We start from the raw sequence: 72,089 nt of genomic DNA on the forward strand, positions 1-72,089 counted from the left end.
ATTATAAAGAATTAATGAATACAGAGTATTTTGGGCTAAAAAATACCTAACTTCTTTATATCAATAGTTAAAAAGTCAAAGTTTGGATGAGTGCTGCCTTCTTACACTGCACACCTCTTTCCTCCTTTGTAGAATGTTAGTCCCACTGACAGATTTCTACATCATAGTTTGTCATAGAAAGTGTTTGGCAGCACAGTCAAGTATATTTCAGCCAGAAAAGGTACAGTGCAGCGTTCTAAGAAAAGAAACATTAAATTCTATTTGAATTAGTACACTAATCCCATATTTGAGAATGCAGTTTATGAAAGATGGTTGAATGAACTGTAGGTCCTGTCTTTCACTAGTTTCTGATCAAATCACCTGGGCAATGATTAATGTTCATGAGAAGTAATTTCTTCCAAGTACATGTAATAAAAATAAAAACACAGAAAAATCCCAGGACCTCCAGATGTGGAGACATCACCTTTCAGAACCTTTCTCTAAGATCTACCTTCCATAATTGTTATTTATTTCTTTGTTTTAGCCCCTGACTGCACCCCACACTAACCTCATTCCCACCCTACCCCATACCATGGAGAGGGCAAATGCATTTCTTTCCAGCATGCCTACAAATATTACCTGAAAAAACATCAGTGACAATTAAGATTTCTGAACCCTTTCTGCACAGCAGTCCCAGTGCTGATGCCACAATGGGTGTAATTGAATTGCTCCCTCACCCAGCCCTAGGGCATCAGTAATTCATAGGCTAGATGTGAGATCTGACCGACTCCAAACTGCATGACTTCAACCATTAATCAGAATTGTTCATTCACAACAAGATAGTTAATCATTATTTAGAGTATTCGAAGTCATTCTTTAGTGCTCTAGACCTGGAGGTGAGAGCGAGGGAGACATTCATAGGCACTCCGTGAGGAGTGAGCCCAATCTTCGGCTCCAGCCTCGCCCACCACCCTTGTCGCAGACCCACAGAGCAGCTGACCCTCCCCGGCTTTGCTAACATGCCTGGAATGGGCTGTGAGAGATAATGCCAGCCCTGGACGTATGAATAACCACGAGATCTAGGATCGGTACAATTTCTCCCTCCTGGTGAATTATATTTTTGTTTTTATTTTTTCAACCCTAGAAAATAAGGAAAAGGCATACCTTTTTAAAGACAGTGGATCTCAGAAAATATGAGTTAAAAAGAGAAGTAATTTAAAGTAAATATTAATAATTTTTAGATTCATAGAAAAAAATTAATCATTGCCATAGAATCACAGAGTCTTTAAGTTGAAAATATTTTAAACCTGATTTTCCCCAACTTTTTTTTTTAATTTATTGATTTTAGTGAGAGAGAGAGAGAGAGAGAGAGGAACATCTATCTGTTCCTATGTGTACCCTGACCAGGGCTCAAACTTTGGGACGATGCTCTAATCAACCCAGCTACCTGGCCAGGACCGTTCAATTGTTTTTATTTTATAGGTAGGGATACCTAAGAACAAAGTAAAATATCTTAATTTGCAAACTATGTTTTATTCCATGAGGCTGAATATAATCAATTCAGCCTTTGGAAATGTAGCTCACTTTGATAATCAGCCTTTAAAGAAAAACTAAAGTTTTTGATAAAATGGCAGTAAAATGCAAAATTTTATTGGTATTCAAAATATTTATAATACCACTATATAATTATAAAGCCTATTAATTACCAAATGGGGTAATTTAAAAAGACTTCAGTTAAAAGGTACTCTATAGGGGCATGCTTTATTCAACTTTGGTCCCACAGATATTTACTGAACATCTACTATGTGTTAGGCACAGAGCAAGGAGCTACGACTTCAGAAATGAAGGCATATTACTTTCCTGTTACAACTCTTTAATCTAGTATATAATCAACAGCTTTAAGATGAAAGTGATGAAGATAGCCTTTTAAACATTTTTTTAGTAATTTTGCTAGTTATCAAAAGTTTCAAAGTACTTCATTAACATCAAAGACCACACACACACACACACACACACACACTATAAAACATTCCCAATACATAACAATCTGATCAATACAATTATGAAGGGTCTGAAATTGTACCCTACTTGCAAGCTAGGAAGTTAGCCTGTCACCATCTCATGCATGCTGGTGTGTAAGGCCAGCGGCTGCCATCGTGACCATGCAGGTTCCCATTGGCTTTGGGTAGATGGTAAAAGAACTGTGGAGCCAGAAAATGGTGGGCCATTCCGTTTATTAAAATCTTGTAATGGCAACAAGCAAACAGGAAGGGAAGACTGTTTCCCTCTCACTCACAGGCCGCCCACAAGCAAAACAGCACTCCTGGCCAAACAGGCCAGGCTGAAATCTCAGGGCTCCCACACCCCACAGCACTCCCTCTCTCTCTCCATCTGGATTCTCCTGCAAAAGAGGCTGGAAGGAAAAAACCCTTTGGCAAACAATAGCAAACAATGGTCCCTCCCAAGCAGGAAGGCAATTTGCAATTTGCAATCTGTTGCCCTGAGGGCATGCAGCTTTCCATAGACTATATACACACATGGCGCTTCCGGTGCCAATGCAAAATACAAGTGAGCAAACCTAAAACACTCGTTTCACACTTAAAACACATTGGTTTGCCCAACGTTCCACCCCTTTAGGATTGCTCGCTTTACAATCTATACCACAGGTATCCCTGTGCAAGGAACGAGGTACATTACATAAACAAACAAACTATAGCAACATCACGAGTTATATACAATTGCAACAATTACAAAGATGCCCTTCACAATGTCTTCCTGAGCATTCTGCCCAAGGCACAAACTGTAGGGCCATCTCTAGACCCCTACTCCACGAAAGGTGGGAGGGCCTGTGTCTATGGAAACCATAAAGTGTTCTTGGTGCATCTCTCCAACTGGATGCCAGTGCAGGAAGGCCTCCACTAGAGCTGGCCGCTCCCCTCGCCCCCTCCCATCAGGTCTCTCAGACTGTCCAAAAGCGGCATGTCCATTCAACAAGGGAGCCAGTGCCCCCCTCTGGTTGCAGTTCAAGAGTCAGTCTACATAGACAGACCAGTTGTCTATGCAAATCACCAAGGTAAATATGTCCAATAGAGGCAACTAAGTTCACATAGGGCCTCAGGCCTCCACCCTCATCCCTGTGGTCATGGCAGAAGATGCCCACCCAAGGAGAAGCACATGGCAACAGTGACCAACCTCTCCAACTCTGCTCCAGAGAGCATGATGTCATCCACTCTTATGTTTCACAATTGCAGCAAACCTACTGAGGGATGTACTCTTTGCTGCTGGCTTTTTACCTTCCAGACGACCACTGGCCAAGCTCTGAGTGTGCGGGTGGCAGCTTCAGCCCGAGCCTCCACAGCTTAAGAGGAGCTGGAAACACCTGCTCCACTGACTCAGAGCCACTCCACTGGCATAACTCCATCTTCAGCTCCTGCGGCTGTCAGCTCTTGGCCTGAAGCTGAACCTGCAGTTGTTTCTCCAACAACTGCCAATGCCAAAGGTCAACTTCCCGGTCAAACTGCAACTCACGTACCCGTAGATCGCTCCAGTTCCAGGTGACGTCAGTGCTCAGCAGCTCTTGAACCTGATCAGCCTCTTTTTCCAGCACTCGCTCTAGTTCAAGCCATTGCTGGTTTTCAGCCTTTAGCCTGACCTACAGTTCACGTATCTGCAGCTCTTCATGGAGCTTTCAACCTTGGGCAGCTTTTCACATAGAACTCCTGGTTTCCTCTTGCAGCGCTGTAAAACTCAGCCAGCCAACAGTCCCCAAAAGGAGAGCTGTGGGGAACTATATGCTGGAGAGCAGTGACCACACCTCTACTTCACTCCTCAACGGTATCTGTGGCTCCATACCAATTTGATCTGAATTTTACTGGCTACACCATATGTAAAGCCTGTGGCTGCTGCCATGGCCATGCAGATGCAGGTTCTCTTTGGATTCAGGCAGCCGGTAGAGAAACTGTGGAGCTAGAAAATGGTGAACCATTCCATTTATTAAAGTCTTGTAACAGGCAAGAAAGACCACTTTCCTTTCTCTCAGCACCCACCAATCTCAGCATTACCCTGCCAAGTAGGCTGGACCCAAATCAGGACTCCCAAGCCCCTTAGCATTCCCTCTCTCCCTCTAGACCAGGGGTCCCCAAACTTTTTACACAGGGGGCCAGTTCACTGTCCCTCAGACCGTTGGAGGGTCGGACTATAAAAAAACTATGAACAAATCCCTGTGCACAATGCACATATCTTATTTTAAAGTAAAAAAACAAAATGGGAACAAATACAATATTTAAAATAAAGAACAGGTAAATTTAAATCAACAAACTGACCCGTATTTCAATGGGAACTATGCTCCTCTCACTGACCACCAATGAAAGAGGTGCCCCTTCGGGAAGTGCGGCGGGAGCCGGATAAATGGCCTCAGGGGGCCGCATGCGGCCCGCGGCCCGTAGTTTGGGGACCCCTGCTCTAGACTCTCCAGCAAAATGGGCTGGGGGAAAATCCCCTTCTCCAGCAAACAATAGCAAACAATGGTCTCTCCCAAGAGGTCAAGTATCCGCAGCTTTCCATAGACCACACACACATGGCGCTGCCCCATGCCAATGCTAAATACAAGCCAGAAAACCTAAACACACTTGTCTTACACTTGAAACACACTGGTTTGTCCAACGTGGTAGAAAACAGTGAACCAGAGACAGAGGACTTTATTACACCAATAGCAGCAGTAGTAAGAGAAATAGCATTCTCCTGTGCTATTGCTCAAGTCTCAGTCCCTACATAGAGACACAGAGAGGAGCAGGTGACACCTGTAGACACAAAGGCTTAGGTTACAGAAGAGGAACCCTGAGCTTAAGGAACCCAGATTTTTTCTAATGAGCAGTAAGCATGCCTTTCCTTTGCTCCGAAAGGAGATACTGCCTTTACTGTACTGGGAAATCAGTACACCTCTCCTAGACTCTGGAATAAAGCACTATCTCCATCTTTAATACTATAAATAAACCTGCTTCTTGCTCTTGGAAGATACACTATCTCTATTTTCCAAGGCTGTTTGATATAAAGGCATCTTTGAAAAGATAGTTCAAAACAAAGACAGTGCTTCTACTTACAAGACATGCAGAAACTCAAGAGACCTATGAGGAATTTTCTACCAGTATATATATTTTTAGTTATTTTATTGTAAATATTACAGACATTTTCATCACTAAGGTTTACATAAACTGTTAGAACTGCACGTAGAATACAAACTCCTGATTCTGGCTCCGTTGTGTAGGTTCTTGTTCCATGACCACCAAATCAATGAATTGCATTCATATTGACATTCTTCATTGCAATCTCATGACTGGATTTGTGCACAAAGGGAAATTAGCATGCTAGGAATTTGAAACTGGGAAACTACTTATCATTCCCAACAAGCACAAAGAAGCACAAAGGTAAGTCGTGTATCCTTCATGGTTAATGTAGCAAGATGTTGGCTTTAACCCCGGGTGTGTGACTCAGGGAAAAGCTATCTATCTGTTCTTAAAATTATTGTAGTTAATTTGTCAAGTTTCAAAGTCTCAAGCTAACAAGTAAATGTCTATCTAAAACTAGAATGCATGTATATGCGTCTCCTCATATAAAAAGTTGAGGTTGATTGACTGTTGGTGTAGTATATAGACTTTTAAAAGTATCTTAAAGGAAACAAAGAATTTCATCAAAGTTAAAAAGGCAAAAGAAATTACTTTGCTTAGAAATTTGATCTCAATCGCCATTATAATAATCATGGCTTTCTTGCTTCTATGAAGTCATTTTTTAAAAGTGAAATGGGTGATTATTTTCCTAAGATGATTCAGTTTGTGCATGACATGGCTGACTGTCAAGATTCTTAGCCTTGCAGTTCAGAGAGATGCTTACTGCCTCACCCTTTCCCATTGTCCTCCAGACATGTTATTGTCAATTCCTATAACTGATCTATAACTGCAGTGATCTCCCAGAACACTCAAATCTATCCTTTTGCTCAGCCAACAAATTTACTGGCCATCACTTAAATGGAGGAATTGTTCCCTAGGGCATAGAAAGTGAGGAAACATTTAGTTTCTCTGTGGCAAAAAATACTACCAATAAATATCTTCAATTGCAGAGACTGATGCAGGCAATGTTGTCTTATGACCTATAAAGAAGGGAGCTAATCTGCTAGATTATTAGATATTAGGTTATTACATCTCTATGATGCTCACACCACCAAGGTTTTGCTCCACTTTTCAAAGACATGAGGAAGAGCAGAACTTCTTTAAAATATTGCTATTTTAAAATATTTATATTACATAGGTTCTGAAAAGCACCTTTGGAAAAAAACCACTGACTGGTAATTTTTAAACTTACTTGTGTAATTCATAAAAAAAGTATATGAGTCCCTTCTAACTGTTGGAACTTTGATATAAACCTTTTCCCTTCCTTATAGCACTCTTTTAAGGCAGAGATTTTTAATATCCATTTAATAGGTCAGGACAAGGAGGCTTCAATAGCATGCCCAAGGACAAATAAATAGCAAGTCTTTCTTCTTTGCCACAACTGCTTCTTTTTCCATCGATGAATAACCACACCCACAAAAATGAATCATATATTATCTTCTTTAGAACTATGGAACCTTAACCTCAACCAAAAGATGTGTGTGTATAGGAATTGAAAATAACCATAATTTGCATATTTATATGGCTATATATAACTTTCAGCAATTATTATATAGATGCATAATTTTAAACATCTTTCCAAGGACTTCACATATATTATTTCATTTGATTCTCATAACATAACTATTAGGTAGTATTATTATTCAATTTCAAAATAAAAATGAAGATTAGGAGATATCCTGAAGCAGTTTCTAGAATAATCACTGCTCTAATCTTGCTTGCATCACCAATTTCCTTTTCTTATGAGATCTTTTTCCATCAGCAAACAAATCTGCTGTGGTTCCATTCCTTGACATGACCCCTTCAGACGCTGCCCCATGTGTCTCCTTCCCTTCACAATGAGAGCTCTTGCCATTGTCTGTACTTACTGGTCCAACATTCTCTGCTTCTCCTGAACCCATTTCAATGATGGCTTGGCCCCTTTCCCCACTGAAACCCTCAAGAAGGTCACCAATGACCCCTACATTGCCTGACCCAATGGTCAGCTCTCAGATTTCATATTACTTGACCTTATACAGGTATTTAACTCTATAGATCTCTTTAACAATTTTCTTCCATTCACTTCTAGGACACCACACTCCACCAAGTTTCTTTCTTCTTTTCTAGTGACTGCTTCTCAGTCTCCTTTGCAGTTTTCATATTTTTAAACCTCAAATGAAGTAAACAGGTCTTAGTTTTTGAATCTCCTCTCTAATCACACTTTAAAATCTTGGCTTGAAGGACCATCTGTCTGCTGAGATGGACCACCCCTCTGAACTCCAGACACATTTATTGAACTATATACCTTGACATCTCCTCTTGAATATGTAGGAGGCATCTCAAATCTAACATGCCCTAAATTTCTTTTTTATTTCTCTCTGTCCCTTCTTGTTGCTATCCCCAACCCTTAAAAAGGTGACTGGGAGTTAATCTTTTTTTTTTTAACATTAAAAAAATTTTTTTTTTAATTTTTTATTTATTTATTTTTTAATAAATAAATTTTTATTTTAATGGGGTGACATCAATAAATCAAGATACATATATTCAAAGAAAACATGTCCAGGATATCTTGTCATTCAGTTCTGTTGCATACCCATCACCCAAAGAGAGATTGTCCTCCGTCACCTTCTATCTAATTTTCTTTGTGCCCCTCCCCCATCCCTTCCCTCCCCCTCTTCCTCCTTCCCTCCCCCCGCCCCCCCGTAACCACCACACTCTTGTCCATGTCTCTTAGTCTCGTTTTTATGTCCCACCACTGTATGGAATCCTGCAGTTTTTGTTTTTTTCTGATTTACTTATTTCACTCCGTATAATGTTATCAAGATCCCACCATTTTGTTGTAAGTGATTTGATGTCATCATTTCTTATGGCTGAATAGTATACCATGGTGTATATGTGCCACATCTTCTTTATCTAGTCTTCTATTTTTTTTTTTTTACACTGATTAAAGCCTTTAAGCAAACTCTTGGCCAATACAGAAAGAATCCATAAAAGAGTAGTGTCCTTAACATGTTCACCAAGTCCAAGTTGGCCCCAACACCATGCCAAATCCCTGAAAAATGCAACCCAACCCGAGTTCAGTCTGTTAGGAGCTGTCACAAAGAGCAGGAGTCCAAGAAAAGTCCACATCCAGGAAAAGTTCGCATGGCACTGGGAGTTGCTCTTTATTCCTTTCCTCACCTGTTACATCTGATGATCCACCAGAAAAACCTATCGGCTCACCTTCAGATTATGTCCAGAACCTGACTGATTTCATCATCTGCTTCCATTCTTACCACCATTATTTCTCACCTGGATTATTACAAAAACTTCCTGCCTGGTGTCCCAGCTTCCGTTCTCAAAAGTGAAGCCAGAGTAATTCTTTCAAATAGAGTTAGGTCATGTACTTCTAAAACTTCCAATGGCTTCTTTATGAATTAATCTGTGTCCCCTCAAAATTCATATGGTGAAGCCCTCACCCGTCATACCTCAAAATGTGAATTTATTTGAAGGTAAGTCTTCACCAATTTAAAATGAGTCCATCAGGGTGAACCGTATTCCGATCTGACTGGTGTCCTTATTAAACAGGAAAATGTGGAGAGAGACTCACATAGAAGAATATTATCTAAACCAAAGATGGTCATCTACAAGCCAGGTAGAGAGCTCACAACAAATGCTCCCTCATTGCTCTAAGAAGGAATCAGTGCTTTCAACACCTATAGTTTCAATGTCTAGACTTCCAATTGTGAGACAAGAAATTTCTGTTGTTTAAATCATCCAGTTTGTGGTACTTTTTAGCAACAGTCTTGACAAACTGAAACAGTTTTTCTTTCCCTCAGAGTAAAATTGAGGTCTTCTCAGTGACCTACACGACCCTTCGCCATTGGTCATTACATTTCTCAGCTCCTTCCACTGCTTTCCCACCTACTCACAGCTCCAGCCCATTGGCCGCTATTCTTCCTTAAACAGACCAATCTTGCTCCTGCCTGTGCTCTTGGTCTCTCCTGTACAGGGAACCTTTTCCTTCCGGTTTGTTTCATGGCTTGCTCCCTCTTTTTCTTATCTTGATCCAGTTGTTGCCTACTAGCTATTTTACTCAATATTTTAAAAATGTATTTTGCTTATTATCTCTTCTGCTTTCACCAAATGATAAGCGGCATGAGATCAGGATTGTTTTGTTTGCGCGCTGTTGAGTTGAAAACAGCTTTGACATACAATAGGAGATCAAAAATGTAATGGAATGACTGAATGGATCATGCGCATAAGCTCTGCACTGCCACCTAGATATACTAGTATAGGAGGTTCGGCATGCCTTTGGAAAAGTGGTGGGGTTATGACAACGATAGTTAAGATGTGCTCTTACAGAGAAATACCAAAGGAAGCAACAAGTACAACTTCTCTCCTTGAGATATTCCAAACTAATTGGGGAGACTAAACATAAAGTGCATAAAAAAAATAGACTAGACCCAGAAAACAGTCTAGCAACGTGAGAAATTAAATCCAGCAAGGGCTGGTTTCCAAAAGTGATGAGTCAAGGAGCTTTTTTAGAAAGGCATCTGTTACATAGGAGAAAAGCAATACATTCATGCACCCTAGAAAACATTTTTAAACATGTGCTCATACACACCTTAGAGAGTAAATACGTTTGGGGAATATTTGTGAGAAGGTTTAATTGACCTTCATTAAAGATGTTTAATTGACTACATTAGCACGCAAAACATATTTCTAAGCAAATGCTTTGTCCCTTGAATAACACAATCCACCAACTGCTAGCACCAGCAACTTAAAAAAATAGAGAAAGTTGACTTTTCTAGGAACACTCTGAATATGCAGAAGGTAATCAACAAACAGAGATCTGGACCCCACCTGATGAAAACCAGTTAAATTTTGTAGAGGTGGCAAATGATAGAAGAAAATAAACTGGATAATAACCTGTGATGTTTGCTTTTGACCTTTCTGCTGTTTTATCTAGTTTTTTACTTTTTATTATTTGCCCTCCTCATGAAAATTTTTTTCTCATTTCTTAGATGAATAATTAAACCCTAACTTCAGGTATATGTCCCAAAAGCAGTTATCAATAAAAACTAATTGAGAGGTGACTTCTCCTTGTTTTGATGCTGATTGACCAAGTGACAATTTAGTCTATAAAGTACTCTGAGTTCTTTGAAAGAAAAGCAGAGGATTATTATGGCAGCAGATACTACTATTAGTTGTCTAATAATAAACTCAGTTTCACTTCTGATGTCTACAAGCTTCTATTTTTCTCTTTCTCTATTTTCTATTTTCTCCCCTCTTCTTACTCATGAAATTTTCCAGTAAAACAATAAACAAGGTCACTGTGGTAGAATAAATTCAAAATTCAAAACAACAAGACATATTTAAGTAACTCTACATGACTGTGGACACTAAAGAGTCTTTTAAGTGATTGGTGCATTAAGATAGTAAGGGAATATGCAAGAATACACCTAAAAGGTGTTTTTCATTACATTAGAAGGCACTAAATATTCATTTAACTGTAATATACATTACATTTAACCAGGTTCTAGAAGAATAACTAAAGGTGAAATAGTTGCTTGAACTCAAGCCATATGCGCCATTAGAATGTGATAAACTTGACCCCCGTGGTTAAAATGTTTCCTTAAACTCATTGATCTTTGCTTTGTAATTTAGAGATGAAAAGTACTTCATAGTGGAGAATACACACAGAAATAGTTAACACTCTATCACGCTAAAATTGTTCACCCCTGAGGTAAAATATTTGAACACCTCCAATATATGCATACTTATTTATTCATAAATTACTTATCATATGAAATATTATATAAATTAAAACATGCACAAAAATAGCACAAATGTTCTAAAAAGAGAATATTTTAAAGGCTAAATTAAGGATAAAATAAGCAATACTTTAAATGTCATGTAAGTCTCTATTTCAAATATCTTGATAATGACACATGTTTTCTGCCCAATTCTTAGAGGTAGTGACACCGTCAATGCCCCAAGCTCACATTATGGCTGACAAAGAGCCCTTATGAGGAGGAAGAGAAGGGTCAACTCTGCCATCTTTTTTTCTTTCCTTGTTCTTACTTCACTGTTATATTTTATCGTGGGCTCTTTAAAGTATTAATTATAAGCCACTGTTTTGTGATAGTTGATTTAATTAAAATTAGATCATAAGTCCCATAAATTCTTTCTGCAAGAGCACACATGAATACTATATACTGTCATATGCTAAAAACAGTGAAAGCATGAGAACAACTGTGTCTCTGACCTCCTCTTCTTCCCTCATCTGACTCCTGACTACGGACTCAAGAGTCCACGGCAGCCCTGACCAGTTGGTGCAGTGGTAGAGCATCCGCCCAGTGTCCCAGGTTTGATCTCTGATCAGGACACACAGGAGAAGCAGATGGCTGCTTCCCCACACCTCCTCCTTCCCTTCTCTCTCTCTCTTCTCTTCTCACAGCCATGGCTTGATTGGTTTGAGTGAGTTGGCCCGAGGTGCTGAGGATGGATCCATGGCCTCTGCCTCTGGTTCTAAAAAAACAAACAAACAAAAAAACAAAAAACCTCTGTTGCTGCGTAACAGCCCAGAAGGGCAAAGCATAGCCCCCTAGCAGCTTTGCTGGGTGGATCCCGGTCGGGTGCGAGCCAGAGTCTGTCTCCCTACCTCCCCTCTCTCACTAAAAGAGAGAGAGAGAGAGAGAGAGAGAGAGAGAGAGAGAGAGAGAGACTGTGCAATCCGTATCATACATAATAGTCAAGTTCAAGATATTTTTTATTGTTTAGATCAGGGGTCTCAAACTCAACTCAGCATGTGGGCTGCAGAGCAAGATCACAGCCGTTCGGCGGGCCGCACTAGGTCTACAAAAGGCAACTGTTACGCAACACTTTTCTCACTGCAGTTGAAAACAAAAAAAAATCAGTACAACAAGCACAATCATACATGCAGTTTATTCAGTGTCACAAAACGACCAGAAACTGTAGTTCGCATCACAACTGCTGTTAACTAAGCTAATATCTAGCTAGGATGCTAGAGAAATGAAAAATACAAGTAGGCCCGTAGGCTTACTTAATTTTATCCAAAATATTTTGAACTTCGTGGATTAGTCTGCGGGCTGCACAAAATTGTTCGGCGGGCCGCATGCGGCCCGCGGGCCGCGAATTTGAGACCCCTGGTTTAGATAAATATATAAGAGTTCATAGAATGCTTTCCAATCGTTCATGTGGGGCATGCACACTGGACACCACTATTCTAGAGAATTTTTCAAATGGAGATGCCTCCTAATTTGATAACATACTCAAGGCAGTTCATAACTCTGGTAGTACTAAATTTTAATTTTCAGATATCTACGTAAAAATATCAGAATAGAACAAAGCTACCAAGCCAGGACTGGTCTTCCTTTCGTCACTGAGGTGACTATATAGCCAAATGCCAGGTTTTACTGTCGTCATGTTTTATTCTTATTCCTGCCATCAGCTGATAATGATTCATCAGCCGTGGTGTGTTTATTTCTTTTGAAAAGTTTGACAATGTAGGTAATTTCTTCACATGGTATGTACATATATGACTTATAGTCAGGAATCTTTCAATTAAATGATTCAGGTGTATAAAGGAATACATTACCAATACAGACACCAACATCGGTAAATTTCAAAAATTATGAAAAGAAATATATGAAAGAGATTACACACTGTATGATTCCATTTATATGAAATTCCAGAAAAGGCAGACTAATCCATCATGATTGAAATCAAGATGGTGGCTGTCGCTTCAGGCACAGGGAGGTGGGATTGACTGGGTAGGGACATATGGGAACTTTCTGGAGTGATGGAAATGTTCCATAGCTAGATGAAGAAGTGGATTAAATGAGTGTATGCATTTTTCAATGAATTTAGTTGTACAGTTAATATCTATGCATTCAATTGTATGTAAATTATGTCAATAAAAATGTAGGTACATTGGAAAATAGTTTCCATTGATAGATTTATGCAGCTTCGTGTTGTCTTACTCAGAACCTGAAGAGCTATTTCCATTTAGTCACAATAAAGAGGTTTAAACTGGTAAAATCTACACATTAGTTATCACAATAGAGTGGTAATAAAAACAAAAAGAAAAAGAAGAGGAGGAGGAAGGAGAAGGAGAGAAGGAAGAAGAAAAAAAAATTTTTTTATTGATTATATGCCAAGCATTATGCTATTGCTATCCCATAGGAAAGAAAACACTCAGACATAGAAAATTTGAGTAATTTTCACAAAGACATCTATCTAAGCAAGAAACGGCAGAGTATTTTAAAATCAAATTTCTCTGATCATGGAGCCCCTACCTTCAACTACTAGGGCAAATGTGATCTCTTCTTAGAGAAGAATGTGAGAATTTTCCGTTTTAAAGGATTCAGTATAAAAACAAATATTTATTGAGTGTGCAGTCTGTGCCAAGAACCATGCATGTTTCATGTCATTACCTCTGTAGAATTACTATTATGATCTCATTATTCTTTTGCAGATGGAAAAATGTGAAGCTCAGAGAGATTAAGCAACTGGCTCAAGATCACACAATAAGATTTCATTCCAGAGCCATTGAATCCACGGTTCAGGTTTGTCTACTTTCAGTAGTTATTAACTAGGCGCTTTCTCAGAATCAGTGGTTGATATATCTTAAATTATATATTTCTGGGTCTATCTTGGATGTTTTTATACTGTAGGTGGAAGGGGACTTGGGAATTGGTATTTTTCACCAATCCCAGTGGTGATGTTAAAGACAATCTTACCTGAGAATTACTGTACCAAGTTGTTTTGGGGGTTTTTTATACAAGACCCCCTACTCTTCTTTAAATGGCTATGCATTTATTTTATTGTAAAAATTAAATAGAGGAGGCCTCTTGCAATGATAAGCAGATGGGAATAAACATCAGTAGACCTTGGTTAGAGCCTCACATTGGACATTAACTAATTGCAGGCAAAAGTCAGTGACATCCTCTGGACCACACTTTCCTCATTTACAATAAAAAAATATTTAAATATTTTAACACTTATTTTTTAGAACTCCATCTAGTTCTAACTTTCAATAACTTAAAACTAATAGGAATTTGCTATATTCCTTGACTTTCTTTGAAGTACCAGGAGGGGCCCTGTGATATATATTATATAATATATACTCAGTGGCAATTTATTGAAATACTGAAAATCAACATATAAAATAGCTTAAGTATAGTGAGATTTTCTTGGGGAACCTAGAGAGATCATTGGTTTCTAGACTAATTGATTTGTCAAAGAATTCCAAATCTTTGTTAATTCAAAAAAAAAAGTTAAATTAAAGCAATCACTCTGTATTTCACACATATTGTGTCAAATTTATAGTGCTGTTTGGGTATGAAAATATAAGGTGATCCTTATCTTTAAGTAGAGTTCAGAAGACACACAAGATAGATGTGATCAACTGACAAGTAAGATGTATTAACATTATGTGCTTATGATTATGTTCAGAGAGTGGTAAAGTTGGAGGTTGCCACCACTGGCCAAGCGTCATCTTATTTGGCACAGAAAATAAAGGTTAGGACTTTTAACTTGTGTGAGAAGTATGAGTCCAACCACAGACCAGGTAGGACTGAACTTGAGAAGAAATAGGACATCAGTTGATTTGTAAAACTGAAGAACTAATACTCATAAGAAAGAGCTGAAGTCATGAAGAAAGGGTGCGAACTATGGAAGATAGATAGATATGAGGGGAATTGAGAACAGCACAGGAAATATCTCAGCGACTGCTGCCCACTCGTGCCCCATCAGTGACAGATGTGCAGCATAAAAATATAACTATGGTGTCCATAACGTTTCAACAACCCACCACCTGGGACTCATTTCAGTCTCAACCTCTGCTTCTCCTCTGATGCTTGTTTGATCTTTATTCTTTCTTTGCTCTACCACATGTACCCTACTCAACTCCTCAGCTGTCCCATGGTAAGAGCCTGCTGCCTTTCCTCCTAAGGCTTCTGCCTCCCCTCCCCTGCTCAGTTGTCTTCCCGAGACCTGAGCTAAAGCCAGGTTTCCACACAGGGAAGAAGACTGGATGAGGGGCAGGTTTGGTGAGGAAACTTAGGATCTATGTCACTGATTAGAAGGAAGGCAGGCCCAGAGAAAATATTCTGCCTTTGACTCCCTTTTCTCACATTTTTTCTTCCATACCACTTCCTCTAATTTTTATCATCATGGTCTCAACAGCCTTGATAAAAAGTTGAAAAGGTACATTTTTAGGAGAACGCACTTGGGGGGGGGGGAGGTCTGCTCTCTTCCTATGGACTTCTGTTCTTTCTACATATTTTGTACTTTCCAAAGAATGGGTTTTGTGCATTAGTTTTGTTTTATTTTGAATCTAGAGCACTGTTTTTTGAAAGAGCTCTATGTCCAATCTTACCTCATGGGCCACAGGCTTTCATCAGGCCCAACCCACAGATTACTGACAATATCTGAGATACTGTTCTCTTGTCTCTCGGTTGTACCTGGGATTATAGTTACACCACCTATGGATGAAAACAACATCAATAGTTATTTTGGTCATTTTGTTTTATTTTATTTTTATTTTTTTTATTTATTCATTTTTTAGAGAGGAGAGGGAGAGACAGAGAGAAAGAGAGGAGAGACAGAGAGAGAGAAGAGGGGGAGGAGCTGGAAGCATCAACTCCCATATGTGCCTTGACCAGGCAAGCCCAGGGTTTCGAACCCGTGACCTCAGCATTTCCAGGTCGACCTTTTATCCACTGCACCACCACAGGTCAGGCTGGTCATTTTGTTTTAGAAGGAAGCAAAGGACAGAACAATCAGAGCTTAATGAACTTTTCATTTGTGCAGTTAGAAACAATTAGATTCCCCCTAATCTTAGTTAATTGAAATAAGGGGAATAGTATGTTTTTCTCCAATTAAAGTTTTTCATTTTAAAACACTAAGGGTAAGTTTTCAAGGACATATGGTATAAATATAAACCAAAGTTTAAAGCAATGTTTATAAAAATAAGTACAATAAGGTCTCTTACACACTAGCTTTTTATTGAAATACAATTTATGTACAATAAAATGCATAAATTTTAAGAATACAGTCACCCATGTTGTTGCTTAAAATAACTTTGGTGGTTTTCATAGTTTTAGCTCTGGTATGGGGAAGCAATATGACAACAGCATTATTTGTAAGTTTTGTTTGATGATATAGATTATTTTTTTATCAACAAAGTTTTAAGTGCTTCCAAGTCATTAAATAACAGATTTTTGTTTGTCTATCCATTTTCCCTGTCCTTAGCCCTTGCTTTTTCTACTAACAAGGAGGAATAAAGGAAAAGTATACGAGTGATGATTTGCCCATGTACAAAGTCTTCAGTTCTACTGGGCAATGTTCACCCTCCTCTGAAGTTGAGCGTAGCCACGTGACCTTTTTGGCTAAGAAAAAAAATGCGAGCAGAAGTGATGTCTGTTCCTTCGAAAGCTTTAAGAGTTTCTGTCCTCTTTTCCTGCCCTAGTGATTATAAGAGCACCTGTGTAGAGAGATCATGGGTCCCCACATGACTACAATCAGCAGAGACCTCTACCAGCTGTGTTGAACCTGAAACATGAGCAGGAAATACTTAGCTACTGAATAATTTAGTTTTGACTGGTTACTGAAGCAAATTAGTATACTAGTTGATCCTGACTAAAAGAGGAAGAAAATGACTTGGCCAAATGAATAAGCATACACAGTTATTGATTGTCATATTTCAGTCAGAGATCTATCATTCTTTTCTTTCTATCTTGCTCAGTGGCTCCAAAATAAACCTCTTCCTTTCTCTTTATCATCAGTTGCTCGAAATTTACATTGAAAGAGCAAATGTAGTTATTAAATATTCAATGAAGCTAATTCTCTGACAGATTGTCATTTGGCAAAGAGATCATGTTCTTTCTACATGGCGTTAGATTTTAGACAGAGTGTAGCAGGCATGAAATGATTCCTTATTGGAGGAATATAAGAGTGAGCAATGTCAAGCTCTGTAGCAGAGATTTCTCATGCTCCCCAGTGTTTGCGATGTCTTTTTCTTCATGGGCAGAGCTAGACTGCGCTTCCCCACACCTTTTCATGTGAGTCACTTTCCCACCCATGCAGTTAAGAGCAGGTGCATTTCTCCATTCTCTCTTGCTTCATTTGTTCAAATGGCTGAGTGCAGAGGATGACAAGGCCATAGAAGAAGGTAAATCAACATGAGAGAAGGAATCCAGGACCCTTAAGTGACAGCATGGAACGAAGTCTGTCTACTCACTTTCCATTCCACCAACCTGCAATGGACTCTGTTGTGAGCCAGAAATAAACCTTTACTTCCATAAGTATCTGAGGTTTGGGACTCGTTTGTTATATCAGCCATGTTAGTTATCCTGACTAATAGAGGGTAATTTAACAATGCTACAAACTAGAGTCTGAAAGCATAAATTTCTCTACTCAATTTAATCAAATTTAACACAACCTTGTTAGCCCCACATTTTTTGTGAAGAAACAGAACTTATGTGGTTTTTCAAGCCATTTACAGGACAAATGGCAAGTATCAAAATATGTCATCTGTCCTAGATCTGGTACTCTGACCACACTGTGTAACAGCAAGCAAAGGCTGCAGTTTCTGAGCAGTTTACTGTCTCAGCCTTAATAAGTTACACACAAACATATATGCAAACATACATATTTCAGGGAACAGGCTAACAATTGTGGGGTTTGGTTGAGTCATCTCTGTAAGGCTCCGTCTCTGCACCTGATGTGGAAGTTGAGGTACACTGTGGGGAATCAGGAGGGGAAGATCATGAGGGAGCAGGAAACTACAAGCCAAACTGAGAGACACAAGAGCAGACTGACACCGTGGCCGCCCTTGTCCACTGCAAGAGGATATTCCGCAGCAGAAGCCAGCCCTTCGTTCCAGAACTGAACATGCACGGACCTGACACAGGAGCAGGAGAAACCAGAGGAAGACACAGGGGAGAGCAGAGCAGATGCTGCCACCTCTCACCATCGAGGCAGATCAGCAGACCATAGCAGTGTGTGTGAGTTTCAGAATGGCCCCTGCCTCTTCCTTGCCCTCCTCATCTCCCAAGAATCGTTCTTATCACACACTCCGACTAGAAAATTGCAAGATAGGAAACTTTAGGAAATGTGTCTCAGCCTAGTCAAATGGTCACATTATAAAGCCACCACAGATGCTTTTAAGATTTTACTTTCTTTGGATATTTAGCAGTTTGCAAGTACTGATCAGTCAGTGACACTAAAGCTCTCTGTCTTGAGGCAAAGTTGCTAAATAGGTGTAGCTTATCTCAGTACTTTTCTACCTTTTTACACTTGGGGACCCATGAAAATGGGAGAATTATTTGGGGGACCGCTAAGTTAGAAATAAAAGCCACTATTAGTATTGTGTGCATTACCTTTTAATTATAGTACTATAAAGAGAAAATTCTCTAAAATAATCAAACAGTTTATATATATAATAGGCTATATCTATCTGAAATTTCTAGAGAGCAATATTTAATTAACATAAAGCTCCAAAGATATCTAAGAGAACCTCAAAGATATCTAATACACCAATGATATAAGCTGATAAGTGGCAATCACTTTGAGCATAAGTGAACTCGATTAAGATCATTGAGTCTATAATCTTCATACAACATCAGGTTGGTTAACTCTTTTGCAGACTGGCAGGAAATTTCTGGTAGACTGGCATCAGTCCATGGACCGGCACCAGTCCAGGGACTGGCAGTTGAAAAACACTGGTTTATCTGAACTATTTCCATCCTTCAGGTCTGGGTGACCTTCTCATCTTGCTGGTGCTCAATCCCCAACTGGTGCTTACTTATTTGACTTTCTCAAAACCTTCTGCCAGGGAAGGTGCTGATACTGCTTGCAAACATTTTTCCATAGCGTTAAGTCAAAGCTATATGCTGGGCACTTACATAGTAAACCTCTTCTGCGTTTGGAAACCCCAGGCCTCTGTTGCAGGAACCACAGAGGTGTGGTCTTTGGGAACTACACTCAGTGGCAGTATTTTCCGTAGAATAAGACAGGTAGCCTTGGTGGTATGTGAAATGATATTAGGCAAAACAGAGACGTGCTTATTTGAGTAGACATGTCCTTTTAATGTGTAATGGAAAAATAGGTCAAGAAATCTAATAAAACAAGAGTAGTGATTTAAAGTTTTCTTTGGAAATAAATAGTTTTACATTATAAAAAGTGAGCATCTTTAAATTCACTAAGTGAATGATAGCAAGTTGGTGTTTAAAAATATTAAGTAAATACCATTGCAAATGGTTCATTGGGGTGTTAAAAATTGTTATGGTGGTATTCAAACTACTAAATTTTGAGAAATGCGAGTGAGTGATTTAAAGTCCTGATCTTTAGGAAAGTTCAATGAGAAGCCTTAATTCTATAAACCAGCCAGTGAATCTCCCCTCTGAACTCCCCACTCAATTTTCAAAGCTATCGTCTAAGTGAAGTTCAAATTTTCATCATTTTATGAAGGCACTAACTGTGTCACAGGCTTTGGATCGTAATGAACTAAACAGAGAGTCACGCAGACACCAGCTCAGAAAGAGTCCACTCATTGGAATAGCCACACCTGGTTGTTTCAGACAGCCTTGAAATCAGTGACTCCATGGTGTCTTCTAAGAATTCAGAAAGTAAAAATAGAATATGTCTACATACTTGTACCCTGCCTTTCTCCCAAACCCTTGTACATGCAAAATGCAGAATGAATTCGCTTTCTTTAAATTTCCTAAAGCTCTTGAAAAATGAAATATCTTTGCTCTTAGACTATGGGTACCAGAGTCTAAAATACCAAAAAAAAAAAAAAAAAAAAAAAAAATGACCTTCCAAAAAGGGAGTGTATTTTTGAGATAAGCCTTTCTGCTGATGTATTCAAAGGGCAACATTTGATGGTTGGTTTTAGGGGAGACGGAAAGTAGGCTCCCAGTGACATTCATTCTTATGATTCATCTATTCTTTATCTCAGTTCATAGTTTTCTATTCCTTTGTCTCTCTAGTTCTGCATTTATGGAGAGTGAGTGGGTGTAGGATATCTATGTACACTAGATGCTTTCTGTAGCTGTTGCCGGGCCTGGTCAGTTCATACCCCAGAAGCAGCCAGCTCAGCCTTCCTCCCAACCTGGTGAAGAGTTTTTCTTATAGATCTACCATGTCTCAACAGAATTCTGGTTAATTCTTGATGCCAACACAGCAGTCTCCAGAGTCAGGCCTTCTTGATTAATGGCAGGGAAAAAAAATGGGTACAAGGAGCAATTAGTCAAGATAGTCCAGATTGGGTTTATTGGATGTGTTCTGGTATGTGTACGTGTCACGTTCATTTGTGTGTTTAGGTACGTGTGTGTAGGGGGGGCAAGTAGGGAGGAGAGCAGTGGGAGTGCGGGGTAATATCCTGGCACACGGAACTTGTGCTACATCTGGAAAGGCAAGGGGAAGAGAAAATTAGTGTCCTCAAGTGTATTGTGTACCCCAGACTTGTTGATCATTCAGACTTTACTTAAGATTTAGTTTTTAGGGGAATAATAGTTACTAGCATCAGAAACTTGCTGCTACATGTGTACAACTTGCTACCATCTAGTTCCATGTTTTATCCAGTTTCGTGTTTTCTCCAGCTCCAGGCTCAGCCAGAAATTTGCAGTCATTGCTTTATGGCTTTGCTCCATTTTGCCCACCACTGAGCCCCCTCCAGCCAAGGGAATGAGGCAGACAGTGAACTCTACCTAAATATACCTGGTCCAGGTTCATCTTCCTGCTCAGTTTACAAATTCTTCCTACCAATAGGCAATTTGGCAACCACAGATCATGAGAATTATTAAATGGAGTGTTGGGAGATATTTGGTGCCATATTTCTACACTTCAGCCTTCAAAGTTTAGAGGACTAACTTTTTGGTTTCATTTTTATTGGCATGATTAAGTGGCTGTCACAACCTAGGAGTAAACAAACCCCTAGCGTATAAAATTTAGAATAGGTTTAGCCATCAGCTCCAGGATATCTAATTCAATTTTTCATTAAATTCTTATTTAAATCATTTAAAATAACATAAATGTGCTTCAAAGGGAGTCTTTACCTGTTTGATTCCCCCAAAATGTCACATGGAAACATATTAGTGTCATTTGAAACTCTCCAATTAGAAAAAGAATCTCTTGCTGCTTTTCACAGCTCCACCTTGCATGCCACAAGGCCACTGCTTTCCAAAGTGGAAGGGCCCAGGATATGTTCTGTTGGCTTTCCTTAATAAATTTTTTGCCAAATTCCAGTTGAGCTCAAATAAAGTGTCTTATTCTTTGTCCAGTAATACATCACAAAATAAAGGCTGAATAGGAGGGATTGAGGAGCTGGAAAATGTGTGATGGTTTGAGCCTATCTTTAAATTCTGTGTTTTATGCTATAATTATCTTTGTACATATATCCCCACCAGAAGGAACTTTTTTCAAGCTGGGGTTATATCTCTTTGACCTTTTCATTTCCACATATAAGCACAGTTGATCCATTTCATAACTCAAATTTGTATCAGAATAATTTTTAAAAATTATCTCCCCTTTTGCATTTCTAAAACATTCTTTTGCCCAAAATGTTATCTATAAGTCTGAATAGATAGTACAAAAAGAAAGAAAAAGTCAATGTTCATCATCTTTCCAAATATCAAAATAAGGTTTTGCATTGTCTTGGGAGTTAGGATTTGTCAAAAGTGACAAGGATTTTCTAGATGGTTGTCCTGTCTTTCTTAGGGATCCTGAAAGTAGCCAGTGGTGCTTATCCGCACAAGTGTCACTAGGTTCGCTATGGTGGCCACAGAGGGTATCAATAGGACCCAGCTATTAGTTGCAGCCATGCTTTTGGGGGCGTGTCAGCAGCAAAGTTGAGATGGACTGAGACATGATGGTCATGTATAGAATGTCATTTGTGAAAATAAATACCTATATCTATATATAAATATTGATAGGTATATAGATATTGATATCTAATAATTTATGGGGTTTTTATTAGCTACCAACTTAAATATGATAAAAAGTTTTATGAGCACTTGAAGTAATGAAGGCTGTAAACTAAAAGCTTTTCTTATCTTTTCATTGATGATATAAGAAACAATATGAATAAGGATTTTCCTATGGTTCTATAGACAGAGATACAGATATAGCAATATATTAAGGCATGCTGGAAAGATCCAGGAAGAAAAAAAGATGGTCAATTCATGGTCTGCTTAATATTCTCAACAATGTTTAATAAAAACAGCAAAATACCTGCCTTGTTAATGTTTTGGGTTTTGTTTTGTTTTTTGTTTTTTTGCTGGGTCAGAAATATGTACAAGGGAGTAAGCTTGCTCTTTTTTATAATATGAATATGCTTATTCATTTATTTTTTTTTAAATATTTATGCTTATTATATGCCAAAAGTCATGTTTGGAAGGCACCGAGGGATTTTAAACATGATATTTTTGACTTTGGAATATGAGACATAACTCTGTTTTCCTCCCAGCACTGCTCTCATGTGTGTTCTGCCAGATCTTTCTTTCTCAACCTTGGATATGTCAAGGTCCTGTAGGATTTCACTCACGCTCAGCTGTGAGAATAGTATCGCCTTGAGAATGAACTCATTTACAGATGTTAAAAAGTCCAGTAGAATCTAAATCAAAATACCAATCTCACACTCAATACATAGCTGCTCCTATGCCTCGGCTCAGTACCGATCCAGGTGTGTAGCCTGCAGTGGGTTCTACTCTGTCACCCCTGCTTCTGGCTCCTCCAGGACAAGAATTTTAAAGAGGAATAATTTGTTTAAAAGGAAAACTTTCTTTTGTAGGTGCATTTTCAAATTTCTTTGGAAGACTCTAAGACCTCTGCATCTCTCTAGTATGGGTGATATGTTCTAGAGATCACCTCTTGTGATACTTCCTCAGCTTCTGCCTCCAAAAGTATATCCCCTCCCTGCCAGTCAATTACTTCTGGTAGGTCAGAATACCTGAAAAATGGTGGCAATCCAGTTTCCTTCTGTGGCATGCATTTTCCCATGAATATTTGTGTATCCTTGCTGGGAGCTCAGGTTGGTCCATTGTTTCTTCTTTTCCCCTACTTGATTTTCTTCAGACTACCCCTGAAGAAAGGCACTCACCTGCCTCTATCTTCATACCTGTTGGCAAACTCCAGGGCATGTAAGTCAAGTTCTCTCAAGAACTCTATTGTGTTCTGCTTTGAGTTGCTAGTTCTAAGGTGATGTCATTCAGTAAACATCAAGTTCAGAAATAATTATGGTTCTAGTATCTTCTTTTGCAGGCACCTTCACTTTTCATTAAAATTCTCTTATATCTTAGACTTTGGCTTGAGGATAAATCAGTGCCCCTACTTCTTCCCACAAGATACAAAGAGAAAAGTTAAAGCGTTATTTTCTTTCATCCCAGACCTCAATGACACCTTCTTCTCCAATGACTTAACGAGCTTTAGTCTTGTGAGAGATCCTCATCTCATTGAGCTGCTTGTCAGTAAGCTCTGGAAAGAAGTGGCTGGTGGCTCTATGGCTCTTCAGAGTGAACCATTGTTCTCAGCAATAGGACTCTAGACAAAGTTCTAAGACAAGAGCAAAATCTCCATTATTCAATATGTTACATCTTACATAAATAATATCATAACAACACTATGAAGAACTGATTAGAAAGAGATGAGACCAGAGACAGAGATTTCAGATAGCAGTCCAGGTGAGAAATGAATGGAGTCTGAACTGAAGTAGTAGTAATAAGAATGGAGAGAAGGAACTGGATTTGTGAAATATTTATTTAGAATTTTGACCTAGGTGAGTGAGCATTCTGTTCACAAAGACATGACATAAAGAAAGATAAGTAGGCTTTGAGGCCAAGCATGGACAAAACTGATAAGTGATCTGGACCGTATTGACTTTGATGTCTCTGGGGGGACTTGGACAGAGGAGCCCAGTAGGCATTAGATACGTAATATGAGGCTCAAGAGAAGGGTTTCACCTGAGCTATGGCTGAAAAACTCCTCAGAATCCAGGTAGCTATGGAAACCATAAAAGAATCTGGGATTAGCCAGGAAGAGTGAATAACATGAGAAGAAAGGAGGCCCAGGAGAGCCTTCAAAAGCACCAAATATAGCCCAAAGAGCTAGAATGATTTGCATAGCATACTGTAGAGAGACCAGAAAGATGGGAGGAAAATGTTCCCTGTAGGATACTGAAAAAGGATGTATCCTCCTCTCTTAAACCCTTTAGTTTGTCACTAATCTCTCTAAACTAGTTTAGTTTCAACGCTTCTCCTGTTCTCCTCTTCATCGGCCCTCTAAAGCTGACTTCTTCCTTGATGAGCTATTTCATGGGTACTTAAAATTAAAAAAAAAAAAAATCACTTTCTTCTGGGGCTTCAGTTGCTATCTTAAACCACAATCTTTTTAACCAAGGCTTCTAAGATGATAGAGAGCTAATTGGAGAAATATTGTTTACATTTTTAAGTGTGCTGCCACTTCGATGGTGGGCAGGTTGCTGCAGTTCTGCGGTGGTTCCCTGCCTTACTTCTCGCATGGCTGGCAGAGTGGGTGCTTGTGCTTTCTCTTTCTTAGCATCCTACACACTGACAGTTACCAAATGGCTGTGCCTTCAATGTCCCGCAGACTTGAGAAACAAATAGAATAGGGTGGGCTTGTCCAATTCTTTGCATAGCTAAATGCATCTCATTGTTACTGGCAGAAGAGAAAGACAGTCATCAAATATTATAAGAGATTCATTGTCATGGAGTTGCTTATGCTTCTCTTTAAAGAGTATTATTAAAGGCTCTTCTAAATCTTCAAATAGAAAGACTTCTATTCTTACTAATAGACTTCTATTTGATGGGGTAGAGAAATTGAAAGGCAGATCAGAAGAATAACAAAGAGAGAAAAACGTTTTGAAGACACTTGACTACCCCAGGCAAAATCAAAACATCTAGAAAGAAAGAATCCAGTCCATAAATTCTTGTTCACTTACAAAAGCATCAGTTAAGTAAGCCAACTATGTACTTTCAGTAGTTGTACACTCTGCATGCTTTAAACAAAATGAGTATTTCCCCTTTTCCTGTACCCTTGCCTGCCCAACTGCCAGAATCTATGTCTACACTCACATCTGCTTTTGTTTTCCAGCCCTTTTGAAGTAGCATGCCAATTTGAAACACCACTTTCATGCCAGGATAACCATGCTATCGTGTGGGCAAGCTTTTAGTTCCACACCCTGTGTGGCTTTGCCAAAGTGATGGAGGAGGCTGGTGGGGAAGCCAGGAAGAGCACATGCAGCTCCAGACTTTCAGGACCATCCATTGAGCTACAGGAATGCTATTTCTCTTTCTTCTTTCTCTTCATTTAGCTCTAGTAGGGAGTGATTTTTCTCCTTCAAATGAAACATGTAGAGTATCTCTTAAAAATACCTTGTAAATATTTCTCCAAGTGATATATATACAGACATAGGGGTATTGTATGCAAATTTCTAATAGCTCCCTCAAGCTAAGAGCCTGTGCTACTTTCATTGATAGCTACATAATTAGAGTAATAGAATCCACAATTCATGGCAAAGATTCACGATAAAGATTATAGAGTAATGAGAACTTTTTAAGGCAAGAAAGTGTTTTCCATACGTAAGCTGTGCTCTGAAAAAGCCAGTTTACAACACAGACTGTATGATCATAACTACAAGGTGAGTGAAATAGAAAACATGCAAACTGTGTGTATCACTATGAAAGTCCCTTTGGACAACCGTACTGGAACAATAACAAATATTTACACTTATTTACTCAGCTCTTGCTTAAACCACAGAAGGGACTCAATGGACCACCTTTGATTCTAATTTCTGCCAATGTTTCTATAATGTGACCAAGGTCTGAAGCCTGTTGTTTGCTTTCCTGAAAATAAAAATAATAATATTACTTACCCTAGACATTTGTTGTAAGAAATAAATGGCACAATTTGAAGGAGCATACTTTTTTTTTATTACAAATGCTATATAGTACAAATGTTAATTACTTTCTATAATAAGAAGTTGGGAGTTCATTTTAGTGCATGCTTTTAAGTACTAGCTTGCTGTCTCCATCAAAGCATTGTGAAATTCTATTCTCTATCATGATTTCTTAAGCTGTTTCTTGTCTTTTCTCCATGTTCTTTTCCCTAAGTTTTGTAGGCACTTAATGTGGGAACCCTGCTGACCTAGCATCAGTGCTGCTGGCGAGAGTTGCTTTATTTGTCTGAGTATAAAGGTTTATGATACCTGAAGATCATCACTAAAATGTCTTGATTCTGTAATGATTTTGTTGTTTTTGAAACATTCCCTGAGACTGTACCATTTCCAGGCCTCACATCTCTAGTTGCTTTGAAACTTTATAGTTGATCAAAATATTTGGGGAAACAACTGAGAAGTAAGTATAATTTTTAAATTGGCATGATATCTGAGTTAGTGTCCTGGAAACTTACCTGATACTTAAGTTGAAGCTTGCCTGTGGGAACTCATTCTACATAATTGTATCATTGTTATTAAACACAATAAGTATGATGACCCTGAAAATTCAAATACTCTTCCCAGAGTGATCTCTTTAGACCACTGCCTTGTTTTCCTAACTGAAGCTTCTAATTCTTTTTTTTCTTTACTCCTTTTGAAGCATAAGAATTCCAAAGCTTTCTTCAACCCAGTTTCGTATTGAATGAATCTTTGTAAAACGTTGTTAGGTCTTCTGAGGGGAGTGTGAGACATGATGTCTGTTAGAATTTTATCTAATTGCTGAGATCTGGCACACATATATCAGAGAAAACCACAGGTGCTTCCTGTAACATCAGTTGGACAGTGAGTGTGGCTCCAGTGAGGATAGGCTAGGTTATGCTATATTAACAAATCAACCTCACAATGTCAGAACAGAAGCTCATATATCAGTTATGTGATGGCTACGGCCTGTTGGCTGGGCTCTCCTCCATACTATAATTTGGGATCCAGTTTTTCTCATCTTATGATGCCACCACCTCACTGTGGGGCTCCCAGGGTTGCGGGAGCAGGGGAAGAAAAGGCTGAAGTTGGCACCCAGCTCTAGAGTTCCTCATCATGAGAGCGACACAAGTTAGATGTTCAAATATCATGGGCCTGGACTAGCTACCTAGTGTCACCTAATTGCTAGTTGGCTAGAAAACTAGGGGAAAACCTAGGGTGTACAGAGAGCGTTGCTGCAGTCACCATCGTTGGATCATTTCTCTGCTTCCAGTTCAATGACTCCCATAGTTGGCACATAATCTTGTTTTTACTAATGAATAAAAAATCAAATTATCATGCCGGTCATTTCTTTCTCATTCCTAGTTCTCCTTTATACCTCAACACAGACATCCTGACAAAGTGATTCTCCTCATTGTTAAGGTTAGCTCTGTTCCTATACTCTTTATTCTTGGACACTTTGTTACCTTTAAGCCAAAACTTAAATTTATAATCATGTATTCTCATGCCAACATCCTTAAATACTCACAAAAGATATGTATCTAAACTTCAGGCAAACAAGAACTAGAATTATCTTGACTTTTTATAGTCATTTAATGTCTACAGCTCATTTCTTCTACCTCTGTAACTTTCTCTTATAATTTGAGTTTTGGCTCTGAATTTTTTTTTTTTTTTTTTTGTATTTTTCTGAAGCTGGAAACAGGGAGAGACAGTCAGACAGACTCCTGCATGTGCCCAGGGGCGTCGCTCTGCCCAGACCAGAGCCACTCTAGCGCCTGGGGCAGAGGCCAAGGAGCCATCCCCAGCGCCGGGGCCATCTTTGCTCCAATGGAGCTTTGGCTGCGGGAGGGGAAGAGAGAGATAGAGAGGAGGGGGGGGGTGGAGAAGCAAATGGGCGCTTCTCCTATGTGCCCTGGCCGGGAATCGAACCCGGGTCCCCCGCACGCCAGGCCGTCGCTCTACCGCTGAGCCAACCGGCCAGGGCCTTGGCTCTGAATTTTTTAGCCAGAACTTAAGAACTGAGGTTGCTGAACAGAAGTTAACATTTGATGACATTTTCCACCATCAAAATGACTCTGTTAGCAAGGAGTTGCTTCATATTATTGTAGGGGGGAAATAGAGGTAGAGAGGATAGTTGAAAGAAGCTTGTGAGTTTTGATAACTATTGAAGCTGGGTACAGATAGACTTCCCATTTTAAACAACTTAGAGTAGTTCATTCTAGTAGGCTAATTTTAGAATACTGAAAGAATAGAGTCCAAGAATATATCTGTCTCCCAGCTCATAGCTCTTTTTAAACTGGGAACTGTATACGCTTTTTATCCACAGAAAGTTTCTCAGGGTTATCAGTGAGTGAGCAAGGACTTGGTGGTGGTGCTGGACTCTGTGACATTGCTTTCCTCACTTGAAATGCTTTATTTCCACGGTGTTACTTCTAGATAAACATCCTTTGCAGACATAATTTCTATAAATCTGCATGGAATACTAATAAGTAAAACTTTTTATTATCTCTCTTCCCTCTGCTTTTTCATATAAAATTTTTTTAAATAAAATTTTTATTTTAGAATAATTTTAGTTTTACAGAATAATTGTAAGCTGGTGCAGAAAGTTCCCATAGACCCCTTATTATTGACATTGTACATTTGGATGGTACTTCTGTCACAACTAATAAACTAAAATTCATACAGTATTATTAACTGAAGTCCATATTTTATTCAGATTTCCTTAATTTTACCCATTGCCTATTTTCTGTTCCAGATTCCACTACATTTAGCCATTATATATGAAATAATGTTTAAGAGAATATGTTATGTGTCTTTAATCTATGAGATCAACTCAATGTTTTCCCAGAATATTTGTTTTGCCTGGAAAATGTATGGGTTTTTGCTCTCTTGTAAAATATTTTACTGATTAAAAATTTGACTTTGTTCTGAGAATCTCATTATGAATAGATAATGACAGTTTGACAATTCAGGATAAAGAAATAGAAGCCAAAAAAGAAAAAATCTTTTCTACTTCAGAGGGCAGTTTCAGTTGGTCAGAGATTAAGGCCTCAAGGCCAGGGCTTTTCCTAGCCCCCCAGAACACCCCAGAATGAGACAAAATCTTACCCATTAATTTTTCCTATCTTCTCTCATTAGTATATATTAATTCATAATCCCCTGAGAAACTTTTGCTGATAAAGAGGGGAGAAATTATAGCTCCTTAAATATGGTGGATGGAGGCTTGGTGCTAAATATCAGGAAATTATGTTCTACTTGCTAAGCAGGTAGGACAAATACCACAGACAGGGAAGAGAAAGGATGAGGAGAAACCCCCAGCCTAGAGGCCTTCTACCCTTTGACATTAGATATCTAACCACATCCATCCTCATAACTGACCATATTGGTGGCTGACTCAATGCCAGGAACAAGATAACCACTATCACTGGAGAAGCAGGGACAGTAAATTTGTTGATAAAAGGGGGCAATTACAGGTAGGCAAAAAAAAATTTTTAATTATTATATTAAAATTTTGCCTCTGTAAATTATTGTGACCAGCCAAAGCTTCAGTCCTAAGCCAGTTTGAGACACCCTCTGCTTAAGTTTCACTGATGTTCCCCAAAAGGAAAGCTAAGTGTGCAGGAAATGACCATTGCCAAATTCCCATTGTTCAGAGGGACCTGCTTGGCTCAGTGTTGGGCCAAACATAACTGCCAAGGTCTCTGAGGCCCAGCCAATGACCAAGTCTGGCCAACCACACTTTCTTCACACTGATGTCACCACACCACTTCCATTCTTTCCACCCACCACTTCTGCAGCTGTGATCATCTAAGATAAGCACAGCATTTGCTATCAGAGAACCTGAGTTGATAAAGCAGTTTGAAGCCAAACAGTACTTCTGCCTGGTAAATGATAAAAACTCTATTTAAGTACATCAGCAGGTTGCTGATACAACCAAAGCTGGGGGCTTCGAGATTCTGAAAAAGGCCCAAGCAGTGGAAGGTGAGCTAAGAGTCATGAACTGCATTCTTGTTGGTAAGGTGACCAACTTTTTTTACAATAAAAAGGAGGACAAAAATAAATTGAAGAAAACAATATCGTAAATAAAAGAAACCTTTTATTCATTGCAACAATAATACACTATAATATGATAAATGCATAATTAAAAATTTTGTAATATTTTATGTTGTAATTATTATTACATGCCTATTAATTTTAATAATAATTATAAGAAAAATATTATTATTTTTATAATATTATCTAAATGAGTACTTTTCCATTGAATGAATATTTTTTGTCAATGTATCATCTTGTTACAATATATTGGAAATATCTGAACAAGAAAATCCTTCATATTGAATTTTACGGCAAGTGCTGCCGCTAGAGGATCAACATTCAATCTCGATTTCTCACGTGTCCAAAAATCATTAGCAATTGAAAAAACTCTTTCAACTGCTGCATTAGTTCCAGGGCTGCACAATGTAAATTGAACAACAATAAATGAATTTTCACATGGAATATGTTCATTATTGAAATGGCTGAATATTTCCACCCATCTTTTATCAATTTCAATGTGTTTATTTTCCCATTGTATTAATTTTTCAGAATTTAAATATACATTTAGTCTTCTAATTTCTTCAGAGACAATTGTCATCTATTTTGATCTCTGGCATTTCTTTAGATAAAAATTTAAGACAGATTCAATATCTGTCCAATATACTTGCGATGAAGTAAAAAAACACCATTAAAACTATTATTCCCTGTGATGTTTGTTTCAGACCATTCTTCAATATGTTGAAAACACATCCGGTAAAAATTCTGCACTTCTTTGATAAACTTTTCTATTATGCCTGGATATGATTCCTCTAAGCCTGACAATTTTCTTTTTATAATTAAAGGAAAAAATTTCTCTTTAAAATGAGATTTATAATGAAGGATAAAGTCATTCAAAATAAGACTAACTTCTGTAGCTGAAATCTGTATACCTTCAATCTTTTGAATCATTTTGTGAAAAATAGATGCTTGATTATGTACAAAAACATTAATATCTCAGATATTTTATTATTGAAAAACGATTCCAGGATTTTTGGACATTTGTCTAAACTTAAAAAATATGAATGAAGAGGCTCAAATAATTGTAGAACACACTCTATAGCAGGTATTAGAACAAGCCATTTAACTTTTGAATATCCTAAAATTTGAATATCCTATTCAACATTTGTTTCTTCACAAAATTGTGTTAAAGTAACAACACAAATGGCAAAATGACTAAAATTCAAATAAATTGTACTGTAGTTATTACTACTTCTATATCAATTGGCATGGCACATGACACTGTGTTGATTGCATTTGACAAAATATGTGCATTACAACCTATTTCTAGTATTTTCTTTTGGAGTAACTTTTGTAATTTTACATATATATTATTCACCCCTTTGCATCTTTGCCCACCAAAATTTGTATTTGTATTATCAGCCGTTAGTGCTGATACAACTTTGGATTTCAAATTGTTTTTCATTTATCACTCTGTATAGATGGATTGACAAAATTTCAGAAGTTTTGCCCTCAGTGGATTCTAAATTTTAAATTTTTGTTTTTCCTTGGTAACATTAAAATATCTTATTATTATTGGGTACAATTTAATTTTATTATGATTTGATGCATCAGATAAAGTCATTACAAATGCTGCAGTTTCCAAGTCCTCTGTAAGTATTTTGTCACAGTAATTTTTAAATACCGATTTCAAAATAGCCTCGTATTTTGTCCTGGCACATGACAATTTTTCATTGTGAAACTTTTTCAATAATTTAGCTGTACAATTCATAGTATGAAAACTTTTATTGTGAATTATGGTATGAAATACAAATGTTCCCTCCATTGCAGCCAACTGTTTTTCATCTTCAGAATAATTTGAAGTTTTGAAAAAACTTGTTACTTTACAACTGGAAGCTGATGCATTTAATGATTGCTTATGTTTATTTGGTGGTTAAGTGTTTCGTTATCGCTGCTCTGCCCCCAACTGCAATACAAAATTCTCCGCTGCAAATATTGCAGAAAACAATGCTATCTTTCTTTGATATGAAGAATAAAAATTCCTTTTTCAATTTATTGTTGAAATGACATTTTCTCTTTTTTGATTTTTCATCCCTTAAATGAAATTTAGAATTAAAGATATAATATAGAGCTACACGAACGATACAAGCACATTATGAACTGAAAATGTTACATCATGGTAGGTGAATTTTCCAGAAGCTACATTAACAAAACTAAATATCAAACAAAATCACTAATTTGGAGTGATATTAGGGTGTACTTATCATTTTCTAATTAAAAAAATGTCTGTTTTATGCAACTATTTAATCAAAATGTGTTATTAATAGATATGGTTTGAAGTTAGATTTCCACTTTAAAACTCAAATTTTGGGAAAATACTTGTAAATAAAATTATACATATTTGGAAATTATTCAACCGATAATTAAATAATAAAACATGATTTGTGCTTACCTGTCTATGATTGAATATTCACTGAGAAAGAAATAATTGTGAGTCTACAATGTCATATGTGCTGTGTCATGCTTCAGTAAAAAGAACACAAAGCCATTTGTGAGCTCGTTATATCACGCACTCTTTCAGGGTCTCCCGTGTGGAGCACATGCATCTCATAATCGCATCTCACCGCACTGTACTGATCCTTGATGAATCGTCATGTCAAATATAAATACGTCACATCACACGCAATGGATCGACTGTGCATTGATTGAATACGGACATTTACAGATTAGTCTTCCAATATCAAAAAGAAGGACATGTATGAGAACACTTTTAGAGGGAGGATGGAACTTACAAAAGAAGGACTGTCCTCCCTAAAGGAGGACAATCGGTCACTTTATTATTGGAAACGGTTGCTGAATCTGGCTTCCGTAAAAGAAGCTGTGTTTTCCTTGGTCAGCTCAAGGCCACCAAAAAAAAGAGAAGCTAACAGAGATTATAGCAGTCTCATGATTGAAAATTCAAAATTAGAAACTTGGTAAAGCAAGATCATGTTGAGAAGAGTGCATGAGAGAAATGGGCCTTGATGGTTGTTTAAGATATTTACCGTACTTAACACTGTGAGCCTAAGGAGCTAAACAAGACGTTTCTGAAAAGCATATTGAGTTATTGGTGATGTTGCCATACTAAAGAGATAGGATGAGAGCTCAGGATCATCTAGAAGGAGAGGTACCAATTAGTATATCAGGTTTTTCCTGTTTCATTGGAGGCAGAATTGCCAGGGAAAATATAGAGCAAGGGCCAGTTCAATTTGAACCTCAGATAAACAATAAGAAATTTTATATTATAAGTATTATCTCTATAATAATTAAGACAGACTTAAAATTTTTTGTTGTTTATCTGAAATTCAATTTTTAACTAGCATTCTGTAGTTCTGCAGAGGGAGCAAGCCTCCCTTCTGCTTTGACAGGGGAGAAACAAGGGAAGAATACAAGGGAAAGGAGCCAGCAGAGATAACTGAGTCTTCCAGTTATAAATTAACTACATCCCATAGTTCTCTAAATGGTTGCTTAGAGCCACTTGCAACACAAAGCAAGAAAAGCAGGACCTGTATGTAGCTAGAACTAGTGATCTGGAAACCCCTTCCTCCTTGCTGACCCTACTGAAATTCCCCCTGCCCTCTCTTTGAATCCTGGGAAACTTTAAACAAAGGAGTCACGTGCTTATTGTTTGGATACTGTAAAGGTATATAATCTGCAAGAAAATCTAATTTGGAGAGCTTGTGTTTTGGTGCTACTAGCTCTATGTGCTCTGCCGGCTATTAATATTCTCCTTCCTCTATTAATTGAGTTGTCTGAGTGTCTCCTCCATCAGTGTTGCTTCCTGCAACACTTTGATTTGTTAAATCAAGCATACCTATTTGGTGTTTGTAATGGCAGAATACTGACCTCCAAAGGTGTCCACACACTAATCCCAGAACTCGTGCATATGTTATCTTACATGGCACAAGAGACTTGGGAGAAGTAATTAACAATTGAGATAGGGAGATTATCTGGGGGTAGGGAACAATTTAATCATAAGGGTCTTATAAAAGATCAGCAGAAATATCAAAGGTAAAAAAAATGTTATTGCAGAAGTAGAGAAATAGAGAGATTGGAGGCTGCTACACAGCTGGCCTTAAGGATGAAAGAAGAGCCCATTAGGTAAGAAACACAGGCCTCTAAAAGATAGAAAAGGCAAGGTGATGGATTTCCCCCTAGAGCTTGCTAAAAGGAAGGCAACCCTATACACACCTTGATTTTTATACCATTGAAACCTGTTTTAGACTTCTGACATACAAAACTTTAAAACAGTAAATTGCATTGTTTCAAGCCACTGACTTTGTGAAAATTTGTTATTAAAGCAGCAGAAAACAATAGGGGAGCAATAGGGCTACTCTACAGAAGGGGAGTCAGAGATAAACAGCTCCTTAGTAAAGTTTCTAATGCTCTCAATGCATACGTGGATTAAGATACTGTTTGTCGAGCAGAGGGTGGGTCTCTGAAGGTAGATAACACTATCTGAGAACTTTTAAAAAAGTTTATTAACAATGTCCAGCATTAAATAACAAAATTACTAGACAGAATCATATGACTGAAAATGTGAGGAAAAACCTGAACACAGAAACTGTCTCCCAGTTGATTCAAATGTTGAAATGAGTAGACCAAAGACCTTATAGTTATAAGTAATGTGATTAATTAGAAGAGTTAAATGTGTAAAAATAGATTTAAAAATAAAAAATCTCCAAAGAAAATCTTTCTTGAACTGAAACAAACCAAAGCAATAACTAGAATTACATACTTACTAGATGTATCTAATTTATACACAGCAGAACTCTAAAACAAGTCAATAAAAAATATTCAAACTAAACTACAGTGTATGTGGAAAATAAAAAGGAGCTTTAAAAACACATGGGACATTATAAAAAGGCCTGATAGTCATGTAATTGGAATTTCAGAAAGAGAATGGGATCAAAGTAATTTTTAAGAGATAATGGTCAAGAATTTTCTAAAATTTTTTTAAAAAGAATAAGAAACATCAAGCTACAGATTTGATAAACTAAACAAAACCCAAGCAAAGTAATATAATATCTACGGAAAGAAAAATTTTATATACTATTGAAAGATAAACAAAGAATGTTGAAGAAATTTAAAAAGAAAATTTGTTTTACATAGAAAAATTCGACCTCATAAAGATGTCAATTCTCCCTAGGTTAATTTATAAATTAAATGTTATCTCACTTAAAAAACAAAAGGAGTATGGTTGTGTTTCTGAAGCTAGGCAAAATTAATTATAAAATTTATTTGAAAGGATAAAAGAATCAGTAATAGCAACAGAAAACCAAAAAAAGAATGGGGGGGGGGGTCTAACTCTATCCAATACTAAGACATATTAACGACTACAACTTAAAGCACATATTCAAATAGGTCAAAGTAGAGAATTTGGAACTAAATTCAATGCAAGTAAAAATTTAGTATATGGTAGAAGTAGCATCTTGCATCTATGAATGGTGAACTTCTCAAGTAGTGCTATGATAACTGTATAAAAAAGATAAAATTATATCCATACCTCATACCATATGCCAGGATTAATTTAAAATCAATTAAGGATACATATGTAACCCTATCTTTACAATTTCTAGAAGAAAACCTAACTTGTGATGAGAAAAACTTTACAAATTATAATTCAGTAACCAGAGGCAATAAAGAAAAACAATAGATAAACTGGATTACATTTTTAAAAACTTTTGTATGACAAAAACACCAAACCAAAGTAAGAAACTCAATGATTATAAATGAAAATATTTGCGAATTATATCACAAAGTGTAAATATCTCTAAAATTTGAAGTTCTAAAAATAAATAAAATGACTTACAACACTATAGTTTATTGATAGAGTATAAAATTATAAAGCAAATTAAATGTATAAAGCAGTCCCTAAAACAAAACCAAAATTAACAAATGAATCTATAGAGTTACTGGACAATATTTGAAGTGACATTAAAACAGTATAATTTGACTGTATATCTATAGTTGGAATATATCTTAATATCAAGATTACAAGAAAATTTTAAACTGGTTTTAGCAATCATATCAACAGTAAAATGTTGCATTTGTTGTGAAACTATTGCATTTAGAGAACAAGATTTTCAGCATAAGAGAAGTAAAATATAAAATAATAAAGTTAACATTAGAGAATTATGAATTTCATTTGGAAATCTTTGAATAATCTCATATTTTTCCTCTAAATATAAAATGTATTTTCTACTTCTGTCTATTAGAAGTGCCAAGAAACAATAATAAACCAGGTTATACTGGCCACCTCTAATATTCAGACTTTGGTCTCTAAATGTCATTTTCCTATAAAAGCAGACACAGCTGCTTAGAGAAATGGCAGTTTCAAGATCTGGGGCAGAAAATGTTCAAGATGAATCAAGAACATTTTGTTGTGTTGAAAAAACAAGGAAGTTACTTGAGGTTACTGGGGTCATGTTAAAAGGATTTAATAGCCAACTTGGAGGCAGTTTCACTGGCCAAGACTGAATGTTAAAAAGGAGAGTAACTGTAATGGGTTGAAGCACACTAAATATGTGAAAATCTATGCATTCATAAACACACTGAGAAGCAAAAACTGTAATAACATCATTGGACACCTTTGAAGTATGTTAGAAAACTAACTCATTATCCTGAAAACTGGTAAAGTGAAACTTGTTAACATTTCCATTGTCTTTCCTACCCCTGTTATACCTATGAGCAATCAAATGCTTGATGATTACAAATTTTTACTTATAAAAGAATTCCAGCCAATAAATAAAAAAAGATAAGATTAGAATATTAGTGTTTTGCAAACCCTGATGATATAATTAGTCCAGTAGCAATGACTAGTGGTTTTTGAAACCATTAGAAAAACTTTATAAAAAATTAATCAAGCTGACCTTGCTCCAACTCTGGTCAATCTTAGTGTCACCAAAAAAAGAAACAACCACAGAATATATGCCTCTTGAAGATGCAGCAGAAAGAACGCAGCAGCATCTGTAAGGTATTCTTAACAAAATGTCTAACCTAAATTTAATAAGCCTCTGGATCTAGCTACCAATTTATTGGAAATACACAAGATTTTTTTTAAAAAAAAAAGAGGTGAAAAACATGGGGATGCAACTAGCCAAATCCAGAATGTTGAAAGCTCTATAGAACAAATAACCCAGTTTCTTTACCAAATTTATTGCAATTGAAAGATTGAGAAAGAACCCATAAATGTGATATAAAAGACAGATCAATCAAATGCATACAGCAAGAACTCTTGGGAGCAGAAACACACAGACATCGGGTTTCTAAGGTGACTATGATTGAGGAAAGCCTGTGTCATCCGCAAGCAGATGCTGTGGGCGCTCACTGCTGCAGCAGTGGGAAAGCGAGGTTTCAAAGAGGAAAGCACATGAACAGGGAGCGTGAATGGAGGCCCTAACGCAAGTCTTCCTTCCTCCACTCATGCTCAAGGCTACCTGGCTTGAGAAATGCATGCACACTTTGGGCATATATGGAGTGTAGGTTCAATGCACGTTACCCCTATGTAAAGACTGCCTCTCCCTCTAATGGTAGCCCAAGGTGAAGCTCCCACTATTTGCAGATGTTAAATGCTGTCTTTATTCACTCAAGCATTATTGTCTACCCATATAAGTCAGTCCTGTAAGAAGCATTTTTACATATATTACCTCATTTAATATCTACATCACCCTAATTTAAGTATTATATCTACTTTATACACATAAAAAGAAAAGACTTTTGGATGTTAAAGACATGTGCAAGATCACATGCATAATATGAGACAGAGCCTAAATCAAACTTCCAACTACAGTGCTGAGGTTGTTTTCCTTCAGGTTTTTGTAAGTGGGGAAAAATTAGCCTGCATTGGGCTAGCTTGACGAATCCTTCCCTAATGAATGATGACAGATGCCACACCCTCTGTCCCACCCTGAAATTATCTCCATCAGCAAGGCACTCTTATTAGACTTGGCATCAAAAGATCTCCTGGGGGATTTTTTTTTCTCCTTCTCAGATCATTTTTATTTTGGAGCTGAAGGCAGAAGAAAACGTTTTTCTCCTCAATCATTCTGAGACATTCAGATTAAAATGACACCCCTGTCAAAGTATTCTTAATGCTGTCCTCAGAGCTACACAGATGCAGGCAGATGAGGAAGGGGTGGGGTGAAAAGGAGGTGTCCCTGCACTGATTAGAGATTGCTCAAAACGGATCGTGCTCAACTGAAGGATCTTCATTCTCCCCATTGTTTTGCATTTTGATGGAGCAGTGTCAGATTGGCAGGTGGAGACTATGTTGCATCTTTTTTGTGCGGTTGCCAATTCACCCCACCTATGTCTTGTCATTTGCAGCGCAAGCCTCCTCTGAGGCCATTACTGTGTGTCTGTGTGGGAATGGGGTTGCTCAGAGGAGTAGGCTCCTAACATGGAGTATAAGCTTGTCAAGGTAAAAACTAAAGCTTCAGAAAAGAAACCTGGGAAGAAAAGACTTGTTCTTCATCCCAGTAATGATTAAAGACGACACTGAGAAAGGGTTTTAATAAAGATGCACTGAACTGTATTTCAGAGACAATGTCCTGTGCTCCAGCACTTCCGACTGCATACACTGACCTTTCCAAACCCATCTTTGCGGGAGAGCAGATCATTGCAGTAGATTGAAGGTGATAGATATTCCACAGAAGCCCATTTCTTTCTCACATTCAGCTGCTAAATGCATTAGGATAGGCAGTTGAACTCTGTTATGTATTCTATAGTATTCTCCATAGTACATATTTTTCGTAAAGGAAAAGAATCACAGCACAAAGCAAAACGGTGCAGTTAATTCAGTCAGGATCCAGGCCCCGTATTTCCACTGTTCATTGTTTTTCTGCCACATCACCATGCAAGGTTCCAGAATAGATTATGAAGGGAATATTTTGTTTCCATAATTTATGACCACATTGTAAAGCTGAGACAAGAATTTTTTTTAAAGTTCTCATAATTTGTCCAAATCTTGTCAGGTATGCTAACCTAGTTTAGAAACTGAACCATGACAAGCAAACTCATTCAGCATCTTTGGCACAAAGGATATCCATTCTTATATTTTAGCCTTAAGATCTCCCTAGTTTTAAATCTGACAAAATATTTAACACTCTTATTTTATTTCATTGAATGTGAGCACTCACTTTATAGGACTTGCTACTTTAGAAGAAATGAATTACTATTGCAGTGACCTTGAAAAGGAAGACGGGAGAGAGGAAGAGTAGATAAGTAAGAAAAGTATTTGTTCTTTATCAAGATGTAAGTAGGCAGCCCATTTTTAAACATTCTATAAATAGATCTGTCATTCAATCTCAATTAAAAATTAGCTGTAGCTCTGGCTGGTTGGCTCAGTGGTAGAGTGTTAGCCTGGTGTCTGGATGTCCTGGGTTTGATTCCTGGTCAGAGCACACAGGAGAAGCAAACATCTGCTTCTCCACCCCTACCCTCCTCTATCTTTTTCTTTCTTTCTTTCCCTCCTGCAGTCAAGGCTCCACTGGAGCAAGTTGGCCCAGACACTGAGGATGGCACCACGGCCTCACCTCAGGCACTAAAATGGCTCCAGTTCCAATGGAGCAATGCCCCAGATGGGCAGAGTATCGCCCCCTAGTGGGCATGCCAGGTGGATCCCAGTGGGGTGCATGTGGAAGGCTGAATCTCTGCCTTCCCACTTCTTACTTAAGAAAAATACAAAAAAAATATTAACTGTTATTGCAGGGAAATCTAAATCAGAAAGTTTACATGAATAAGCCACTGTACATGGACAGAGTGCTTTCTACATATTACATTTCTTAGCACAAATTCAGGTATGTTATAGGTACTTGCTAACCTTTGCTGTATGTATGTATGTATTAACTACATAAAAAAATTAATTTAAGATTTTAAATCAGATGCCTTAGTTTAAAAAATGCATCATAGAAAAGATAATATACATCCATGAAACCTACACTAAATTTAAAATATACAAACATTTTATATTTACTTTAAATTTCTTTGTTAAATAAAACATTACCAAAAAGGTTGAAGTTCTTTACATTACCCTTTTCAATTTCAACCCTTTTCTGCCTTTAGAGGCAATACTGTATGTTCATTTTCTAAGAACAAATATTGGTTGTTATTACTTGGAAAAATCAAAGAGAAAGTATGGTCAGAGGGCCTCCTTCCTATTGATTGTAACTATTTATAATAATCAGAGCCCTACCTATAATGTCGGGGTACCTAATAGTAATCATAGAGATAATGGCTAAGTTCAAAATATATGATATAGCTTTAAGAAATATATGTGTGTGTGTGTGTATGTGCACGCATGTATGTACACACTCTCAACGGCTCTATTCCAGGAGCAAAGAAATCTGAAACAATGGTAAAAACTATGTACTCAGAGCAATAAACATGATTCTTCCACTCTACTTTTCAATGAACCATTTCAAGTTGAAGAATAAAAGGTGTGGAAAGTGATGAGGACATAGACTATTCTAAGCTTTTCACAAAGCATTTAGGAGGTGCATTTTATAAAGCATTTATAATACTTTATATAAGGCAAATAAGAAAGCAATTCTTATTCTTCAGATTATGTTGAAGTGTCATTTACTGAGGTAGCTTTTCTGATTTCTCAAATCAAGTCAGGTAACTCTGTCATTCACTCCCATTGTAAACTTTTATATTACTTATTATAATTGTAATTAAACTACTTTGTCAAATTATTTGAAGTTTACCTCCCACCGGAAATTGGATTTTTTTCATTATTGAGTTGTGTAAGTTCTTTATATATTTTGATCTAACCCCTTAGCGGCATATGATTTGCAAAGATTTTCTTCCATTTTGTAGGTTATCTTTTCATTTTGTTGATTTTTTTACTATGCAGAAGTTTTTTAGTTTGATATAGTCCTATTTATTGATTTTTGTTTTTGTCGCTTGCGCTTTTGTGTCATATCAAAAAAAATTACTGCGAAGACAAATGGCAACGAGCATAGCTCTCTCAAGAAGCCTGTTGTTTTTGGTTTAAGATTCTGATAACATACTTCAAAGGATGTGGGGGTAACTTGGTTAATGAAAATAATTTTCACCATGACAGAATATCTGCTTCTGCATTGGTTCAAGAACAAATACCAACATTTTTCATGGAAAAGAAGTTTTAATGATCCTCTTGAGCTCATGATGATGAGCTGTGGAGGGGCCCCGGCATTGCTCCTGCTCTGATGCAGCTCTTCTATGGAAAACTAGAACCTGACAGAGAAGCAACTGGAAACTGAGGGATTTCTATTTTTCTTGACATTTTTAGTTTTTGTGTTAAGATCCCAAAGGAAACTGTTCCTTCAATTATTTATTTGTTCTGTAACATTTTCCTGAGCTATGCAAGGTTTGGAGTTACCACGGTGAGCAAAATATACATGGTCCCTGCCCTTGTGGATCCCTAATGCAAATGAGATTGAATTAATCAATCAAATAAGTAAGGAGAGATCCAATTTAGATAGAGGAGGAATTGGAGCAGTCCTCTTTAAGAAAAGAATGTTGGAGCTGAAGGATGATGGATGTGTAGGGTTAGTCATGCAGTGAAGTTTTACTGGGAGGGAGGATGAACCACTCTGGGTTAGGGCGCAGAGGGAGGAAAGACCTTGACCTCTTGAAAGCGTGGCAAGATGTCATGTTGGACAAAAAGGCAGTTACCAGCTAATGCTGAATTTTTCAGACATTTTTAAAATTTTCAGATTTCATTTTAAGAGCAATAGGAAGTCATTCAAGTCTTTTGAGCAGTGGAGTCATAAGATACAACTTCTTTATAATCACTGTGGCTACTATGTGTAAAATGTATTGGAGAATCCACAGAATAAAGATAGGGATACTTAGCTAGGCTTCTACACTAGTCAAACCAGGTATGTGATGATAACTTGGAAAAAGATGTCATTGAAGACAGGAGGACAAGAAGAATTGAAAGTGTATTTGGAGGGAAAAAAAAATGACAAATCTATTTGATTGGATTATATGCAGGGGTGATGACATAATAGAATCAAGATGCCTCTCAAGTTTCTGTTTGAAGAACTATAGGGACATTTATGAGTTTATGAGCAAAGAGTTGGTTTGTGGGCTGGAGAAAGCATGAGTTCTCTGAGATAAGTTTTGTGATAACAAACTTGGTAGAATCACTGCTTCCAGAATGAGCACATTCCTGTGCACAAAAGCACAGAGACCGCCTGCCCAGCAACCTTGCCGATTGGGTCTGCAGGCGACCGGAGGTAAGTCTCCCTTAGATACTTACCATATTTTCAACTAAAATACCTAACAATCTTCTCCAGTCTCAAGGAAATGATGAGTTGGGGAGGTAATTTAAGGAAAGATAAAAGATAATATTCTGTATGCTAGCTCTTTATATCTGTCTAAGTAGTTTCCAGAAAGAAATATTTAAGTAAGGAAACCAGATAAGGGGACTTAAATTTGTTTTTTCCTCATTTTGAGGTGGGTTTCTACAGTAAGATATCATTATTTCAGTTATTTTGAAGTGTTAATTTTGAATGCACACTTTCTTTAAGTAACCAGTTCACTTTTTAATTCAATTTATTTTTAAGTTGTAGTTGATATACAATATTACATTAGATTCAGGTGTATAACATAGTGATTTAACATTTATATACCTTACATGGTGATCACTAGAGTCAGTCTAGAAACCACCTGTCACCATACAATGTTATTATACTATTATTTACTACATTTTCTCTGCTGTACTTTATATCCCTCTAACTTATTTTATACCTGGGCGTTTGTATCTCTTACTCGCCTTCACCTTTTCCAACCATCCCCTCATCCGCCCCCCTCTGGCAATCATCTGTTTATTCTCTGTATCTATCAGTCTGTTTCTTTTTTGTTTGTTCATTTGTTTTGTGTTTTAGATTCCACCTGTAAGTGAAATCATTAGTGACCACTTTAATATGGTCATTTAATATATAAATACAAAAGATCATATATATATATCTTAAAAAACTACACTACTGGTTCCCCTGTTAGTACAAAAAAGTGAAGTGTCTACCAAATCTAAGAAAAATTTACTTTTTGTCTTTTGCACAGGAAGTGGCTTCTATAAAATATAATAAAAATCAAGAGATTTCATACTGCCCTATAGCGTTTGACACAAACACAATAATCTTGAGAAAGTGAATCAATACACTCTGAGTTCTTACTGAGGTGGTATCTGAAAACTTAGAAGCTTAAGTCCTATAAGATTTCTCATGAGCTAAAAACCTTCAAACAACACATTGTTTAGTCTGCTGAAATCACTGCACTTAGAAGACTCTCTATGTGAAAATAAACTGCAATCATTACTTGGGTTTTGAAACATGTTCAACATAATTTCTATACTGTCCAAAAAACACATGGCTTAGACCATAAGTCTAATAAACACTTAGAACTTAATGCCACTGATAGCAGCTTATCTCTTTGGACTTGTCTACAGAGCATATTAAGTGATAATTCTAATTAGAACCCTAATTATGTTTCTGCCCAGAGTATTTTTGGATAGCCTTAACATTTGATCTGTTTAGTCTAGTTTTACAGGTGGCAATAGATTAAAAACAGGTTTTAAAATAAGATATGACTATTACATTTCTAATAATAGGCGATTGTGGTCCCAAAGCCACTTTTTATTTAGTGACGCATGGAAAAACCCTTTGATGATGGTAATTGTGCCCAACACACCCTGTCCTTACACTGGGAAAAATAGGCCACCCTTTGTAGTTGGTGCCTTATTCCTACCATATAAACTTTAGCCCTTTCAATTCAGAATCTTGAGTTTCTCTCATATTTTTTTTCTCTAAAATAACCTACCTTTTCAATTCTGCCAAAACCCTCTGGTTACATGCTCCCAGGAACACTTGTCCTGACAGTACCTGCATAGCCTTGCTACCCTTTCATGAAAAGGCACATGTCTTCAGTGTGGCTTCTCAAACTTGAGTGTACATAAGACTCAACCAGGGAGCACATGAAAATGCAGATTCCCAGGTTGTGCCCTCTGTGTGTCTTTCAGCATTCTGGGAACCTATATTTGAAACAAAAACCTCAAGTGGTTTTTGGATAGAATTTTAAGAAACATTGCTCTACAAGCCTCATTTTTCATTTCCACGTACACAGTTTAAAATTTTCCATCATGCTTACTTCGTTTTTCATGTGTGACAATGTCCTACAATTCTAAAACTTTAGATAAATAGACAAATATAAGGTATTATTTTTAGTATTTTTCTAGGATGACTGTGACTCAATCTAAAGTCAATATGATTCTTTTCTTGCTTTATAAAGTCAAAGAAAGGAAGGGAATCCCAAGATTATTGCAAATGCAGGGAGGGACTTCAGACGAGTTCACTTTGACTGGGCTTGGGGTAAGCAATGGCTCCATTGTCCCCACGTAAGAGGCATGCGCAGTCTCCCAGCGTCTCCTGAAGGCCTGGGGATTCTGACACACGTGCGCCATTAGTTGCACCTGACACATGAGGCACACAGTACTCTCAGCTTCCCCATTTGCCTGACACTTTTTAAGGTCCCAGGCTCTTTTATCTAAGACTTCACATGATACTCAGACTTCAGCTTGACCATGCCATGCAGTTATGGCTTTTAAGTGGCCAATTCCACTGTCAAAATCAGATAACTCTAAAGACAAGTCAGGATTTAAATTTATTTATTTTTATCTTTATTTTTTTGTAAGAACAAAACCAGAACAGTTTTAGAGCTGCCCAAGGTATAGAGAATATTTTTTGGAGAGGATGACCTCAAGTGATACTGGTTTGCAAAGCCAAAAGCTTTGGTAGCTTAAAATGTTTATTTAAGCCATGGTAGCAAGATGCTTTAGTTTAGCACTGAATGGTACTTAATTACCTGAGTGTGAGTGCGTTCTACAGTATGTGCAATGGTAATAGTACCTCTTACACTCCTATACCATCTAGAAAGAGTGAGTTAACCATTCACTAACATTTATTCACGAAGTTATATTGAGCATCTACTATGTACTAGGCAACAAAGAGAGAGTAACAAGAAATAATCCTGGTCCTCAAGAAACAAACCTTCTAGTTGGGGAAACATCTCACCTGAGTGTGACATGTGTGACAACAGGAGACATGACTTAGTAACCAGTGCAGAGGACAGACAGGCAGGAGAAATTAATCAAAGAGGACTTCCTGGAGTAAATTTAAATTTGAAAAACAAATAGAAAGTAACCAAGGGGATTGTACAGAGAAAGTAATGGCTGACATTCTAAGCAAACACTACGTGTGCAAAGAAATGAAAGTTAGGCCCTGTCCAGCTGGCTCAGGGGTAGAGCATCAGCCTGTAGTGTGGATGTCCTGGGTTTGATTACCTGGCAGGGCACACAGGAACAGCGCCCATCTGCCTTTTCACCCTTCCCCCTCTCCTTTCTTTCTATCTCTCTCTGCCCCTCCCGCAGCCAAGGCTCCACTGGAGCAAAGTTGGTCTGGGCACTGAGGATGGCTCCATGGCCTCTTCCGCGGGTACTGGAATGGTTCCGATTGCAGTGGAGGAGCAAGGTCCCAGAGGGGCTGAGCATCACCCCCGGGTGGCCGTGCCAGGTGGATCCCAGTTGGGTGCATGTGGGAGTCTGTCTGTCTGCCTCCCCCCACTCCCGCTTCTCATTTCAGAAAAAAAAGGAAGCTAAAATGAATATGGCTTAATTTGAAATGCAAGTAATTTTTTCATAATAGAGAGAAAAGGAGGATCCACATCGAAATCACAAGCAGACTCCAGTATTTCTCTAACAAGCTATGACAGCCTTTGAAAGACTTCCAGTAAGGACTAAACATGGCAGAGTTTATCCCTTTTCTTCACAAATGTTTGTTACAAACCAGCTATGTCTTACGCACTGTGTCATGCTAAACCTTGAGAATATAAAGCTGAAGACAGAAACAGTGCTTGTCCTCAGGAAGCTTAAAGTCTAATGGAAAAGATACACAATAAAATAGCAAACAAGAACAAAGAAATCACAATTGGGCCAAGTGCTAAAAAGGAAATAAAAATGGATATGTGACAATCACGGGGGAGCTGTTCCTTTTGATAAGATGATGGGGAAAGCTTCTCTTAGGACCTGATATGTAAGTTGAAGTGTAATAAAAAATAAATTAGAATTTGGCTTTCTTTATTGACTTCAATTAATATTTATTATATTCTAATTTTGGAGTGATTTAGGAGATGAACTGAGTGAAGAACATTCTAGGCAGAGATAAGAAGAAAAAAAAGTCCTAAATTGGCCTAAGAACTGATATCAGACAAGACTGTCAAGTGTGTGGTGGGCAGACATGGAGCAGCAAGAGATGAAGTGGGAAAGGTGGGTTTTGTGTGGAATTTTTAAGTAGGGAGTGACATGTCTTAATTTACTTCTGTGAATAGATTCTGACACCTTTGTGGAAGGGAATGGATTAGAAGGGATGAGGATGAGCAGATAGACGAGCCAGGAAGCTACTTCAGGGGTCCAACTAATATTCAAGGAGGTAAGAGGTAAGCATGACCCAGACAAGACAATGGCTGGGGAGATGGTGAGAAGTTGGAGAGTTTGTACTGGACATTGTAGGAAGGAGAGAGCCTTGCCCAAATCACACTGCTGTTTATGAGCTAGCTGGCTAACTACACCAGAGTCCAAACTATAAACCAGGTCTTCCCAGTCCTTCCATCAGTTTTTCTAGCACATAATGCAAACTCTAAAGAGTAAAAAGATCTATAAAGATTGGACAAATACTTTTTTGTTCTTTGTTAAATAGCTTTGATTTTAAATGCTGTCAAGAATCATAAAAGCTTGGTATGACATGGATATTACAAGTAAAATGAAGAGAGAAAAAGTAATTCTGTAAAGTTTTGTATTTTCTTATCATTTATTTATTCGTGGGTTTTTTTATTTGGAACATATTTGCCTCGATGATTTGCTATATAAGAATTTGTAATAAGTTTTAGTAAGCTCAAATATATATATTTTTTTAATGCTCAAGAAGATGTCAGCTATGTGCTGAACAGAGGATAAAGGTTGGGCTCATGCCCAGTCTCTGCAGCAGTCTTCCTAGAATGACAAGCCCTCCAGGAGGTCTGAAAAACAGTGCTGCTTCATCCTGCGGATCAGGACCCCCAGACCTGAGCGCGGGGGGAAGAACGCGATCCCCTCTCATGCTGCTCCTCCCTCCATGGACACCTGTCACCAGGCTCCTCTTTTCCTATACCTTCCACACTTCCAACACAGTTCTTCCACTCTCTTTCTTCTTCCACTCTCTTTCACTCTCACACACACCTGCAATACATAAAGAGGGGAAAAGACAAGATGAAACGTTTTGTGAGAAAAATGGCAGAAGACATTTGCTGTTACAATCACCACATGTCAGTGCCATTCATTGGTTTTGTGTATTGTTCCTTCAAATTAGTCCCTTCATCTAATTGAACTGTGATGCTCTCTTGAAATTTTCTCTATCTATGTCAAAATCAAAGATAGAGGGCGGAGGAAAGACTATGTTTGGCAAGATGGTATTTCAGATGTGGATTTATCAAAAGAAAATGCCACTCTTCTTCCGTCTATCTTTGTAAGCCTTTGTTCTTAGTGTACAAACTCCACTAAACCTAGGTCCCACAAGTCAGCCCAATCTTAGGACCTGAGCTCTTTCTACTACGTGCATCATCTTCCATAATGTTTACAAACAATTTACATAAAATTCACTTTTCAAAAGTTTATATTTATTATTTACACTGCAGCAAACCCAAAACGTACACTCAAATGTGTTTGATTACACAGGCTGCAACACTAGAGTTGTTATACTCATCACTTTCTGCGTAGTTTATTGACTGACGGGAAAATGCACTAATATTTCCCCTGCCTACCTTTTCTGCCCAATTCAGAAGAATGCAGAGATTACAAGGGCAGATGTTAAAAATCTATTACCTTTTTACAGCTGCTTGCCTGGTATATTAGTTACTAATTGCCTCATAACAAGTTACTCCATAACAGCAGTTGTTATCTCACAGTTTCTATAGGTCAGGAATCCCAATACAGCTTAACTACTTATCTGGGTCTCTCTCAGGCTGCAATCCAGGTGCTGGCCAGTGCTTTATCATCTAAAGCTTTCAGTTATACCTCACCTGATTGCTGGCCAGGGTTCATTTCTTCAAAGACTGTTCACTGGAGGCCTCTCTCAGTTCCTTGCCCCATGAGTCTCTCCACTGGGCAACACGGCAACTGGCTTCTTCAGAGCAAGAATGTAAGAAGAGTCAGAGAAAATGACAAAAGGCACAGTCTTTTTATAACCTCATATAAGACATGACATCTTACCGCCTTTGCCATGTTCTATTCATTAAAAGCAAATTACTGGGTCCAGCTAATATTCAAGGAGCAAATTACATAAAGACAGGGATACCAGAAAGCAAGGATTTTGGGGGACTATCTTAGACATCAGTTTGCCACAACTGGTGGACCAGTGTATTTCACACTTTATGAAACCAAAACAAAACTGAGAAATGACTCGATGCTAAAGGTAATGGAGTTATTGTCGTTCCTAATTTCAAATTTTAAGTTTTTGTATTGAACAGGCTAGCCTCTTTGTTTTAATAGACTCAACTAGTAATGCATTTCAAAAGATACCAATAGATTTATGTTTATAAAATATCTCTTTATTTGTGTGTATATATTGTACTTCCCTGGACAAGTTTGTTGAATGGGAGTAAATAGGTAGAATATCAGTTTTGTTTTGCTTTTTTTTTTTGTTTCTTGTTTTTTTTTTAAGATTTTTTTTGGGGGTTTTTTTTTTTTGTATTTTTCTGAATCTGGAAACAGGGAGAGACAGTCAGACAGACTCCCGCATGCGCCCGACCGGGATCCACCTGGCACGCCCACCAGGGGCGACGTTCTGCCCACTAGGGGGCGATGCTCTGCCCCTCTGGGGCGTCACTCTGCTGCAACCAGAGCCACTCTAGCGCCTGGGGCAGAGGCCAAGATGCCATCCCCAGCGCCCGGGCCATCTTTTGCTCCAATGGAGCCTTGGCTTCGGGAGGGGAAGAGAGAGACAGAGAGGAAGGAGGGGGGGTGGAGAAGCAAATGGGCGCTTCTCTTATGTGCCCTGGCTGGGAATCGAACCCGGGTCCCCCGCACGCCAGGCCGACGCTCTACCGCTGAGCCAACCGGCCAGGGCCTTGTTTTTGTTTTTTAATGTATGAAATTATCTGGACTTCCTGCTGTACCATGGAACTGAGTGAATTGAATTTTTAAATTATATTGAAGATTTTTTTTAGATCTAACACTCATTTTTCTCATCTGTAAAATGGTCAAACTACTTTTTCTCTGACTACCTTACAGGTTGTTGGCAAAATTAAACAATCATAATAGATATGAATGTGCTGGGTTTTTTTATTGTGGGTTTTTTTTATTATAAAATGCCATTTAACCCAGAGGTTTCCAGTGCTCACCCAGGCTGAAACTCAACCAAAGTGCCAGGTCCTTTGAGTTGTCTTGAGGTAAGAGGGAGGGCAGTTGTGAAGAGCTTCCTAAACATCCAATAAACTGCAGTGATTGGTCGACAATTGGCATCCTGAAGTAAAAACCCATTTTCGCAGCATGCTCTATAAATGACCAAGACCTAAGGATTGTAACTTCACAACCTGGGTGACAGAGAGTGACTCAGAACTCAGGAGAAGGACATTTCTTCCAGGTGATTTAGCTAAAAATAGTTTAATCATAAGCAATTTAATTCAAAACAAGATAGCAGTGAACAAAATCAACACTTAATCTTAGAATGAATATTTGGTTTGAATAGACGATTTCTTAAAACAAAATAAATATTTCTCAAACTCTATATTTTCCTTGAATTGATAATTTGATTTTTCATCATCAGTCAGTTTTATATGCTAATTATTTTGCTTTTTAAAAGAATTTACTAGTGGATATATTTCTTTTCTCCTGGGTTTCTTTATTCCAATACATTTTCTGTAGTGAAATTATTGTACACTCGGAATTCATAATAGTGAAAATGTAGCAGTAATTTAAATGTTTTTTCCAATGCCTCAATATTACAAATAGTACTGGGCAAGAACATTTGGCCAAAACAATTTTGAAATTAAATATTATAAAAGTAGAAATATTCTTAAGGGACATAAATAACATTTGGGGTTATTTCATTTGGATCATGTTATCACATCAACCAAACTATTGTCTTGTTACTTGTTTTTCTCCAAAACACATTTCAAATGTTGGGTTCTTAGAGGAGCCTCAAGAATCAATATCTTCACCAAGGACCTTAGTCATGGGGACAGTGGCCAAGCATCCCCTTCGACTGACTGCCTGGGTAGCAGGCCCAACCATGAGGGTGTAGAAGAGACCGTGAAAAGATGACTTTTAAATACATGTAAGATGCCCCCAAGAAGACCCAGCAATTATTTAATGGAACTTTAGGCAAAATTGGATGTTTTGTAATATGCAGGCAAGTTCAAAATGACTGAAATCGAAAATGTCACTATAAATGGTCTGTCTTTTAAGGTCTCTTCATTGATTTCAATATATGGCTTATAAGAAGTCATTTTTTTTTTCCTATTATGCTACCATTCATTTAACCTAGGCATTGTCAAGATGGATGCAAAGATGATGCAATGAAACTAAAACTTTTCTAGAAAATCAAGTCTATATAACAAAAGATAACTCAATGGGGTATTGGAAAATATTTAAACTTATATTTTTATTTATATTACATACAAAATATAAATGAAATTAAATACACTAATATATGTATAAGGATTAACCCTGCTTCCTCACTTAGTCTATACATCCTGTGGTCCCAGGTCACCAATGGCAAGTGAGGAGGAAAGTCAGAAACCTATCAGAGCTCTATGAATTGCAGTGTGTTTCTGGTTATATGTGCCATGGCTAAGTGAATTATGCCATTTAATTCTAACTAAATTAATACTACCACAAGTATACAAAAAGTTTTTAAAAGTTTCTACAACTTAAATGTAGGTAACATTGAATATAGTTCTAACAATGAAAGAGCAAATTATCAGTAAGAAAATTGTAGAGCTTCTCCATTTAATACAAACATTTACTAGACACAACAATAAATTTTAAAAATCACCTGCTTTAGATTGGTGAAGGCACTATGAAAAATAGTGTGCAGGTTCCTCAAAAAATTAAAAATGGAGTTGCCTTATGACCCAGTGGTTTCACTTTTGGGAATTTATCCAAAGAAACTCAAAACACTAATTTGACTAGGCTGGAACAGTAGTGTTCAAAACACTAATTTGGAAGGATATGTGCACCCCTGTGTTTAATGCAGCATTATTTACAGTAGCCAAGATATGGAAGCAACCCAAGTGCCCATCAGTAGATGAGTTGATAAAAAGTTCTGATACATTTACACAGTGAAATACTACTCAGCTGTAATAAAGAAGGAAACCTTACTTTTTGCAACAGCATAGATGGGCCTGGAGGGTATTTTGCTAAGTGAACTAAGTCAGACAGAGAAAGAAAATTACCATATGACTTCATTATGTGTGGAATATAAAGAAGAAAATAAACAAACAAAATAGAAACAAACACAGATACAGAGAACAGACTGACAGCTGTCAGTGCGGTGGGGAGTTGGGATGCTGGGTAAGAAAGGTGAAGGGATTAAGCAGTACAAACTGGTTGTTACAGAAGAGTTACAGAGATGTATTTACAGCATAAGGAGTATAATCAATAATGTTGTGATAACTATGTGCAGGGCCAGGTGGGTACTTGAAGAATCAGGGAGACCACTCTGTAAAGTACATGATTTCATAACTACTTTGCTGTATGACTGAAACTAATACAGAATAATACTGAAAGTAAACTGTAATTGAAATTTTAAAAAAATCCCCTGCTTTTTGAAAGAAACACTGGCTAGAAAGAGAACACTGTGGGAAAAAAATGTCTGGAAATGTTTCCATTATTTTATTATTTTAGGGCCAGAAGCCATGTGTATTTCCATAAAAACTTGTAACATATATTTGAGAAACTTGGATACTTTTTCTAGCATGTCTAAAAATCTTCCAAAAGAAGAGCTTTCATAGTTTTTAAAACCATTTATTAAAAACGTTAAAAGGGGCCCTGGCCGGTTGGCTCAGTGGTAGAGTGTCAGCCTGGTGTGCGGAAGTCCTGGGTTTGATTCCCAGCAAGGGCACACAGGAGAAGCACCCATCTCCTTCTCCACCCCTCCCCCTCTCCTTCCTTTCTGTCTCTCTCTTCCCCTCCTGCAGCCAAGGCTCCATTGGAGCAAAGATGGCCCAGGTGCTGAGGATGGCTGTATGGCCTCTGCCTCAGGTGCTAGAGTGGCTCTGGTCACAACAGAGCGATGCCCCAGATGGGCAGAGCATTGCCCTCTGGTGGGCATGCCAGGTGGATCCCGGTCGGGTGCATGCGGGAGTCTGTCTGACTGCCTCCCCATTTCCAGCTTCAGAAAAATACAAAAAATAAATTAAAAAATGTTAAAAGGGGATCTGAGGATCAAATCAGCGAGTTAGAGGACAAGGCAAATGAAAGCATGGAAGCAGAGCAGCAAAAAGAAAAAAGGCTCAAAAAATCTGAGGAAATGCTAAGAGAGCTCTGTGGCAACATGAACAGAAATAACATCCACATCATAGGGATTCCTGATGGAGAAAAGAAAGAACAAGGGATAAAGAATCTGATTGAAGAAATCATAGCTGAAAACTACCCTAAATTGATGAAGGAAAAAGTCACACAAGTTCAAGAAGCACAGAGAATTCCATTAAGGATGAACTCAAAAAGGCCAACACCAAGACACATCATAATTAAAATACAAAAATTAAGAGATAAAGAAAGAATACTGAAAGCTGTAAGAGAAAAGCGTCTATTACCTACACAGGAGCCCCCATAAGGAGGACATCTAACTTCTCAACAGAAACATTACAGGCCAGAAGGGAGTAGCAAGAAATATGTAAAGTAATGCAAAACAAGAGCCTACAAGCAAGACTTCTCTATCCAGCAAGGCTATCATTTAAAATTGAAGGAGAAATAAAAAGCTTCCTAGGCAAAAAAAAAAAAAAACCCTCAAGGAATTCATTACAACCAAGCCAATGCTCCAAGAAATGTTAGAAGGCCGCTGTAAATAGAACAAAGAGGAGAAATATAGTAAAAGAGGAATGTAGATTTAAAGAATAAAATGGCAACAAACAACTATATATCAATAATAACCTTAAATGTAAATGGATTAAATACTTCAATTAAGGACATAGGGTAGCTGTGTGGATAAGAAAATAAGACTCATATATATGTTGTTTACAAGAGACATACCTCAAAACAAAAGATACACATAGACTGAAAGTAAAGAGATGGAAAAAAATATTTCATGCAAATGAAATGAAAAAAAAGCTGGGGTAGCAATACTTAAATCTGACAAAAGAGACTATAGAACATAAAGCAGGTCACTACATAATGATAAAGGGAGCAATCCAACAGGAAGATATAACCGTTATAAATATCAATGCACCTAATATAGGAGCACCTAAATACATAAAGCAGACCTTGATGGACATAAAGGGTGAGATCAACAGCAATACTTTAATAGTAGGGTATTTTAATATCCCACTAACAACACTGGATAGATCCTCAAAATAAAAATCAACGAAGAAACAGCAGACTTAAAGGATACACTAGATCAACTGGATTTAATAGATATCTTCAGAAACTTTCACCCTAAAGCAGCAGAATATACATTCTTTTCAAGTGCTCATGCTACATTCTCTAGGAGAGACCACATGGTAGGACACAAAATGAGTCTCAACAAATTTAAGAAGATTGAAATCATATCAAGCATCTTCTCAGATCAAAATGACATGCAACTATAAATCAACAACAATAGAAAAACTGGAAAACACTCAAACACTTGGAAACTAAATAGCATGTTATTAAATAACAAGTGGGTTAACAATGAGATCAAGGAAGAAATAAAAAATTTGTTTCTTCTTAAAACAAATGAAAACGAACATACAACAACTCAAAATTTATGGGACACAGCAAAAGCATTCCTGAGAGGGAAGTTAATACACTACAGGCATATCTTAAAAAGCTAGAAAAAGCTCAAATAAACAATTTAATCCTGTATCTAAAAAAACTAGAAAAAGAACAGCAAGTAAAACCCAGAGAAAGTAGAAGAAAGGAAATAATAATGATCAGAGCAGAAATAAATGACATATAGGTTAAAAAAACAATAAAGAGGATCAATGAAACCAAGAGCTGGTTCTTTGAAAAGGTTAACAAAATTGATGAACCTTTAACCAGACTCACCAAGAAAAAAGAGAACTCAAATAAATAAAATTAAAAATGGAGAGAGAAGAAGTAACAACTGACATAGCAGAAATACAAAGGATTGTAAGAAAATACTATGAAGAACTGTACACCGCCTGACCTGTGGTGGTGCAGTGGATAAAGCATCGACCTGGAATGCTAAAGTCGCCGGTTCAAAACCCTGAGCTTGCCTGGTCAAGGCACATATGGGAGTTGATGCTTCCTGCTCCTCCCCCTGTTCTCTCTCTATCTCTGCCCCCACTCTCTCCCCTCTCTCTCTAATAAAAATAAATAAGTAAAATCTAAAAAAGTAAATAAATAAATAAAGAATATTTTAAAAAAAAGAACTGTACACCATAAAATTAGACAACCTAGGTGAAATGAACAAATTCCTCAAAACATATAATCTTTCAAAAATCAATATAAAAGAATCAGAAAACGTAAACAGACCAATTTTATCAAATGAAATTGAAACAGTTATCAAAAACCTTACAACAAACAAAAGTTCTAGGCCAGATGGCTTCACTGACGAATTTTACCAAATATTCAAAGAAGAACTAACTCCTATCCTTCTCAAGTTATTTCAAAAAATTCAAGAAGAAGGAAGACTTCCAAACTCTTTTTATGAGGCAAGCATAATACTGATTCCAAAACCAGGCAAAGACACTACAAAGAAAGAAAACTATAGGCAACTATCCCTGATGAACTTAGATGCTAAAATTCTCAACAAAGTATTAGCCAACTGAATCCAGCAATACATAAAAGAATCATACATCATGATCAGGTGGGATTTATTCTAGGGAGGCAAGGCTGGTACAATATCCACAAATCAATCAATGGGATTCAACACATAAACAAAAGAAAAGAGAAAAATCACATGATAATATCAATAAATGCAGTAAAAGCATTTGATAAAATCCAGCACCCATTTATGATCAGAACTCTCAGCAAAGTGGGAATATAGGGATCATACCTCAACATAATAAAGGCCATCTATGCCAAACCCAAAGCCAATATCATAATCAATGGGCAAAAATTAAAAGAAATCTCCTTAAGATCAGGAACAAGGCAGGGATACTCTCCCTCATCACTCTTATTCAACATAGTTCTGGAAGTCCTAGCCACAGCAATCAGACAACAAGAAGAAATAAAAGGCATCCAAATTGGAAAAGAAGTAAAATTATCATTATTTGCTGATGATATGATACTGTACATAGAAAACCCTAAAATCTCAGTTAAAAAACTACTGGGCCTGATAAGTGAACTCAGCAAGGTGGCAGGATATAAAATTAATATTCATAAATCAGTGGCACTTTTATTCACCAACAATGAACTGTCTGAAAGAGAAATTAAGGAAACAATACCCTTTAGTATTGCAACAACAAAAAATAAAGTACCTAGGAGTAAATTTAACCAAAGAGGTTCAAGACTTATACTTGGAAAATTATAAAACATTGTTAAAGAAAATCAAGGAAGATACAAACAAATGAAGCATATACCTTGTTTATGGATAGAAAGAATAAACATCATTAAAATGTCTATATTATCCAAAACAATCTACAAATTCAATGCAGTTCCTATTAAAATACCAATGACTTACTTTAAAGATATAGAACATATATTCCAAAAATTTATATGGAACCAAAAAAGAACACAAATAGCCTCAGTACTCCTGAAAAAGAAGAATAAAGTGGATGGTATCACACTTCCTGATATCAAGTTATCCTACAAGGCCATCGTACTCAAAACAACTTGGTCCTGGCATAAGAACAGGCATACAGATCAATGGAACAGAACAGAGAACCCAGAAATAAACCCACACCTATATGGAAAATTGATATTTGACAAAGGAGGTAAGAGCATACAATTGAGTAAAGACAGTCTCTTTAACAAATGGTGTTGGGAAAATTGGACAGGTAATTGCAAAAAAATGAAACTGGATCACCAACTTATACCTTTCACAAAAGTAAACTCAAAATGGATAAAAAGACTTAAATGTAAGTCGTGATACTATAAACATCTTGGAAGAAAACATAGGCAGTAAACTCTCTGATATCTCTCGTGTCAATATTTTTGCTGATTTATCTCCATTGGTAAGTGAAATAAAGGAAAGGATGAACAAATGGGACTATATGAAACTAAAAAGCTTTTGCACAGCAAAGGACACCATTAACAAAATAAAAAGACAAGCCACACAATGGGAGAATATATTCGCCAATACGTCTGATTAGGGGTTAATAACCAAAATCTATAAAGAACTTGTAAAACTTGACACCAGGGAGATAAACAATCCAATCAAAAAATGGGCAAAAGAAATGAATAGACACTTCTCCAAAGAGGACATACAGATGGCCAATAGGCATATGAAAAAACATCACTAATCATTAAAGAAATGCAAATTAAAACCACAATGAGATACTACCTCACACCTGTCAGAATGGCATTCATTAACAAAACAACACATAAGAAGTGCTAGTCAGGGTGTGGAGAAAAGGGAACCCTCCTGCACTGCTGGTGGGAATGCAGACTGGTGTTGCCACTGTGGAAAACAATATGGAGATTCTTCAAAAAATTAAAAATGAAACTGCCTTTCTTTGACCCAGCAATCCCACTTTTAGGAATATATCCTAAGAATACCAAATCAGAGTCAAAAGAAGAAATGCACCCCCATGTTTATTGCAGCATTGTTTACAATAGCCAAGATCTGGAAACAGCCCAAGAGTCCATCAATGGACGAGTGGATTAAAAAGCAGTGGGACATATACACAATGGAATACTATGCAGCCATGAAGAAGAAAGGAAACCTTATCTTTTGTGACAATATAAATGGACCTGGAAACTATTATGCTAAGTGAAATAAGCCAGGCAGAGAAAGAAAAATACCATGTGACCATACTCATTTGAGGAATCCAATGAACAATGTGAACTGAGCAACGGAACAGAGGCAGAGGCAGGATCAAAGGAACCAGAGGGAAAGTGGTCAGAGGGAAAGTAGAAGAGAAGATGGGATCAGAGAAGGGAAAGAAATTAATGAAATTATATATACATAACACAGTATTATAGAGAACAGGACAGCAAATCCTGGAGGGAAGGGTGGAAAACATTGAGATGTAGGGGCATGGGGGGGCCGAGGGGGGATAGGGGGTGTGGGAGATATATTCAGTGGGACTCTTAAATCTATGTAAACACAAGTTAAAATCATATATAAAAAAATGTTAAAAGGTAAACATGTTCTGATCAGTTGAAAGAACCTCTTATTGACTTCAGGGAACTTGGAAAATTACTAGCCATGCTCAATTAAATCTTTTATATAATTATAGGAAGGGCTGGTTAAGAGCATGCTATGATTTAATAGAAGCAGCTTAGATGCATGTCCTCCACCTAGAACTAACTAGATAGCACACTTTGCGGTTTCTTTGCCAGCTATGACACGTTTAAACTATTCATGTAAATAAACCCAGTTTATATCTTGAATTTCAAATCATTGTATCACAGGGTGAAAAGCCAAGATTATAAAGCATATTTATTCCCTTTATTCTTACTAAAATATGACTATTAACAAAACATACACAATTATAAATAAACACACCTATATTGAGAAGAAAGCTGAAGTATTTTATTGGTAGAAGTGCAAAATGAAAAATTTTTAATATATATTTAAGACAATAGTGAGCCCCAGTAAATCTATAATCAACATACTTGAAGCATTATGACCTCTTCAAATGAGCTGATATTAATATTAGCAAAAGTAACTGCTTCTGTCTTCACACTGGGTCTTCACAGTCACGCAGAGCCCTGGAGTGGCAGAGACTGACTCCCACACAGACCTGGTGGAGGCCGGGAGGCCTCAGGCCTCAGTCATTGTTATCCTGTGATGAGTCGTGCTCAGGTTACAGATGACAAACTTATTCCAAAGTAGATTTAAATTCTTAGAGGTGCTTCAGAGAAGATGGTAGTCAGTACTTCATGGTGGTTTTGAGGTGGAGGATAAGAGGAGGACACTTACAAGATTGTCTATCCATGCTTTTCTAGACTAAATTTGCCAAGAAAGCGTATGCCACTCCCCATTTGACCTGAGTGGAATTACCAGACTGTTCCACCAAATGCACAACTCCCTTCCACTCTAGTCCAGGCTCAGATGATGGCCCATGTGGATTCCTGCAACAGTTTGCTCCTGGTTTCTCTGATACAGCTGCTTGTCCTGCTGGAAAGCTCAGAGCATCTATATACATCCATTCTGGGGACCATCACCAGATGGATCTTCCCCAAACGCTATTACCTTATTCTGCATATAGAATGGGCTGTATCAAAAATTTTTTTTAATTCAATTTTTAAATTATATCTGACATTCAATATTATATTAGATAAGGTGTACATAATGGTTAGACATTTTTATAACTTATGCAATGACTGCTAAGGCCTTCTGCAGTAGGGTTCCACCTTCTCTACTGGCTTTATTTCTTCTGACTCATCAGTGACAACCCAGGCACCAAATTAGAGCAGCCTCTTCAACATTCCAAAATAACATTGTCCTCACTGCTCTCCTTTTCAAAAGGTTGTTTCCCTGAAAAACAAATAAACGATACCCGTCATTTCTTCTATTCCTACCCAAATCCTTCAGTATGTCCACTTCATATTTCATTTCTTTATAAATCTCCCCTTGTCTATTCAGCCTTTATCAACCATTGCTTCTCTGGATTTCTGGATTTCCATAATGCTTAAAATATGTAAGACATAATCTAAGATTCTCTTGAATTGGTTATTGTTATTTTACTCTATTATCCCTATATCTCCAAATAGATTTTTAGAATAATTAGACCATTTTTAGCCTTTATTTATTTCTTTATTGTTCATAGTACTTATATATAATAGTTGGTCAACAACTGCTGTCGATTCATTGATTTCTTCGTTCAGTGTAATTTTCTATCTCTATTTATCTTGTTGCACTCACTTTCATTATCTGACACATTCTTAAGATAATTGAAATTTGATCCTTTCAGCAAAGATTAAAAGCCAATCTTCAATTTCACCCAGGCTTTGCTATTTCTGACTCTATAAATGAGACCATTGTTTGTTTAATAAATAAGTAAGCACACTTTAAAATACTTTCCGGAAGTTTCATTATTCTGGAATGAATTAAGCAAAAACATAGACTATAACCACCATATAAACCCTTAAATAAACATGAATTTTTATTAAACAAGGCGTAGAAACAATAGTCTTCAGATTTTAAATCTTGACATTATCACAGAAGCATTTATATGTGTTCAACCATACTAATTAACAGTAAATATCACTGTTGGTCAAATAAATTTGTAAAATGTGATTTTTATGTTTGCTTGCTTATAGTTTGCATTGGGGGCTGGGCAGTGCCAGGTAATTGTGGTCTGTGAAATTGCAAATTACCTTCCTACTTGAGAAGGGCCAGTTTTTTGCTAATGTTTGCTGGAGGGGTTAAGTTTTGAAAAGAGAGAGAAGGAGAACAGGCAGAAAGAAGCTATGTTTGCAGAATGAGAGAGGAGAGAATGCAGAGCGCTGAAGAAGAAGCCAGTTTGTGCAGAGAGAGAAGATGTACATATGGGGAACCAGAACTGAGGGGCTTTTGTGAGCTCTGCTGAGACTGGTGAGGTCTTTGATTCTAGGAGGAACCAGAGAAGATTCTCCTGGTTGTGGAACTGGATAATGTGTCAGGGCTTTGGGAGCTCTGAATGAGTGAAAAGGAAGTATTTTTTCTGTGTGTTTGTTCGTTGGCCGGTGTAAGAATTTAATAAATGAATGACCCACCATTTTTTGGCTCCACCATTTCTTTACCATCTGTCCGAATTTAATGAGAACTTGCATGTGCATGGCCACAATGGAGGCAACCCTTGGCCTTACAATCACCTAATCACATTTTCATTCCAAAAGTTAAATTTTAAAAAATTAAGATCTTGTGGATTCACCTGAGATACTGACTCACAGGAGTAATGCTGAGTTGGCGTCCCTACTGTGAATTGCAAAAGAAGCGACTCAAACAAGTGTGTGGTAGAAAAGCAGCTTCAGTTACTGATGGATTGATCAAAACAGAATCTACTTAACTGACTAACTTGGTAATAGATTTTAAACAGAAACAAAAATTATGCCTTGCCTTTTCCTCTCTTTTTCATAGACATCATGTTTATTTGTTTGCTATTTCCAACATGTTTACAGCAGCAGTGAGATGAATGGAGCTCATGGCAATGCAAGAGACGGACTTCACCTTGAATATCACAGTAGCTGCGCCTTTTGCCTTTGCTACTTTACTTGACTTACTTTTTTCTGTGCATAGCATCTTCTTAATTAACATTTTAGATGAGAACATCAAAAACAGGGAGCTGACAGACTGCTACTATTCTTGGTCTTGCTGACACTTTCCCTGTGGAAGAATGACAATCACAGCTGCAAGTCATTGCTAGGAATCCACTTGAAATTAGTATTAAGGTTAGATTAAAAATAGCTTCAATTTTTTGAAATAGTGTTATTTGTCCTGGGCAGTATGTAACCCAAATCCAGAGCTATTCTCAGGAGCGGGTTTGTATGGGGGCCTTTTTCTGAGAACAACAGCCAGTATGCAATGGGGACAGCACAAAACAAACGGCATTTCTCCATACATGATTATCGAGCATCTGTATTCATGATATTGTGAAGAATACAAAGAAGTGTAGAAGACTGTCTCTGCCTACAAGTGGTTTGTGATTGTTTTGGTTTAAATTAAGACAGTCCACCTCTCCAGACTTTTACGAAGGCTCAGCATACTCCATGTTGTTCACACCCAGATGTACTAAACGACATCACTTCAATTGTTTAAAAAGAAAAAATAAACCTTGACAATTAAATAGTTATGTTTACTGAACTTTTAAACACTAAAATCATCCAACACAGTGAACATACATCAGAAAGGTAAGTGGGGTGAGAGGGTACTCATTCTTTAAGAGCAGGGGTGGAGGGAGCCAGCGTTAAATGGTTGGTTTCCATCCTCTTCACATCACTTTGCCAGTGTAGGTGGTGATGTCAAGTCATGAAGTGGTCATGGCCTTTGGCCTTGAGATTGTGACTGCACTCACAATGAATGGGTATTGCTGACTGTTTCTTGCCAACTGGGAAGTATGGGACAGGTGGCTACCTAGAAAGAGGTGCTTAATCAGAGGCAGACTGGCAGGACTCATCTGAGCTCTCACGCTTGAGATTGAATTCTTTCTAATAGACACTCATTGGTTTTTACCTAATTCTTCTGTCCATACCTGCACTGGATGCTTGATGTGAGAGAGATTTTTAACGGGAGTCTTTTGTAACAGGCTTTAAATATACACTCACTCTGTTAGCAACAGTACTTGCTGTTTTCCCCCAAATAAAGTGATCATCAAATAATTTTTTTTGCATCAACAAAGAGTTTTTATTTTTTCCTGCCTATAAATCTTGCCTGATTGATCACCATGGTAAAACTCAACTTTATGCTTAGTAGAATTGGATGTAATGGTTTGGCATCTAGATTTTTCCTGGCACTAAAATTTCCAGAATTTTTGAAATCACCTATCCCTTTCAAAGACCTTTAAAATGTTTTGAGATGACAGCTGATTATCTCTTTGATGCCATCTGTAAGAGGGCTTAGAAAGAAGGTTATACAAGGGTGAGCAAAAGAAGGTTTACAGTTGTAATACAAATAAATAATATAATAATTAACAAATAATAATACAAGAATAAACTGTTTTATGTACTCACAACAGTAAACCTATTTTGCCAACTTCTGTATTTCCTGTTAGACATTCCAAGATGCCAAATCAGTTCAGTCAATATTTTTGAGTAATTAGTTGGTTACACTCCTGCCTTCTATATTCAGAGGAAGTTCATCAAAGCACTGAGAAGAATCAAACATAAGGAAGTCATTCACCAACACCAGCATAGGTATAACTATGTTTAAGCAAGGGCCTTCATTTCCCAAAGCTCACTGAACTCACCAGAAAGTTTATTCGAGTACACATTCTCATGTCCTGGAAAGGGAAGTTGGAAGAGATGATCCCAATCAGCTGCCTTTTAATTCTGCTTCTCTAATTGCCCTCTTACACTTATTTCCTGCCCTACTTAATTGTATCCCTTCTCTCATCAAAATTTCTACCTATTTCCAGAGAACAAACAGCAAAACTGAAGATCTAAGCTAGGTAGGAGCCATCACTCAAACCACAGAAGCAATTTTTAAGCTTGTTGCTTACTCCAGTATACCTCCTAACTAGTTGTAAAGTTCAACCATTGATTCCCATCATCTTCACCACCACACTCTTCTGACATCAGTAGTTTCTTGTTTGGCCTGGAATTCAGCTTTTTAACTGGCTACCAGTTTGATAACTTCTACCTAGATTCCATCCTACAATGGAGGGAGCTTTCAAACTCACACATGTGGTCAGGCTGCTCTAATGTTTAAAACCTGGTAAGCTTCTCATAGTGTTATTTATGCAAAGTCCAAACTTCTCAACATGCCTTTCAAGGCTCTCCCTAATCAGATCTTTGCTCACATCTGTAGTCTCACGTCTCGCCAGTTTCCATCTTTCATTCTCCTTTCTAGCCATATTGAATGTCTCTCTGTCTTATGCTCCCTGTTTCATGCCTGGGCATTTGTCTATGCTTGTCCTTCTCTTTGGCATATTCTCTGCTACTTAAACTTCCCAATAGCCATTCAACTTGACTAATTCATTATTCAGTCTTTGGATTTCAGCTTAAACACCACAACTTCAGTTCTAGACTACTTGACAATTTCGGATTCCTTATTCTGCTCTCTTATCATTCTCCCCTTTCAAAATAACCAGCATGCTCACTACAATTACATGCTTAAAGACTTCTCTTTTAAACTAGGGGTCAGAAATATATAACCTGCAGGCCAAATCTGGACTTCCACTTGTTTTTTAAATAAGGTTTCATTGGAACACAACTATGCTCATTTATATACATATCTACAGCTACTTTCATGCTACATTAGCAGAGTTCAGTAGTAGCAGAGGGACCATAAAATATTTATTGGCTTTCTGTTTATAAAAAAAATGTTTTCCAAGATATATTCTGGACTATAAGCTCTATGACTGCAGAGACTGCATCTGTCTAAGTATCAATGTATCTTTAGCACCTAACACAGTACCTAGAGGTTAGTGAATATTCAGTAAATGTTTTTCAGATGGGAAAAACAATAAATGAAGTGGGTATGCTTAGAATTCGATGAAAACCACAGGGACGCTTTATTTCCCCCTTTTGAGGAAGACATCAATTAAACAAATTAGAGCCGTGAAGGGAATGTGTAGACCTTGATTCTTGCTATGGTTTGAGTAGAACCTAAGGGAGATTTAGGTTTTCTGTCTCCCTACTCCTGTCCCCACCACACACTCACCCCTTCTTCCAGCCTACCACATAGTCAACTTCCTTTATTACTCCTTCAGACCCTTCTGTTCAGTGTTTGGATCACTGTAGATATTTAACAAATGCATGTTGTGTGTTTTGAAAGGTCCGTAGTGGCTCCCCAATCATGTTCATGTCTAGTCCAGACTCTCCTCGTGATTCCCCAGGCCCTCCCTCTAGGTCCTGCCCAGCTGGATATCTTGGTGAGAACCTGTTCTCCTGGTAGGTAATTTCCTTAATCTCCCTTCCAAAGATACACTTTGCTTAAGGTTATCCTGATGTTTTTGCTCTATCTGGTCTCCCATAAGATCCATCAGAACCTTCAAGGTTCTTTTAACAGGGAGTGACCATGAGGAGCCATGCCAATTAGAATAAACTGAGTCAACAAGCAAACCACTCAGGCAGACCCAACATTTATCTGAACCCTGATTGTAAACACTGCTTTCTGATTCACTTCTCACGCTGGATATGGAATTCTGACTCCCTAGTAGTGCTTTTAGTGTCTTCTGGAATGGGTACCTATCACCAGCCCTATGACCCTCTCCCTGCAGGCAACTGTATACTGTACTACCTCCTGTGATAGCTCCCTCTGTGAATGCCAACCCTGATCATATACATCTAGACCCCATATCCTCCATAAACACTTCTCCCTCTATGCCAAACTGCTTCAGGAATCATTTGATCCTTACTTCTTGAAAAACTAAAAGGATATGGCATCAGAGAATGAAAAATGAAGCTCCAGGCTAAGTGGGGAGCAGATTCATCCATACTCATTGGTTTCAAACCACAGAAACAATTTTGAGTATGTTGTTTGCTCTGGTGACATCTCAAGGCTATTAAAGGCATATAGAACACAAGAAAAGGGAACTGGGAAGTCAATTACTAGCATGATCATTTCCTAGGAAAGACTGTGAAGTCCAATCTGAATCTTACTGCTACTATAATCTCAGTGGTTTTCCACAGCAAAACACATGTGACACATGTGACAAAGCAAAGGTATATTGGAATATCTTAGTTAAGAAATTAAAAATGGGCAAGTTTTCCCTGGCTTATTATCTCTGTTGGTGAAAAGATTGTCCAGAAACAACAAGGTTGTGAGTTTGATTCATGCTCAAGGCACATAAAGGAAGCAAACACTGAATGCAAAAAAAAAAAAAAAAAAAAAGTGAAACAACAAATGAATGCTTCTCTTTCTCTTTCTCTCTCTTCCTCTCTTTATCTCTCTAAAAACAATCAATAAAAAAATTTAAAAGAGGATGGATTCACCCATTAACTAAAGGATGTATTCTGTAATGATAGTGCATACTTTGCAAAAGTTATAGTGTTGATAGCATATCACAAAAGAGAGAAAAGAGGAGAGAGAGGAGAGAAAGAGACAGAGATAGAAAATGTATATTTGATCATCCTAGTTGGTTTTTGGGAATAAATCTTCCCAGAATGGCTGAGAGATCTGACTAGAGGGTGTGAATTGGAAGCTGCTACAGGCAAAAGAAGCCAATAGATTTTCTGGGCTCAGTGCAGGCTGCAGCTAGAGTCAATCCAGTCATTCAAAATTACTTACTGCCTACATGCCTGACATTGAGATGATGTCAGAACACAAGTCAGTTGTGGCACCTATTCTCACTGAGCTTTTAATCTAGTAGATGAAAATCAACCCCATCCACAATCAGACAAAGAACAAATTTTGTCTCTGCCAGGTGGCCACAGTGATAAAATTGATCCTGCAATACAGTGCAGATCAGGAAGCACCTGCTGTCAGCATCAGAATACAGGAGGAGTTCAGCTGTTTGGCCCCTGGTGAGTACCAACATAACTTGACAACTGAAGGACAGTAGAGAAGCTGAAGCTTTGTGAGATGTCATCAGGATTCTTCTCTCAACCTAACTAGAAGAAGAGCTCAAATGGAAAGGCTATTTTCATTCAGCTAGAGAGCACAGTGCTCACTTGCTGAACCCAGACCTGTGTGGACTACAAAAATACCTGTACTACAGAGTGCATGGCAAACAGTAGACACATGTTAACACCGTCATTTTCCTTCAATTTTTCCCAACTTTATTGAGGACTTCTTTATTCATATTTATGGTAATTTAGGCAAGACAAGGGTGACAATACATGACAGTATAAAATTCCTCCAGAAGATGATAAAAATGTGAAGGCAAGATAACATCTAATGATGTTCTCATTGGATAGTTTGGATAAGGAATGGTTAGAGGGAGCTTAGACTTCCACAATTAGTACATTAACAACTTTTCACAAGCTTACTCTGACTTTGAGGAAATAGGAAAAAAATAATAGAATTCTAAATCTGAGAAGCCCTAATCTGAGGAAAGAAATTCTGGCTTCCGGAGTGATGTCATCTTTAATGATAATGCTGGAAAATCCAGATGGCCTGATTTTGGACAGCATGCTGGAAGCAAATCCCAGTATCTCAGATTTTAAAATGAGAGACTGGAAAGGAAATAAAGAATTAACTTTGATGGTCTCTCATCCAAGGGTATTTGGGTCAATGTGGCTGATGATTGTGATAATCACAAAGTTCCTGAAAGAGAAATTCTCTCAAACACTACAAAGGAAAAGTTCATACTCCTGCTCTGTGCTCCAGCTCCTGAGACATTTTATGCATTTTTCAACAGATACCAGTTCAGTGTGAAAATAAAATATCTTTAAAAAGAATGTAGTCTTGGTTGTAGGTCTTTGCCTTTCATCACTTTGAATATTTCATACCAATCTCTTCTGGTCTGAAGTATTTCTGTTGAGAAATCAGCTGACAGATTTATGGGAGCTCCTTGTATGTATTGTCAATTTTTTAAGAATCTCTTAAGATTCTCTCTTTGTCTTTAATTTTTTCCATTTTAATTATGATGTGTCATGATGTGGGCCGCTTTGGGTCCATTCTGTTTTGGACTCTTTGTGCTTCCTGCACTTGTGTGTCTTTTTCTTTCACCAGGTTTGGAAAGTTTTCAGACATCTTCACGTTGGTTCTTGATCCTCTGCTCTTTCTTTTCTCCTTCTAGTACTCCCTAATGCAAACATTCCTTTGCCTTTTTTTGTTCCAAAGTTCCCTTAAACTATCCTCATTTTTTAAAATTATTGTTTCTTACTACTGCTCTGATGGGTTGCTTTTTTCATTTGTCTTCTAAATCACTGATTTGATCCTCTTCTTCATCCAACTTTTGTTTCTTCCACTGTATTTTTGTGTCAGATATAGTATTCATCATTCCTGGGTGGTCCATTTTATAATTTCTATGACCTTTTTTTATGCTGTTATAGTTCTCACTAAGTTGCTTGAATATCCTTATATTATTACTTTGAACTCTATATCGGATAAATTGCTTGCCTCTATTTCATTTAGCTCTTTCCCTGGAGATTTATTCAATTATTTTATTTAGGGTCTGTTCCTTTAAAAAATTTTAAAAAGCATTTATTTATTCATTTTAGAGAAAGAGAGAAGGGGGAGAAGAAGGAATCATCAACTCCCATATGTGCTTTGACCGAGCAAGCCTGGGGTTTGAACCAGTGATCTCAGTGTTGTAGGTTGATGTTTTATTCACTGTGCCACCACAGGTCAGGCTAGGGTCTGTTTCTTTATCTCCCCATTTGGCTGCCTCTTTGTGTTTGTTTCTATGTATTACATAGACTTGCTATTACTCCTACTCTTCATGTGGTAAGTATCCTGTAGGAGCCAGAGGCATAGTCTCCTGAGCTGGGTGCTCCAGGAATGTTCTTTGTGTGGGTTATGTGGGTCACCCTGTTTTAATTGAGTCTGGTTGCTATTGGCCCATTTGTGTATGGGATCAACCCTCGGGCTGACTGACTGTGAGACTTGCCCTCGATGACAGTGTGTAAGCTGCACATGAGGTGCTGACCACATGAGGCTTAATTTGCTTCAGTTGAGTTTGATGCCTGTCAAGATCTTCCTCTGCTTGTGAAGCTTATTAGATCCTGGTCTGATGTTGTTTGAAGTTGGCCTCTGGGTGTGTTGGTTCTGGGCCTTTGAGAGGGACTCTGGTACAAGTCAATGTCATATGCCTTGTGTTACTGGTCTTGGGTCACCAATTTGGAGCTCTTGGTAACCCATAGTTAGTGGTTGCCTCTGCTGGGCCTTGGTGTGCACAGGAAGGATCATGCTGCCCACCAAGGCCAGGTTTTATGATACTAAGTCTGGGGGCAAGTCAACAAAAGTCCCGAGGCACCATGAGATCTGCCTCTACCTGGCTCTTTTTGCTAGCTGCCTGTTAGGCTGTCACTGAAAATTTAGGCTTGAATTTGAAGAATATGTCCTTACCTTCTTGTTCCCATATTTCTTTTTCTATTTCAATAGAATATACTACTCCTTAATATTGTTAAAGAGAAAATCACAGGCCAAAAATGACATCACTTGTGCTAAAGTCCATGAGAGCAAACTTAGGTTTAATACCTGCTTGACCTAGTTGCTAGTTCAACCTCTCCCAGAAATCTAATTTTAGACAGTCTGAAATTGGTCAACACCAAAGAGGTAATCTGTCACTTGGGTCTTCTTCATTTTCCCATCAATTTATACATTTAAAAAAAAACCTTGAAAACAATTTCATTTCAACCTATGCAGTCATTAGAATACCAGTATTTATTAAGGAAGTACAAACTCTGGGTACATCTCTGGGATGCTTGGGTTCCTGTGTCTAAAATGTGTGCACCTCCATTTTCTGCAGAATTTTTCCCTTTCCTCTGGTATCAGCTTTCCCTTTTATCCTGTAAATATCATTTCTATATATCAGTTTTAGGAGCCTATTCAGTTTTGATTTTGAGACTGGGAAGAGATTTGGCAGGTGGCAGGCCTGACTTGCCTAATTTTTCTTTTCTCTTGTCACTCTGGTGCCTCATGGCAGGGGATCACTTACTGAGAAAGTTGTCCCCGTGGGGGGTTGGGTGAAGGGATGGGGAAATTAGTCAGGTTTGCTCAGGTGGGGAGTTATGGAACTGCCCTGGCCCAAGATTACTTAAAAGTTTAACCCGAGGTGTTTTGGTAAGGGGTCCTCTTCCAGAAACTAACAGTTAATACTGTGCCACAGGCAAGAAGAACTGAAAAAAGCTGCTACAGAGGTCCTGTGTCCTTTCCATTTTTTCTTCAGAAACCAGGAGCTGGGGGAAAAGCTTTACATCTAGATTAAAAACCGCCCAAAGGCTGCTGAGGTGCAACGTGCGCTTGTGTCTGAACCCTGCCTCTCCCACAGAGAGTAGCCGGCTACCTAAAATGGTATTTTATTGCCTAAAGTAATGGCTTTACCCAATCTTACCCTCTTGTTCCAAGACAACTCATGCTTTGGGGTTTTTTAATGCATAGATCACTGAGATAACCTCTTAGCGGGGTAAACAAATTTTCCTGGGTGGGCTTGGCTAGGAAGCTGCCCACAACTCTGATTCCTGTGGGGAGTTCACAACTGTTGAATGAACACTGTCTCCAAAAGAATATTGCCTGGTCTCTGAGGCCGTGAATCTTCATGTGCTCAGTTCTGCCCTTCATGATCTTCAGTCCTGACTTCTCTTGTAGTCCCCCAAAATTTATCTTCCAACATGCCTTCTAAAGGCACCACCCAAACCCTCCACATCACCCACCAGTGATTGTCAGTCTCTTCGCTGATGTTATCATCAGCAGGAAATCAAAATACCATGTGTGTGCACAGAAAATTCTGTCATTTATTTATGCTAGTCTTCAGGAAGGAAAAATAAATCACAGCTCTTTTTTTATTAAAAAAAAATTGCACAATGTTCTTCATTGCTGACCTTAAATCAGCCTGTTATTAACAGCCAAAAAATGCCTGACCCAAAGGTCTTTACTGCTATTATAAACTGTGAAAATTATAAAAAATGAAACAAAAATAATTACCTCTTGAAGATTTAAAAAGTTAAGTTGAATGGCCTGTTGCCACGGAGATGACTTCCTGTGTACTGTGTTCCTCTTTCCCAGCCGTTAAAGACCAGTCACCAGCCAACGGGATAACAGCATTAACTTTCCATATTCGATTAACATTTGCCGTAATAACTCAATACAGTCTATAACTTAGCAGTCAGTAAAATTTGGTCAATTGTATTTTTAGATGTGTTAGTGGTTTTTAATTTTTATTCAATTTATAAAATTTCTACCATGGTCAAAAGTACTACTTTATATTTTGAATGGGGGGAAACGTATATTTAAAATACCCTAGCTCTCCTTTTAAAAACCTGATACCAAGTTTTTGCTGAAGCAAAAGGACTCCCATGGTGAGACCTTCTTGTCTCCTTATTGCTTTTAAGGACTGCTGTATTGTTACTGTCAACCAGTGGTTGTTGGTGCCAATTGAATGCCAAAAGAAATCCCCAATACAGGGTATGGTGAAGAAGGGTGTGAATTTAGTACATACAGCTCAATTGTGATACAGCTCAATTGTATTATGAGAAAAACATGGCTGCAAAACGGCCCCTGAGTGAGGCCCCCCTACAGTTATACAGCTCTGCTCTGCTTTGAGCCACTCCACATGGCTTCACTCTGCTTTGTTCTGGCAAGAAGCCTTTGGTGGTTCAGCTCTAGCCAGAGAAATACAGGCATCAGTAGTCTTTGGTGGAAAGGGAAAGTGTGCTCTCCAAGAGCCAGAGAGAAACTGACTTACATAGACAGAAGGCCCTGTTCCTGGATCCTGATTGGTTTGTCTTTATGCAAATGAGAACATCAAATACTTGCAGTTTGATTGGTTCAAAAAGCATTGTCATGATTGCTCAGAATGGAACCATTTTAATTGGCCAGTGAAGATGCTAATGAGGATCTAGTTGCACAGCTCAGATTGGAAAGGGAATGTGTAAATCCAATTGGTTGAAATAGGATTCCAGGAACTCCTTTATAATGTTTGGCTCAGATGGCAAGAACACAGTGCCAGCAGGTAGAAGACAGGCAGATTAATGTGTGCTTCTCCTGGAAGTGCAGTTTGTGGCTTGCATTTAGAAATAGCTTGGAGTTTCTCTCTCTCTCTCTCTCTCTCTCTCTTTCTTGAGCCCACTTAACCACCAGAATCCCTTCTTGGTAGGTATCTTATTTCTCAAATTTCACATTACCAACAGTAATATTATTGATAAGATTCACATCAATTATAGCAGGAACCAAAACTGCCCTTCTTATTAACTATATATCATTTTTTGGCCTTTTCACTTGTAAAATCCCAGGATTCTAAAATAAATTACTCTATGCATGATAATAAATAAAGTTGTTTAAAAACCAAGGAATTTTTTGCTTAAATGTAAAAATAAAACCTAATACAAAAATATCAAATGACTCTTAGGAAATTGAACCACAGATTGAGTAACAGAGTTTTTAAATGAAGAAAGATGTTGTTTTTGTTAAATTTTATGTTTAACAAGATGTTGACTTGTTAAAATTTTAAGACCCTATGGAAATTTAAAGTGTGGAAATCAAAACAAAACAAGAATTGTACACTTTTTCTCGAACATTGGTCTATCAATAAGAAGGCAGCTGAGTAGACCAAAAGCTGCAAAGTGCTCTTGTACATTTGGCCCCAAACCACAGAGCTCCAGCAATGCCCTTCATTTTGTCACTTTCTGTGCCCTTCCTAATGGCCCCACCTATGCCTCTGACAAAGCCAAAACTTCCACATTACAAACTCTGCTTTCCCACCATTCCCCTTCCTATTCAGTACTCCTGATGATCCCACCCCAGCTCTTTTGATTCGAGCATTTAAGCCATTTATAGTCATTATTGATAGGTATGTATTTATTGCCATTTTATTCTTTTAAATATGTTTCTCTGTCTTTCTCATTCTCCTCTTCTCCTCCTCCTCCTTCTCCTCTTCCTACTCCTTCTTCCTCTTCTTTTCTTCAAACAGACCCTATAGCATTTCTTGTAATACTGGTTTGGTGGTAATAAATTCCTTTAGCTTTTTCTTATCTGTGAAGCTCTTTATTTCTTCTTCAATTTTAAATAATAGCCTTTCTGAGTAAAGTAGTCTTGGTTGTAGGTCCTTGCTTTTCATCATTTTGAATATTTCATGCCAATCCCTTCTGGCTTGAAATGTTTCTGTTGAGAAATCAGCTGACAGTCTTATGGGAGCTCCCTTGTAGGTAACTAACTGTTTTTCTCTTGAGGCTTTTAAGACTCTGTCTTTGTCTTTAACCTTTCCATTTTAATTATGATGTATCTTGGTGTGGGCCTCTTTGAGTTATCTTGTTTGGAACTCTCCATGCTTCCTGCACTTGTGTGTCTTTTATTCATTGGGTTAGGAAAGTTTTCCATCATTATTTCTTCAAATAGGTTCTTGATCACTTGCTCTCTTCTTCT

This window comes from Saccopteryx leptura, chromosome 4, assembly GCF_036850995.1.
Source record: "Saccopteryx leptura isolate mSacLep1 chromosome 4, mSacLep1_pri_phased_curated, whole genome shotgun sequence".
Lineage (NCBI taxonomy): Eukaryota > Metazoa > Chordata > Mammalia > Chiroptera > Emballonuridae > Saccopteryx > Saccopteryx leptura.